At 38.5% G+C, this 72089-nt stretch overlaps 1 protein-coding gene across 1 annotated transcript; it reads left to right on the top strand.

The window, feature by feature from the left end:
- Positions 1 to 44327: 44327 nt before the first annotated feature.
- On the top strand, positions 44328 to 46168 carry LOC119055513 (spindlin-2). Its single transcript, XM_037153737.2, is given in 3 exon segments — positions 44328 to 44597; positions 45219 to 45457; positions 45459 to 46168. Coding segments are annotated over 2 exon segments (777 nt in total). The 5' UTR covers positions 44328 to 44597; positions 45219 to 45220; the 3' UTR covers positions 45999 to 46168.
- Positions 46169 to 72089: the final 25921 nt, after the last annotated feature.

Here is a 72089-nt window from a genome sequence, read left to right as displayed (position 1 = left end):
AGTCTTGATTCTAAGAGCTATATAATGTCTTGAAATTGGGTAGACAAATTCATAATGTTTTACTTTTCCTTTTCAAAAACTTTTAAGCTATTCTTATTTCTTTATCTCTTCATGTAAATTTGAGAATAATGTTATCTATGTCTGTACAAATTCTTGCTGGAATTTTGAGAAAAATTTTGTTACATATGTATATTCATTTGGAAAGAATCCACATCCTTATAATTTTTATTTTTCCAATCAGTGATTATGGTTTATTTCTCCATTTATTTAGGTCATCTTTATTTATTTGTTTTATTGATTATGCCATTACAGTTGTTTTATCCCCCCTTCATTCCCCTCCACCCTGCACACCCCCTCCCCATACCATTCCCCCCTTTAGTTTATGACCATGTGTCTCAAGTTCTTTAGATTCTATATTTCCCATATTATTCTTGCCCCCCTATTTTCTACCTACTGTCTATGCTACTTATTTTCTGTACCTTCTCCCCCTTTCTCCTCCTCCCACTCCCCTGTTGCTAACCCTCCATGAGATCTTCATTTCTATGTTTCTGCTCCTGATCTAGCTGTCCTCTTAGTTTGCTTTTGTTTAGGTGAGTTTGCTGTCCTTTCACTGTTCATCTTTTTTATCTTCTTTTTCTTAGGTAAGTCTTTTTAACATTTCATATAATAAGGGCTTGGTGATGATGCATTCCTTGAATTTGATCTTATCTGAGAAGCACTTTATCTGTCCTTCCATTCTAAATGAAAGTTTTGCTGGATAGAGCAGTCTTGGTTGTAGGTCTTTGGATTTCATGACTTGGAATACCTCTTTCCAGCCCCTTCTTGCCTATAAGGTCTCTTTTGAGAAATCAGCTGACAGTCTGATGGGCACTCCTTTGTAGGTGACTGTCCCCTTATCTCTTGCTGCTTCTAGAATTCTCTCCTTCATTTTAATCTTGGCTAATGTAATTATGATGTGCCTTGGTGTGTTTCTTCTTGGGTCCAACTTCTTTGGGACTCTCTGAGCTTCCTGGACTTCCTGGAAGTCTATTTCCTTTGCCAGATTGGGGAAATTCTCTTTTATTATTTGTTCAAATAAGTTTTCCACTGGTGGGTGTTCCTTTCCCCCTTCTGGTACCCCTATAATTCGGATGTTGGAGCATTTAAAGATGTCCTGGAGGTTCCTAAGGGTCTCCTCATTTTTTTGAATTCTCATTTCTTCATATTTTCCTGTTTGGCCATTTTTTTCTTCCTTCTGGTTCACTCCCTTGATTTGAGTCCCAGTTTCCTTTTCATCACTATTGGTTTCCTGTGCACTGCCATTCATTTCAATTAGTTTAGCCTTCATATGTTCCTCTAATTTGTGGCTAAAATCAACCAGTTCTGTGAGCATCCTGATGACCAGTGTTTTGAACTGCGCATCTGAAAGTTTTGCTATTTCTTTGTCACTTAGAGTTATGGGTTCTGGGGCTTTGAGATCTTCTTGAGCCATTTTTGGTCTGTTCAAGCCCATTAAGTATGAGGAGAGGAGCCTCAGGGGCAGGGCGGGCCACCAGGGCTGGGTCGCTGGGTTGTGATGCTGTATGTGGGGGCGGGGTCAGAGCTGGGAAATGGCAGCTCCCTCTGCTGCCTCTGGCTGCTGGGGCCTGCTTGGTCCCGTCTCACTGCCTATTCCCTCGCTGGTCTGTCTGCATAGGAATGCACGACCACAGTCAACCCGCTGCCCTGTGCCCTCATTGGGTCTGCTGGTCGCTCACTGGGTCACTCACTGGGTCCGCCCGTTGCAGCCCCATGCCCGGGATCTGCACACCTGAACCCGTCTGACCGAGTTTTCCTGTGCAACCCTGCTCTGCCAGCTGCTAGCTTCACCCCTCTTAGCGGTCAGGCTGAAGAATTTGTTGTTATCAGACTTCCAAAAAGTTCAATTTTCTGTGTTCTGGCTATGTTTTTTGTTGCTAATATTTTGTTGTCTCTAAACTTGGTTGTGTGAGAAAGCATGGCGTCTCCACCTATGCCTCCATCTTGGCAGAAGTCCATCTTTATTTTTTTCATCTTTAATTTTGGTAGCCATGTGTTCATTGCTAGAATATACAAATCCAACCAACCTTGATAAAAATCACCTACTACTAACAGGTTTTTTTTTTATAGATTCTATATATATATTCTATGTAAACAATCATGACAACAGCAACTCCTTTTCTGATCTGTATGAATTTTCCTTAACCTTGCCTTACTCATTAGCTAGAACTTTTGGCACTATGTTGAATATTAGTGGTGATGACAGAAATTCTTATCTTGTTCCTGATCTTAGGGGAAAAGTACTCAGATTTTCATCATTGTGAATAATGTTACCTAAAGATTTTAAAAATGTTTTTGTCAAGTAAAATTTCCCCTTTATTCTGATTTTTTTCTGAGCATTTTTATAATGAATGGGTGTCAAATTTTGTAGAATGTTTTTTCTACATTGATTGATATGGCCATATGAATTTTATTCCTTAAGCCATCAACACAATAGATGTATTGATTTCATATAATTAACTAGCCCTGTATTTCCAGAATAAACCCTACAAAATCATGGTGTATAATTGTTTTCATATATTGCTGAATACTATTTGCTAATCTTTAAACATTTTTATTGTTATTTTATTACAGTTGTCTCAATTTTCCCCCTTTGTCCTCCTGTGCTCATCCCACTCCCTGCTCCCATTATCAATTCCCACACTGTTGTCCATGTCTGCAGGTCATTCATACATGTTCTTTGTCTAGTCTCTTCTCCTTCTTTCCATTATTATCCTCCTCCACCCTCCTTTCTGGTCACTTTCAGTCTGCTCTATGTTTCTATGCCTGTGGTTCTATTTTGTTCGTTAGTTTAGGTTGTTCATTAGATTCATGTTATAGGTGAGATCATATTGTATTAGTTTTTCACCAACTGGCTCCTTTCACTTAGCATAATATTCTCCATATCCATCCATGCTGTCACAAAAGGTAGGAGTTCCTTCTTTCTTTCTGCTGTGTAGTATGCTATTGTGTGAATGTACCAATGGAAATTTATTGATCCACTCTTTACTGACAGGCACTTAGGCTGTTTCCAGCATTGATCATTGTAAACAGTGCTGCTATGAACATAGGGGTGCATAAATCCTTTTGAATTGGTGATTCTGGATTCTTAGGGTATTTTTCCAGCAGTGGAATCACTGGGTCAAAAAGCAGTTCCATTTTAAATTTTTTAAGGAAATTCCATACTATTTTTCACAGTGGCTGCACCAGTCTGCATTCCCGCCAACAGTGCACTAGGGTTCCCTTTTCTTCACAACTTTGCCAGCACTTGTTTGTTGATTTGTTCATTATAGTCATTCTGACTGGTGTGAAATGGTATCTCATTGTGGTTTTAATTTGCATCTCTCTGATGGCTAGTGATGGTGAGCATACTTTCATATGTCTCTGGGCCCTCTGTATGTCCTCCTTGGAGAAGTGTCTGTTCAGCTCCTTTGCCCATTTTTTAATTCAATTGTTTGTCTTCCTCATGTTGAGTCAAATGAGTTTTTAAAATGTTTTGGAGATAAAATTCTTGTCCAATGTATCATTGGCAAATATGTTCTCCCACACGGTCAGTTCCCTTTTCAATTTGATGTTCATTTCCTTAGCCATGCAATGGAAGCTTCTCAGTCTGATGTAGTCCCATTTGTTTATTGTTTCCTTTATTTCCTTTGCCCTTGGGAGGTATATCAGCAAAAATATTGCTACATGTGCTATCTGAAATTTCCCTGCCTATGCTTTCCTACAGAACTTTTATGTTGTCATGATTTATATTTTAGTCTTTTCTCCATTTTGAGTTTAATCTGTTGTATAGTGTAATTTGGTGATCTAGTTTCATTCTATGTGTATAGCAGTTCAGTTCTCCCAACACCATTTATTGAAGAGGCGATCTTAACTCTGTTGTATGCTTATGCCCCCACTGTCAAATATTAATTTACAGTAGAATCTTTGGTTTATTTCTGGGTTCTTTATTCTATTCCTTTTATCTCTTTGTCTGTTCTTATGCCAGTACCAGACTGTTTTGATTACAGTGGCCTTGTAGTATAGTTTGATATTGGGTATTGTGATCTGTCCTACTTTGATATTCATTCTTAAGATTTCTGAGAATACTCAGGGTCTTTTTTGGTTCCATATAAATTTTTGAAATATTTGTTCTAGACCTGTGAAATATGCCATTGGTATTTTAATATTGCATTGAATTTATAGATTGTTTGGTATTATGGTCATTTTAAAAATGTCAGTTCTTCCAATCCATGAACATGCTATATGCTTCCACTTATTTATGTCTTTTTAAATTTCTTTCTTCAATAATGTATAGTTTTCTGAGTACATGTCTTTTACTTCCTTGGTTAAATTTATTCCTAGGTACTTTATTTTTCTTATTGCCATAGCAAATGAGATTTTGTTCCTAGTTTCTGTTTCTGATATTTCATTGTTGGTTTACAAAAAATGCCATTGATTTCTGAATATTGACTTTCGTGTCCTGCTATTTTGCTAGATTCACTTATTAGATCAAGTAGTTTTTTTGGTGGACACTGTAGTGTTTTCTAGGTATACTATTATCTTGTCCGCAAATAATGACAGTTTTTACTTCCTGCTTTCCAATTTGGATGCATTTTATTTCTTTTTCTTGTCCGATTACTATGGCTAGAAATTCCAATATTATGTGGAAGAGGAGTGATGAGAATGGAAACCCTTGTGTTTTTCCTAATCTTAAGAGGAAAGCTTTTAATTTTTCCCATTGAGTATAATAGCTGTAGGTTTTTCATATATAGTTTTTACTATGTTGAGGTATGCTCCCTCTATTCGAAATTTGCTGAGTGTTTTTTATCATAAATGGGTGCTGGATTTTATCAAATGCTTTTTCAGCACCTATTAATATATTCATGTGATTTTTTTACCTCATTGTTTTATGTGATGTATTACATTTATTCATTTGCAAATATTGTACCATCCTTGAATGCTTTTAATATATTTCTGAATCCAGATTGCCAGTATTTTGTTGAGGATTCTAGCATCTATGTTCATCAGAGATATTGGTCTGTATTTTTCTTTTTTTGTTGTGTGTTTACCTGACTTTAGAATTAGAATGATACTAGTCTCATAAAAAGAATTTTGGAGTCTTCCTTCTTGTTGAATTTTTGGAAATAGTTTGAAAAGGAGTTAGGCCTTCCCTAAATGTTTGGTAGAATTCACCTGTGAAGCCATTTGGTCCAGGGCATTTATATGCTGGGAGTTTTTGTTTTTTTTTAATTACTGCTTCAATTTCACTAGTTGTTATCAGTCTATTCAAGCTTTCTGGTTCTTCTTGGTTCCATTTTGGTAGATTGTATGTTTTTAGAAATTTGTCCATTTCCCCCAGATTATCAAATTTCTTGGCATATAGTTGTTTATGGTACTTTCTAACAGTCCTATGTATTTTTGTGGTATTAGTTGTAACTTCTCCTCTTCAATTTCTGATTTTATTTATTTCAGTCCCCTCTTTTTCTTGATCATTCTGATTAAAAGTCTATTAATTTTGTTTATCTTTACAAAAAACCAACTCCTGGACTTATTGATCCCTTGATGAATTGTTCTTTTAGTCTCTATGTCATTTAATTCTTCTCTGATCTTGATTGTTTCTTTCCTTCTACTCACTCTGGGCTTTATTTGTTATTCCTCCAGTTTTTGTAGATGTAGGTTTAGGATGTTTATTTGAGATTTTTCTATCTTCTTTAGGTGGGCCCGTATTGCTGTGAACTTTTCTGTCAGGACTGCCTTGCTGTATCCCATGAGTTTTGGGCTTTGTGTGTTCATTTTCATTTGTTTCCAGAAAATTTTTAAACTTATTCCTTAATCTCGTTTTCCCATTCATTGTTTAATAATGTATTCGGTTATTAAACTGACTATGTTATTAAACAATGGATTTGATTGTTTTTAAATTTTTTTCCTTGAGATTGGTTTCTCATTTGAAGCCATTGTGATCTGAGAAAATGCTTGATATGATTTCAATTTTCTTGAATTTGTCAAGGCTTGTTTTGTGTGCTGTTATGTGGTCTATATTTGAAAATCTTCCATGTGCATTTGAAAAGAATATGTATTTTGCTTCTTTCAAGTGAAAGGTTTTGTATATATCAGTTAAGTCCATTTGATGTAGAGTATCATTCAGTTCTGCAATATCCTTGTTGATCCTTTGTTTGGAAGATCTATCCATTTTTGACAGTGGGGTGTTAAAATCCCCTTTCATACTGTGGTGTTGTCAATATCTTTTTGAAGTCCTCCAAAATTTTCTTTATATATTTAGGTGCTCCTATGTTGACTGCATGTATATTTACAATGGGCATATCTTGCTGTTGGACTGCTCCTTTAAGTATTATATAGTGACCTGTTTTGTCCTTTATTACAGCTTTTGTTTTGAAGTCTACTTTGTTTTGAAGTCTATTTTGATATAAGTATTGCTACCCCAGCTTTCTTTTCATATCTGTTTGCTTGAAATATTTTTCCATACCTTCACTTTCAACCTGTGTAGGTCTTTTGTTCTGGGGTAGGTCTCTTGTAGATAGCATATATGCTGGTCATGTTTTCTTATTCATTCAGCTACCCTGTCTTTTGATTGGAACATTTAATGCATTTACATTTAAGGTTATTATTGATAGGTACTTATTCATTGCTATTTTTCTATACGTGTGTTTCTCTCTCCCTCTATGTCTCTCTATCTCTCTGTTTCTCTGTCTTTCCTTCTCTCTCCCTCCCTCTCTGGCTCTCTTTCTTTCTTATTCTTTTTATAGCAGTCCCTTTAACATTTATTACAGTGCTGGCTTAATGGAGATGTACTCTTTTAGCCTTCTTTTGTCTGGGAAGCTCTTTGTTCACCATCCATTTTACATGAGAACTTTGCTGGACAGAGTAGTCTTGGCTGTAGGTCTTTGCTTTTCATTACCTGGAATATTTCATGCCAATTCCTTCTGGCTTGTAGTGTTTCGGTCGAGAAACCTGCTGATAGCCTCAGTGGAGCTCCCTTTTATGTTATTTGCTATTTATCCTTTCCTACCTTTAAGATTCTTTCTTTGTCTTTAACGTTTGTCATTTAATTATGATGCATCTTGGAGTAGGCCTTTTGGGTTCCTCTTGACTGGGACTCTCAGTGATTCCTGAAGTTTCATGACTTTTTTCCTCACCAAGTTAAGGAAATTTTCTGTTATCATTTTTCCAAGCAGGTTTTCTATCCCTTGCTCCATTTCTTCATCTTCTGATATTACTACTACATGAATGTTGTTGCATTTCATATTGTCCTGAAGTTCACTTAAACTATTCTTGTTCTTTTTGAGTCTTTTTTGTTTTGCTCTCTGCCTGAATATTTCTTTCTACCATGTCTTCCAGTTTACTGATTTGGTGCTCTGCATCATCTACCCTGCTTTTAATTCCTTCTGGTGTATTTTTCATTTCAGACATTGTATTCTTCATTTCTTCCTGGTTTATGCTCATCATTTCTATTTTCTTTTCCATGCTGCTGTAGTTCCCACTCAGGTCCTTGTAGTTTTCACTGAGTTCCTTAAGCACCCTTATAACCATTATTTTGAATTTTTGTCTGATAGATTGCTTGCCTCAATTTCATTTAGCTCTTTTTCTGGAGATTCCTCCGTTCTTTCTGATTGGGTTTTTTTCTTCGTCCCCCCATTTTAGGTGACCATTTTTGTTTGTTTCTGTGTTTCAGGTTGCTCTGCTTTGCCTGCTTGTCTTTGTGGGGTGGACTCCTATGGTAGGAGTTCTGTGGACTCGGTGTGTTCTCTTTGATCTCCTGATCTGGATGCTCTAAGTTGCCATTTATTCCATTTGTGTGAGTTCTCTTGTTGTATTTGGGCTTTGCTTACTGGTGGCTCATTTGTCCGTGTGTTCCCTGCTCCAGCTGGCTGACTGGGAGTCACCACTCCCACCATGTCTTGTATGTTATTGCACTGGTGTTGTTTAACAAGCAATATTACCAGAACCAAGCCTATATGAGCAAAAATACCCTTCTACTACATCAGCAATATCAACAGCAATTGAGCAAAGTTTAATAAAGTTAGAGAGAGATAAAGAATATTATAAGACAGAGGGAATATGAGGTGACCAAAGGAGAGAAAAATGATTTTAAGTGGGAAATAGGATAACAAATAATAAGAGTAAGAAATGGAAATGAGGTTAAGAAAGGGAGAGAATAAAATTTAAAATGTAAGTAAAACAGGGAAGGGCAATGACAAAATGGAGTTAAAAAGGGGGGAGAGTATATTGTGAAGTTTCAAATAAAAAGGAATTGAACCAAAGGGAACAAAATTACAGAAAAACCACAACAGGATCAATAACAACAACAGCTAAGCAAAGGTGAATAAAGGTAGAAGGGAATAAGAATATTATGCAAAAGAGAAAAGAGAATATGAGATGTCTTCAGAAAAGAAACATGATTTTGAGATGATAGGGTAAGGAAAACTAACAAGAATAAGGTATAGAATCCAGGTTAAGAAAGGGAAAATATTAAAATAAAATTCCTAACCCAAATGAGCAAGGGCAGGGGGAGGCTGAATGGAGTTAGATGGGGTAGAGCTACCTATCAGATGTGAAGTACAAAAAAGTGAAAAAATAGGAGTACCATGATAGAACTACAATAACTGTAATATCCATGCCCAACAAGCCACAAATTATAAAGATGAAATGGAAATAAGAATATTATAAGAAGGAGAAAAAGAATGTGTGCTGATTAAAGGAAGGAAGGATGCTTTTGAGAAGGTGGAGGAGACATGATAAGAGTAAGGAATAGGAAGAAGGCATAGTATGGGAGAAAAATTAAATTTACAAAAAAAATAAGAACGGTCCGGAGAAAGGCAAAATGGAGTAAGACAAAGGAAGGGCGCAATGTGAGATTTTAAATAACAATAAAATGAAAAATAATGTATACTCTGAATAAAAAGAATAAAAATAAAAGACCAAGAGTTGTAAATTAGTTGGGATACAATTGAAGAAAAAGAAGAAATATTAAAGGGCTATGTGAAAGGAAGAAAAGGAGAGAATGCAAATTCTGAAAAAGAGTGAGGTGTAATTTGTCTCAGCTATTTGGTGTTCCCCTTCTGACTTCTTTTTCTGGATTCGCGTCTATCAGCTCAAGGTCCCAGGGTGGGTTGTTGAACTTCTGGTATTGCCTTCATCTGCCTCTAGAGGGAGCTTCTGTTGCAACTGGGTAGTGGGGCCTCTAGGTCTACCCCGAGAGGCACTGTTCAGTCTACTGAGTAAATTGTAGGTGTATTCTCCCTACCCCTGCACCACCCGTCTTGGTCTGTCCCAGCTTATTTCCAATGATCTTGTTTCTGATTAAATAGCCATCCGTTTCACAGGGTGGGAGCAATATGTGTAAGAGAGTCAGCTCTCTCCTGCTTGGTGTAGATAGTAGCATTGTGTGTGAGCTGAGGCTGAGTAGGGCCCTGATTCCCTCTTGCTGCACCGATTTCTGATCTCCCTGCTTTGCTGGCCTCAGTGAAATAGGGCCCAAAGAACCAGTGTATATTTCTTCCCTGTGAGTTCAAAATGAGCCCTATAGGCATTCCTCTTGCTGTCTGACTATTACAGAAATGCACCCTACTGTGTTCTTGAGCCTGCCCAACCGGTTTTGCAGGTCTTTCCTGCTCTTGCATAAGGTGGGGGCTGGGTGCAACCATCCCTTCCAGGAGGTTCCGCCAGGAAATGGGGGCTCTGTCTGGCTTTAAGTAATCGCAGGTGCACTGTTCCCAGCCCATTGCCCTCACAGCACACAGAGGCCTGCACTCTCCACACTGTGCAGCAGAAATCCCCTCACTTTGCAACTTTTTGATCAATCTTCCCAGCCGCACTGAGTGGAAGCAAACTGAGCCCTCAGCCCTTGCCCTTTGCTGGCACACTTCAGACCCCCCTTTTAAAAAGCCTCTCTGGGCACTCCCACTGCAGCACTGTGTCACTGACCAGCTTTCCATATAACCACCTTTCCAAAAAGTAAGAGTCTATCAAAGTCACAGCTGGCCATGTGGCCCACCTGGTCCACCAGACCCAGGTGCAAATAATATCTCTCTCACTCTCTGGCACTCTCCCCTTTGGTGTTTGCTGCTGCCACTATGGGTATGCTGTTCTTTATGTGTGAGTGTACAGCCTGGACCTCCTTCTGGTGTGGATATCTAAGTCCCTTCTGGCCTGGGTCTGAGGAATCCCTGCCCTGGGAGGGGAGGGAGCCACCCCGTGATACCTGACCAGATTCTCTGCCTATTCAGGATCTGTGGCTGCAGGCACTGTGGCTACAAGTGCCACACTTGGGGTATTTCCCTGTCGACCTATAAAATCTCCTTACCACCTGTTTTGAAGCATCTTTTGTACTCTTGGCTTTCAAACATTGTATCAGCTAAGATTCTTTGGAATGTTCAGTTTATTTTTTGGAAGGTCAGCCAAATGTCTGAGTTGGGTGCCAGAGCAAGTGGACTCAGCATCCATTTTCTTGGGTGCCATTCTCTCTCCCTCTATTTGCTAATATATTATGAAAGACTTTTGCATCTAATATATACACGAGATATTTTTCTTTATTTGAATTAGGTATCAGAGTAATAATACCTTTATAAAATTAATTAGGAAGTGCTGCTCCTCCCTTATTTTCTAGAAGAGATTACATGGAATTGTTGTTAATTCTCCTTTAAACATTTGGTATAATTCTCCATTGAAATTAAGTGGGTCTGGATATTTCTTTTAGCGGAAATTTTAAAATAATGAAGTCAATTAACTATTAAATTATAGCATTATTCAAATTATTTATTTTATTTGGGTGAGCTGAGTTAGATTGTTTTTAGAGTAAGTGTTCTATTTCAGGTATTTGTCAAAATTATGAATTTAGAGCTGTTCATATTACTCCCTTTTTATCCTTTCAAGGTCTGTAGGTTTTGTAGCTGTATCCCTCATTTCACTTCTAATATTAGCCATTTGTGTTCTCTCTTCTTTATAGGCCTTTCTGGAGTTTTTAAAATTTTATTGATTTTTTTAAAACCTGTTTGTTTCATTGTTTTCTCTATTATTTTTCTGTTTTCAATTTCACTGATTTCCGTATTTATCTTTATTTTTTTCCATATGTTTCTTACATTGGCTTTCCTTCTTCTTTTCTTTTCTTTTTCTAAGTTCTCGAGGACCAGGATTAGATTATGGATTTGATATTGTTCCTCTTTTATAATGTATGCATTTAGTGCTATAAAATTCTCTCTTACCACTGCTTTTACCTGTGTCCTGCAAATCTTGGTATGTTGTAATTTATTTCCATTCATTTCAATGTATTTGTTTATTTCCTTTGTGGCTTCCTCTTTGATGCATAGATTATTCATAAATATGCTGTTTATTTTCTAAGTGTTTGGAGAACTTCTGTTTTTCTCTTTGTTATTTATTTCTATTTTGGTTCCATTGCAGTTAGAGAATACTCTCCACATTATTTAACTTTTAAAATATGTTCAGGTTTTGTGACCCAGGGTTTTCTATATTTTTCAGTGGAATTTTCTATAAATTTTGAGTATGTATCTTTGTCGAGTTTTTAATTTTAATGTTTACTTTAGGTATTACTTTACATGTACATTACAGCTCAAGTCTACTGGTATCATAAAAAAAACAGTACAAGTTAAATATAAAACCTTATTGTGAATTTCAATTCAAGAGAACAATGTAGGAGAATGCTGACGTCACCTCTTCCCATGGACATACCAAAGCTACACCTACATAAGTAACAATTTCCTCTGAAAAACAAAACAAAACAAACAAAACAAAAAAACTAGCTGAGCTACTTTTACACTTTGGATAAACAACAAAAAAACCCCACACCAATGAGGGTAGGAAATGCTGAAATAAAATATCACTCTACATGCCATCTACAGCATAGCAGCCCACAATAAGGGGAAAACTAACAACTCCAAACTCTCCCTGAGGAGCTAAGGCATTGAATCCCACATCTGACACCCCAACTTTTAAGACTTTCGCCCGGGAGAGATAACCCCCAAAACACCTATTTTTGAAAGCCAAAGGGGCTTGTGTCCAAAAGATTCAAAAGCCTATGACAAAGTGAGAAACAATTCTTCAGGGGCTTACTTGAAAACTAACACACCCCAGGGCCTGGAACTCAGCACAGAGGCTGCCAAATGAAAAGCAGCCAGGCTTTTTGTGAAAGAGGCATACCGTACATGCTTGCCTTAAATCATTCGTACAAGGGGCAAGCATCTAACTCAGCACACATCAAGTTATCTACTAAAATACTCTTCAAAGACAGAGGTCAGTAGTTTCCATGTTTGCACTACCGTTTGCCATACTTCAGGTCACTGATATATCTTGTAAAGGAACTTGCATATTCATCAGGTGCCCTAATTATTACCATCAGCTGTTGAGGATACCTCTAAAATATTAGACTTTGTAAATGACTAGCATAACTTATGCTCACAATTACCACAGGGCTCAGAGAAAGAGTTTTTCACTGGCCTCCAAGCCCAAAGCACAGCTAGAGGCAACAGACTAAGGTGCCTAGTCTGCCTGTAAAAGATATTTTTTAGCTTATCTTCATAGCTGCAGCCTGGGAGGTAGGCTCCTAAATAAACATATGTAAGTGTGTTTATTTGACTACAATCCTCTGTGGAGACCTTGGATGGCAGGTGCTGTATTCACGTTCTACATCTGAGGTGCCCACAATGCTGGTATGTCCTAGAAGAGAGCTTCTACATGCACCTGGTAACCTCAGTTTGTACAAGCATCTGATGCCCTGGTTTTGTGTTTGTTGACCAAGATGCGCCCCTTGATTGACTAATTTGGCTGGGGAGGTCCTGTTCATGGGTCCCAATGGACTATAACAAACAAAGAGACAGTTTGTGGCCAGCTATCATCCCCAAGACACAGAAATTTAAAACACTCTTAATCTCTCTGAGAAAGAGGCTTACCTTGTAGATTTTAGCTGGGAAGGCTTCTGGATTGACATACTTCTGGTAATCCACTGAGGTGCTCTCTGGATGGAAGCCAGTGAGAAATTTTGTGCATACTTTTCCTGTCTTACTTCAGGTTACTGGTATTTGTGAATGAGGTCTAACACCTTTTCTTCATAGCTGTAGCCAGAAGAGCAATATTCTAATTAAACACATATCTATGGGCTAACTACAATCTTCTGATGAGACTGGGAAGTCTGGTGGGTGCCATCTTTGTGTTCTCCTTCTGCCTCAGTCAAAGTCATTGGTGTCTCCTAGAAAGGAGCTTGTGTGCATTTTCGGTACTTCAGCTTTTGTGTTTGCCACCTTATATAGTTTGTATCTAATGGCCAACAGGGTTTGTTTTTATAGGTTTAATGGTAATGGAATTTAACTGGCTACTACCATAGGGCTCAGGTGAGACAGAGTAGACAGGAAAAAAGAAAGCAATCTATCAGTCTTCCCCTTGAATAAATGTATTTGAATAGTGTAAAATATGCTGTCTGAATGTCTTGTTTCCAATTAACCTGAATCTGGGTGCCCACTAAGATCCTTCTCTTTGAGACACTGACAAGTCTTGGCACAGTCTGAACTATTGGGAGCCATTGAAAATAAAGTAGGCTAATGAGGTAATCACAAACATCTGAGACACAACCACGAGTTTAGGGCAAAGTTGAACAATTATGTTTATCTCTACATGAGATCACTTCTTAAAAACTAGGAGAGAAGGCTGTTTCATTTCATGTACAGAAACCAAACAAAGACAAATTAAATGAATAAACAAAGGAATGTATTCCAAGCAATATAATAAAATAAATCCTCATAAAAAAGGCTTTTTAGAAAGGAGATAAGTGAGTTAGATGACAAAAGAGTTGAAAATAATGGTCCAAAGGATACACACTGAGCTCAGAAAAACAGTGGAAGAACAAAGTGAAATTTTCAAAAAAGAGAGAGAAAATATAAGAAAGTACTAACTAGAAGTCACAAAGACAAAGAATTCAATAATTGAACTGAAAAATAAAATGGAAGGATACATTAACAACTAGATGAAGGAGAAGAAAGAATCAGTGAATTCAAATACAGTACAGTGGAACCCATCCAATCAGAGTGGCAAAAAAAAAAAAAGAATGAAAAGAGGATAGCTTAAAAGATTCATGAAAAACTATAAAGTACCATTGTTTACACTATAGGATACCAGAAAGAGAAAATTCAGAGAGAGGTATAAAAACATATTTGAAAAAATAATGGCTGAATAGTTTTTTTAACCTGGGGAAGAAAAGACACATCCAGATCACAGAAGGCCAGACAGTACCAAATGTAGTGAATAAATAATAACCTACACTAAGATGCATTATAATTAAAGTGTTTAATTTAAAGTCAAGAAGAGAATCTTAACATCAACAAGAGAAAAACAATTTGTTACATAGAAAGGAACCTTTAGCCCTGGCTGGTGTAGCTTAGTGGATTGAGCATGGGCCCTGAACCAAAGGGTCACAGTTCGATTCCCAGTCAGGGCACATGCCTGGGTTGCAGGTCTGGTCCCCAGTGAGGGCCATGTGAGAGGCAACCACACATTGATGTTTCTCTCCCTCTCTTTCTCCTTCCCTTCCCCTCTTTCTAAAAAAATTTTTTTAAGAAATAAAATATTTTTTAAAAAGAAAGGAACCTTTATAACACCATCAGAAAACTTTTCCATCAGAAATTTTATAGGCCAGAAAGGAGTGGCACAATATACAGGAAGTGGTGGGGAAAATTCCAACCAAGAAAACTCATTTTTCAGAAATGAAGGAGAGATAAAGAATTTTCCAAACATGCTGACACCAAAGGAATGTATCACCACTAGTGTGAACTTACAAGAAATAATAAAGTACAAGAGAGGACCTCTGAAAAAAAACCCAGAATTTATTTATACAAACTCGTGTATTAATTTTTACATGTTTTTAATTCTGGTCACCTCGAAAGTACTCTCCATTTGATGCAGTATACCTACTGAATCATTTCTTCCACTGCTCATAACAGTTTTTGGACTTACTGATTTTGATACCTTTTAGTGTTTCTATCATTTTCTACATCAAAAAAAGTCTCCCTTTGAGGACTTTTTTCATTTGGGGAAACAAAAAAGAAGGGGTTGCTCTGGATGAGATTGGGTGCATAGGGAGGGTGGGGCATGGGTGTCATGCTGTTTTAGGTCAAAAACTGCTGAACACTCAGTGCAGCATGGGAAGGTGTGCTCATAAATCACCCATCATGAAAAGGGTAAAAGCACTGAAAAAGTCTTCAAAAAATTCACTAAAGATGAATACAGCCTCTCACAATGATGCCAGCTGATACACTGATACAGAAGAGTTCTTAGAACGTTCACATAGCGGGAGAAGTCTGTACTACAAGAGGTCCACCCTTCAGATGATAATTCCTGTTATTTTGGGTCTCCCCTCATATCTTTTCTCAGCTGAAATAAAAGAGTGCTAATTTATAAAGGAAAACATTTGGATGTATAAATCTAATTGGTAAAGGTAAATATATAGTAAAATTCAAAATTACTAGTGTATAGGTGGTGAGTTAAACATTTACAAAGCTAGTGTGAAAGTTAGACAAAAATAGTAAAAATGACTGTAAATATAATATTTTGTTAATGGAGAAACAGCAAAGTTGAATTATAACATCAAAAATGTAATTCATGAAGAGAGAGTAAAAATTTAAAGCTTTAAAATATATTCAAAATTAAGTTTTTACCAACATAAACTGTTATAAGTATAAATTGTTTATGTAAGCCTCATTGTAACCACAAAGAAAAAACTATAGTAGATACAAAATATAAAGGGAAAGTAATCTAAGCATATCACTACCAAAATCATCACATTACAAAGGAAAAGAGAAAGAAATAAAAGGAAAAGAGAAAGTATAAAAATGCCAATAGCAATAAATGCAATGGCAATAAGTTCATTACTATCAATAATTACTTTAACTAAGTGAACTGAATTCTTCAATCAAAAGACATAAAGTGGCTAAATGGATAAAAAAAAAAAAGACCCAAATATATGCTGCCTAAAAGAGATTTCCTTCAGATGTAAGGATACACAAAAGTTTAAAATGAAATGATGGAAAGAGAAAAGCAAAATAAAGCTGGGGTAGCTATACATATATAAGATAAAATAGACATTCATACAAAGTCTGTAGTAAGAGGCATAAAGATCATTACATAATGATAAAGAGGACAATCCAACAAAAGGATATAACATTTCTAAATATCTATGCACTTAATATAGGAGCACCTAAATATATAAAGCAAATATTAAGAGACAGAGAAATAGCAATACAATAGTATGGGACATTAATACCTCACTTACATCAATGGATAGATTATGCACACAGATCAGTAAGGAAATATTGCACTTGAAGGACATGTTATACCATGTGAATTCACGGATATATACAGAACACTCAATGCAAAAGCAACAGAATACACATACTTTACAAGTACACTTGGAACACCCTCCAGGATAAATAATTTTTTAGGCCACAAAACAAGCCTTAACAAATTTAAGATTGAAATGATATCAGTCATCTTTTGAACAACAATGGTATGGCACTAGAAATCAATGACAGGAAAAAAACTGGAAAATTAGCAAAGGTAGATATTAAACAATGTGCTACTGAATAGCTAATGAGTCAAATGAGGAATCCAAAGAGAAATTTAAAAGAATGTTGAGATGTGAAAATGGAACTACAACATATCAAAATTGATGATATGCAGCAAAACAGTTGGAAAAGGGCATTTCATAACCATAAATGCCAACATCATCAAGAAACAAAGAAGTTTCTGGTTCAAGATAATGATGTAGGAAGATTCTAAATTCACCCCTTCCCACAGACAGAATTAATCTACAACTTTATATGGAACAATTTTCTCTGGGAAAAAAACTAATAACTGGAGAACCAGGCCCTCCACATTGGGAAAATGAAGAAATCACATTGAAGTGGGTAGGAAAGGCTGAGACACAATTTCACCCTCAGCATGGTATCCCACAAAACCTGGAGCTCCTCTGTGAAAAGGAAACAAATAGTACCCCATAGCAGCTATACTCGATTTTAAGGCTGGTACCTGAGTGATGAGCCTTTACAATATCTGGTTTTGAAGACCAAGAGGACTTGTATCTATGAAACCCTCAGTGTCATGGTAAAGTGAGAAAGGGTTCTTAAGAGGCTCACATGCAGAGTCCCTCACTCCAGTGTTGTAGACCACTCTGCCTAGTTCTAGGAATTGTATCTCGACCCCCTGTGGCTGGCTAAGGACGAGGAATGACTTTTGGAATGTGAGCCACAGGAGACAAAGCTTGTCTCTGGTAGCAAATGCTGCCTCAGTTTCCTTTCCCTGCCCCCAAAGCTTGGTTGGAAGTCAATGATGGGTGAGACCCCTCACAGAGGGGAACAACCTAAGCCAGACTCGATCACTTGGGAGGCCTTCATGGAAGGACTCTGGGGGTGCAACGAAGGGCAATGGACTCTTGCCTCCCAGCTTTGTCAAAGCCTGAGTCCCCATGTTCTCTGGGAGAAGCGCTTCCTGGCTCTAATCCCCTTAAGCCTGAACACCTGATGGGGAGGGGTGCAGCTCCTTGACTTGCTAGAGTGTGTCCTGGGAGAAAATCTGGCATCACAAAGACTTGCTGATAAACCTGTGAAATCTGCTCTGCTAAGAGCATTTTCATTCATATGTTAAGGGTTGGAGCAGGAAACCCTAAAACTCTGTTCCTGACAGATGCTGACTCATACTAAGATTTCTTTGAAATGTTATCTACTGTTTGATCCTTGCCACCCTGTATTCCTGTATACTAGAACCCAATAAAAGGCCCCAGAGGAGGGGGCTGGAGGCCTTTTTCCCCTGAGAAACTGGCCACTGCTCACAGCCTTTTCCTCTGGGAAAATGGCCACTTCTCCTCCCCAAGCAGATCACATCATGTCTCAGTCATGATTACTTTCATCCATGGCGGCTGGGAGGACTTGCAAGGAAAGTCGCCCTACACTCCAGAGCCAACACATAGGCAACTTTTTAATATGATGCCCAGAATATATGTGAAAATACTAATTTGTTCATTTTCAAGCATTGGTCTGGAAGGTAAGGGCCTCCAATACAGAGGATGGTAGGTGCTATTTTTTTGCTCTCTCTCTCTCTCTCTGCCTTGCTAAAACCAATAGGCATTATCCTTTTTTTCTTTTTATTATTTTGGGTGGGTTCCATCTTTTATAGTCCATCTAGTAGATGCCATCGATCTTCTAATCTCTCCCTGTACTTAAAGCTAGCAGACACCATGTTTTAAAAAATTCTATTCTTGTTTTATACTTTTGTTTTCTTTTTCTAAAAGTTTTTTTTCTTTTTTTTAATCCTCACCTGAAGATATGTTTATCAATTTTAGAGAGGAGGGAAGGGAGAGAGAGACAGAGAGAGAAACATGGATATGAGAAACATGGATATGAGAAACATTGATGAGTTGCTTCACATATGGGCTCAGACCAGGGATCGAACCTGCAACCTAGGTATGTGTCCTGACTGGGAATCAAACCCACAACATTTTGGAGTATAGTACAACACTCCAACCAACTAAGCAACCCAGCCAGGACACTTTGATTTTCTGTTGTTTCTTTTTCCTTTTTATAGCAATTGCCATTTTGCATTCCTCTGCTGCCTTATTCCAGCCAGTGGATACCATCTTTGTGATCTCCTTCTGCTACCAATATATCTTCCAGAGGGGAACATCTACACACCTCTAGTGTCTTGGTTTTTATGTCTGGTGACCACATTTTTATAGCTGCCACCCAGGGACTGCCCACTGATAGCTGGGCTCTGGTGGCCAAGGTGGTTTGCATATTTGGTCCATGGGACTGTAATAATCATAAAGTCAGTTTTTGCTTGGAATACTACTACTATCAGCACTGCACAGACAGCTGACATACACATACCCCAGACATTCTCAGAAAGGCATATTTTCTTCTTCAGGAGATTTGGTTTTAGGAGAAGGTTTCTGATCTGGCACAACTATAAGGGGCTATAGAGATGCTGTCACAAAACAGAAGTCAGTGGATAAAATCTTTGTGCTGTCTCTCTGCCTCGTTATAGATAGCTCATTGGTATTTTCCAAAGGAGTTTATGCTGTTTACTGGTGCATTGATTTTTGTAGCTTCCAGGGAACACCTCCATATCACCTCATTGCTCTGGTAACCAGCTGTGCTTATACTAGCAAGTCCCATATGATTGTAACCAAATGTGGAAGTGTACGAACAGCTATCATTTGCAAGGCACAGCAAGAGGCACCAGACCAAAAAGCTCAGTTTTTCTATAAAAGGGATTTATTAGCTTATCATCATAGCTGCAGCCAGAAGGGCAGTACTTTAAGCGCACAACTAGGGGCTGACTGTGAACCTTTCCTGAGACCTCACAGGATGAACACTACATTTGAGCTCTCCCTCTGCCATGCTCCAGACTGCAAGCATCTCTTGAGGCAAGCAATTGTGTTTGGTGCCCCAGCTTTTTTTTTATGTACAGTTCCCTGGTTTTTGCAGCTGCCACCAGTGGGATACCCCTTGATCATCTGTCTCTGGTTGTCAGAGGACCTTGTGTTCTTAATCTCACAGGACAGTAACAAACTGAGAAACAGTTCTTGGAAGGCTACCATACCAAGGGCACTTCACAAATAGTAGATTGAAATATATCCCTAGCCTTTCTGTGAAAGAAGCATAATTTTTTGTCCTGGTGCTTTGGTCTAGGGGCAGACTTCAGGTTTGGCACACATTTAGAGGCTATGGAAGTGCCCTGAAGAAACACAGACCAGAGGTTCCCATCTTTATTTTCTCCCTTTGCCTCATGACAAGTCATTGGTATCTCCCACAAAGGCAGTTATACAATAATCTGGAGACCTGGATTTGCAACTATTGTCCATGGGAAAACTCTAGATTACCCAGCAAAGCTTATGCTTGTAGTCTTAGAGAGCTGTTTATACTTTCAATCTGTAAAAACTGTTGTCCAAGGTTCTGGTTTCCACTCAACCTGAGTGAAGGAACTGAGATCCTCCCCTTTGGGACATAGATTTGTATTCGCACACCCTCAACTACTGGAAACTATTAAAAATAAAATATGCTTCTTAAATAATCACAAAGGTTTGAATGATAATGAAGAACTAGATTATTTTAAATTATATATAGTTTATTGTCCACAGAAGGCCAACCTATCAAGGCTGGGAGAAGTGGCTGTTTTACCTAACAATTACAAATGTACATGGAGAGTGAAGCAAAAGGAAGAAAGGAATGTGTTCCAGACAAAAGAATAAGATAAAACCATAAAAAATTAATGAAATGGAGATAAGCAGTTTACCTGAGAGAGTTCAAAATAATGTTCATAAATATACTCAGAAGAAGGAAGAACACAGTGAGAACTTCAACAAAGATAAAATATATGAAAGGAAGAAACAGAAGGCACATGGGTAAAGAATACAGTAACTGAGCTGGAAAGTACACTGGAGCGGTTCAACATTATACTAGTTAAAACATAATAATGAATCAATGAACAGACATGTGAAAAAATACTCAACGTCACTAATCATCAGAGACATGCAAATTAAAGCACAATGAAAAATTACCTCTCACCTGTCACAATGTTAGAATGGCTATCATCAATAAATCAACCAGCAAGTTCTGCAAGGACGTGGAGAAAAGGGAATACTTGTGCACTCTTGGTGGAAATGCAGATTGGTGCAGCCACTGTAAAACACAGTATGGAATTTCCTCAAAAAATTAAAAGTGGAACTGCCTTTTGACCCAGCAATTCCACTGCTGGGATTATACCCTAAGAATCCCGAAACACCAGTTCAAAAGAACCTATGCACGCCAATGTTCATAGAAGCACAATTTACAACAGCCAAGTGCCGGATGCAGCCTAAGTGCCCATCAGTGGATGAGTGGATCAAAAAACTGTGGTACATTTACACAATGGAATACTGCGTGACTATAAAAAGAAGGAAAATTTTACCTTTTGTGACAGCGTAATAGACCTGGAGATTATTTATATATATAATATATTATATTATATATAATCTGATTATAATATATATAATCAGGTATCTGACATCAGATTATATGTAATATATAGTATACAATATATAATATATTAATATGTATCATATATATTATATATAATTAGTTCTCCTTAAAAGAAACTTCCTCTTTTTCTCTGTAAAATAATTATTTTCTCTGTAAAATAATTTCCTCTAAGTTTTAATAAACTCTTGTGTAACTTATCATGGCTGCAGTTCTCAACTGCAATTCTCTCTCTTTTCATAAATAAACTCTTTCTATTGGAAGAATATCTGGCTGACATTTTCATTCAGGTAAATATATTTAGTGGCTCATAAGGGGATCTGGATTGTCTGCCCCAATAACTCTAGGGCTGGAGGAAAAACAGGTGAGGTGTCCATGGGGTCCCTCTAGCTTGCCCTTTTTCTTGCCCACCCAACAGTTTAAGGGAAAAAATTTTTCCCTTAAACTGGATCAAAGATCCTTCTCTCTTTGCATTCTGAAGCTCTCCAGGATTTATTAAGAGGTGTCCTGCTTTTCTTTTATAGGCTCTCTTTGTCTGTGAGTACTTAATATGACACTTTGCCCTGACTCCTTCAGGATGAGACTGTTTCTTGAGACTGGCTATCTTTCAGCCTGATTCCCTTGGAACAAAATTGTTTCTACTGAAAGTGGCTAGCTTTTAGTTTAGTACTAGACCAGACTGTCTCATTTCAAACACTGTTCTAAGTTGGACTGACTGGTATTTAGTTTCCAAGTTGTTTGGGCTATTTAAGCTCTTTAAGCTATTTAAGCTGCCTGACTTGTTTAGGCTCTTTTGGAAGTTTGCTTTGGAGAAAAGCCTCTGAAAATGGGGTGTCAGTTATCTACATACTTTCAGGGTGCCTCCCCTGCAGAGACACTGGCCAATTTTATGTCAGGAGCTATAATCGATCTTCATGCCCATATATAACTAAATGTACTTATTTGGCCAAAGGTAAATTTAGAATACCAATGACGAATAGGGAGCTTATATGATCTCCATACTTACCTTTTTAAAAATTGAATGGGACAATCATAGCTCTAGAACTGGCAAAACTAAATGAAACACATATTTTGATTTGGTATTTTGAGGCTTCCAAACATTGCCAGGACTCTGTTGTCTCTTTGCAAAGTAAAATTTTAAGAGTAACTGAGGCAAATAAATGTTTAAAGAAAGAAAAGATGTCTTCCAAAGCCTTGTGTTTCTTGCCTCTAGAACCATCTTGCCTCTTTTCCCTGGCTTCATTGTCTTTAGATCCACATCCAGTGCCATCTTCTTTGTCTCTATCAGCTTCTTTTACTCTGGCTCTGCTTCCTCCCCATCCTTCCCCCCTCTGAATCTTTTCCAACTCCTCCTCCTCTGAACTTATCAGTACCTGCATTTTTACACTTCATCCTTCTGAGTATCCTAATAAATCTTAGATTTCTTATGTTTCCTGGGCAAAGACTGAGTTGTGAAGCATCGTTAAGAGTTTCCTAAAGTAAGTTAGGATCCTCCCAGATTTTCTGAGGGGTTAATATAGTTATCCAAATCTATAAACCTGGTTTATCAGCTTTATGTCGGTTAGTCTACAGTCTTGTTAGTGAGGTTCAGGCTGGACATTGGATGAAAACTGACAATCAGAGAGATCCTAAAGAGTCTCTAACATTATAACTGAGAGACTACCCTACTGATTTATTATATAATCAGGCTCATGAAATTGCTAAATACTTTCATTGGGCAATATCTATGGTTTCCCCAAAGCCTGTTAATGACAATAAAATTTAGGCTTCTACACACAAGCCTAATGAACCTGTTCATAATTAATATAATTGACTTCAGATTGTTTTCAAAGAAAATTCAGATGCTGATTCCACTCAGGTAGCCTTCAACTCTATGTTTATTAACAGGCTGAAGTGATAATTTTTCTTTCACTCAAAAGAACCAAAATTGAATGGGAAACGATGTCTACTCCAGATGTAGTTAATGTGTCATATCATCTTGCCCACACACTAGAGGAGTCACCTAGAAAATTGTTAAAAATTTTAATTTTCAACTCCTATATAAAACAAAAGGAAGGGCCCTGTGTAAAACAAATAAAACACCCCACTTTCTGTTATTATTGCAAAGGGCCAGAATATTGGAAAATAAATTGTCACAAATTTAACCATTTCAAGTGCCCTTGGAATTCTAATCAGCCTTTCAGATGAGATCAGGCATGTGGAAGGTGGTATGGCTGCAGACCTAACCAGCCTTTAAAATGGCTTCCTAATTTCAAATGATAAGGCTCTGAGGAACTACAGGGGTTTGTTCAAATCTTCTCTTTTAATAGGTTTCAAGCATCTCTCTCCTCATTGGACATAAATCTACGGTAAGTTATTGAAACCAGAGCTATACTCTTGATGCTCAAACCCATTTCTATAAAGCACCCCCTAACTTAGAGTCATAAAACAGTTCAAATAGTGGGGGTGTCTAATAAACCTTAAAAAGTCCTTGTATTTAAACCTGCTCTTTCTTGTATAGGCACTTTAAGAGATATTAACCCTTTTCTCTTTAGTTGTTTCCCCCCTATTCATTTATTAGGCCAAGACTTCTCAGAAAAGCATCATACCAGAATTCCTTTGTCCTAAAAGAGGGAAGTAAATTTAGAACTTGAGAGTAGCTTTGAAAGTACCTACTCAAGTGAATTAATTTTAGCCAAATTTTCTTCCACTTATGACGAAACTAATGAACCTAGGAGCACTATAACATGTGCCTATTGGATCAGCTGCCATATATATATATGCCGTACTTTATTTATTTTTATAATTTTTTATTGTTGTTCAAGTACAGTTTTTTTCCATGTCCCCCCACCACTCCCCTCCCCACACATCCCAGCCTCCCACCCTCAAACCTACCCCCTTTTGGCTTTGTCCATCTGTCCCTTATACATGTTCCTTGATGGCCCTTCCCCTATTTTGCCCCATTATCCCTCTCCCCATCCCCTCTAATTACTGTCAGTTTGTTCTTTATTTCAGTGTCTCTGGTTATATTTTGCTTGCTAATCAACAAAACAAACAAGCACGCAAAATATGCCTTACTCTTTATGAGAAAAATTTTCAACTGATATTGTGAGAATTCATAATGCACTTCCGATCAAAATTCAAATCCTCAAAATTCTCTCCTAAAATCAATCAATAGCTCATAAGTAAAGAGGCTATGTATGAAGTCCATAATAGAAGACTGCAAAACTCAGGGCCTTGTATCTCTTGCATTAGCTTTTATAAAACTCCCATTTTACCTGTGAGATAAACCATAGGACAAAGATAAAGATTTGTCTAAGACCTTGGGCAATAAACATCATTGTTAGCTCTTGATACCCTGTTGCTCCTAACCCTCATTATGTTGCTAGCACCCATCCCAACTGAAAGTAAATCCTTTAGTGTAATTGACTTATGCAGCACATTATTCAGTATTACATTTAAAGTTAGCCAATGCCTTTTTACCTTCATTTGTACATAGAAACAATTAACCTGAACAATAGTGCCTCAGGGCTTTACTAAAAGCCTTTTTATTTTCCACAAATCCTGAAAGCTGATCTGGATGATATAAATTGTGCTAGGCATTCTACTTCATTGCAGCATGTAGATGACTGGCTTCTTTGTTCTTCCTCTCATGCCTTCTCACAAGAAAACAGTATCTACCCATTAAGATTTTTGGCCTTAAAGAAACATGAAGTCTCCAAAGGAAAGTTGCAGTTTTCCCTAACCCAGTTTCAATATTTGGAACATTTTATATCAGAATAAAGCCTTGCCACATCCTCTTCCAACCATGTTGTCTGACAAGGTGCAGGCATGGAGGACTCGAGTTCAAGGAATTTGTCTCCCTGGAAGAGAATGTGGCATCCAAAATGGGTTAACAATTGGCCGTTTTATTTTAATTATTTTACTTTTGCTACTGAATATAGACATTGTACTGTACTTACTTATTCCTGTGAAAATCACCCAAGAGGAGGGGACAGTTCAGGGGAAAACATTAGTATTCCCCACAGAACTGCCTGGAAGGATGGAAAAATCCCCACAGATTCCCCTCTTCCTTATGCAGGGGTGTACGACAGCCAGGGTAATATAATTGTTAACCATAAGGGAAAACATGTCAAGTTGTATAAATTACCCTGGTTTGAGCAACTTAAAGCAATCAGGACTGCCATGGTATACCAGAAATAAGAAAAACAAGTTAGATCTCTTAAATCAACAGTTAAGGCCAGTTAATAAAGAACCAGGTTATTGTTGCAAGCACAGGTTGTGCTGCCAACAGTTGAGGGAATGGAAGAACAGATTAGAAAGACTTTCCCATGACTGTTCCTTACCCACAGATACAAAGAGTCTTCCAAGAAGACAAGTAAAAACTATATAGAGCCCTACCCACAGCCCAGGGATATGGTTGGGATGGTTGAGATGCATCTGCAAGGCAGAGGCAACTGTGGCAGGATTTCTTGTCTATCTCTCCTTACATGTTTGTTTGGGTGATCAAAAGGTGGTGGGATTGTTAGACACCTGTATTTCAGGTTCATTGATTAGCATAATTCCAATGAAGTTGTACAATATAATTTCTTGACCAGAGAACAAAGTCTCTGTGTGTCTAAAAGTTGTTGGAGAAACAGCCCCTCCTTTACCTTGAATAGAAATATATATCAATTAGACAGGCAAAGAAATAAGAAAAGCTGGTTAGCTATTACAAACTAAACACAGAAAAACATTTTAGACAGAAAAGGATAGATAGCTAAGTTAGACATCACAAAGGCCTTATAATAAATTTCCTATTACCTGTACTCAATCTAGCGTATCCTTTTGCCCCATGACAAATTCTGAGAACTTTAATATACAATAAGACATTCAAACTCTGTACATACAGCTACTTATAATTGTCTGATTTATGGCTCTTCTGGTCAAAATAATCTTTGTTTAATAATAACTGAATCTATGGGAACTTTCATACTTTTCCTGGTTACCTTTATATTGATTTTTTCTGCTTAACTGATCGTGCTATGCTGCAAATGTTAATCACTACCTAAAATGAAAATATAAAAACCTGCTTGTACTTGCAATAAATGGAACAGAGCTTCACTGTCCTTTGAGGCATGTTGTCGTCTGTTACCCATTGCCAACTCCTTACCCACCTTTCAGGAATCCCTGGGCCCTGCTGCAGCTGGACTGTAGCAAAGCCTGTACCTAGCTATAGATAGGCTTCATGATGTTCTAACCCAAAATTCATTGTCAAGTGAAAGGGTTTTTTTTTTTTGTTGTTAATTGGCTCTCTTTCCATTTTAATGCTATTTTCTTTAGCCTTGCAGAAGCTTTTTAATTTGATGAGGTCCCATAAATACAAATTGTTTTTTAAGCAAACAGAACATTGATCAAAATAGATTGCACGTTAGGTTACAAGTCTGTACAATTTTAAGAAAATTAAAATCACATCATGTATTTTTTAATTAAAATTGAATAAAACTAGAAATCAGTGCTAGAGAAACACTGGAAAATTCACAAAATGTGGAAATTACACATACACTCTTGAACGAATATTGGGTTAAAGAAAAAAATAAAAGTGAAATTAGAAAATATCTTGAAACAAGTGAAAATGAAAATACAGCATACTAAATTTATGGGATGAAGCAAAAGCAAGACTAAGTGGCAAGACTGTAATCATACATATTTATATTAAAAATAAGATATAATCTTTTTTTTCCTTTTTTTAAATTAAATTTATTTATTTTTTTGAATTGATTATGCTGTTACAGTTGTTCTATTCCCCCCTCCATTCCCCTCCACCCTGCCCCCCCAACCCCACCATTACCCCCCCTTTAGTTTATGTCCATGTGTCTCAAGTCCTTTAGGTTCTATATTTCCCATGCTATTCTTGCACCCCCCATCTATTTTCTATCTACTGTCTATGCTACTTATTTTCTGTACCTTCTCCCCCCATCTCCTCCTCCCATTCCCCTGTTGCTAACCCTCCTTGAGATCTTCATTTCTATGTTTCCACTCCTGCTCTAGCTGTCCTTTTAGTTTGCTTTCGTTTTAGGTGTGGTTGTTAATAACTGTGAGTTTGTTGTCCTTTCACTGTTCATGTTTCTTTAACTTCTTTTTCTTAGATAAGTCCCTTTAACATTTCATATAATAAGGGCTTGGTGATGATGAACTCCTTGAATTTGGTCTTATCTGAGAAGCACCTTATCTGTCCTTCCGTTCTAAATGAAAGTTTTGCTGGGTAGAGCAATCTTGGTTGTAGGTCTTTGGATTTCATGACTTGGAATATTTCTTTCCAGCCCCTTCTTGCCTGTAAGGTCTCTTTTGAGAAATCTGCTGACAGCCTGATGGGGACTCCTTTGTAGGTGATTGTCCCCTTAGCTCTTGCTGCTTCCAGGATTCTTTCCTTCATTTTAATTTTGGCTAATGTAATTATGATATGCCTTGGTGTGTTTCTTCTTGAGTCCAACTTTTTTGGTACTCTCTGGGCTTCTTGGATTTCTTGGAAGTCTATTTCCTTTGCCAGATTGGGGAAATTTTCTTTTATTATTTGTTCAAATAGTTTTTCCACTGGTGGTTGTGTCTTTCCCCCTTCTGGTACCCCTATAATTCGGATATTGGAGCGTTTAAAGATGTCCTGGAGGTTCCTAAGACTCTCCTCATTTCTTTGAATTCTTGCTCCTTGACTCTTTTCTGTTTGTCCATTATTTGCTTTCTTCTGGTCCACTGCATTGATTTGAGTCCCAGTTTCCTTTTCATCTCTATGGGATTCCTGTGGAATTCCATTCATTTCCCTTAATTTAGCCTCCATATGTTTCTCTAATTTGTGGCTGTAATCCACCAGATCTGTGAGGAAGGTGATGACCAGTGTTTTAAACTGTGCGTCTGAGAGTTTTGCTATTTCTTCGTCATTTAGATTTATCTCTGGGGCTTTGAGTTCTGCCTGCGACATTTTTGGTCTGTTCTGGCCCTTTAAGTGGGACAAGCGGCGCCTTGGAGTCCCAGGTCGCTGGTTTGTGACGCTGTATGTGGGGGGTGGTCAGAGCGGGAAATGGCGCGCCACCACCGCCGCAGCTGCCACCGCCGCCGCTGGGCCGGTCCAACCGGTCACTCCCTCACTCGAGCGCAACCAGGCAACCACAGTCAACTCGTTGCCACCGCCTCCCCACTGTGTCGCTTCCCCGGTGGGCTGCTCGGTGGCTCACTAGGTCCAATCCTGGGTTTGGAACCCGCGTGACTGGATTCGCGCGTCTGGATTCCGCGCCCGGTCCGACCGAGCCCTCCTTTGTAAGTCCTCACCCGACGCCGGTTTCGCCCCTTACTGGTCAGGCTGAAGAATTTGTTGTTAGCGGACTTCCGAAAAGTTCAGTTTTCCGTGTTCTGGTTGTGTTTTGTGATGCTAATATTTAGTTGTCCCTAAACTTGGTTGTGTGAGGAGGCAGGCATATCCAGCTAAACCTCCATCTTGGCGGAAGTCCCCAGATAGAATCTTAATTACACTTTAAGGAACAAGAAAAAGAAGCCCAAAATTGACAGAAATAAATAAATATTAGAGCAGAAATAAATAAAACAGACAAGAAAAACAATAGAAAAAACAAAACTAATAATTGTTTTTAAAAATAATAAAGAAAATATAATGCAGATTCAGATTTGGCACCAGTGCCAGGCCTGGGACCTGTGGGCAAGAGTCCCTGTCCATACTGCCACCTACCTACGACAGGAAGACCTTTGACAGATTTTAGTAGAGTCTGCAGTATGGACTGAGGATGCGGGAGATGAGCAAGTGGGGTGGAGCTGGGTATCAGGAAGTCACCAAGGTGGGGTGAGCCTTGTTCACCAGGTTAATGCAGATTTGTTTGGTGCCTATATGCCTGCCAACTCTTTGGGGGAAGGGCTCAAGACCCGAACAATGGGGGCTACTGAGGCAGCCTTTGCACTGAAGTCAGGTGCTTCAGCTTCTTTTCCTATGTTCCCAGTGTCTTTTCAGCAGCTGTTCCTTTTCTGGAGCTTAGTGTGGACTTCTGCCAAGATGGAGGTGTGGGTGGAAGCTCTGTGTCTCCTCACACAACCAAGTTCAAAAACAACAAACTTTTAGCAACAAAAATGCAGCCAAACCACAGAAAATTGAACTATACGGAAGTCTGACAACAACGAACCCTTCAGCCAAACCAGTAAGAGGGGCAGAGCCAGCAGCAGAGTGGGGTCGGGCAGAAAAGATCCACGGGCCAACCCGGGCGCACAACCCAGGTGTGCCAGCAGCCATGGGCAGATCCCAGGTGTAAAGTAGCAGGTGGACCCACTGAGGGTGCAAGGCGGTGGACCCACTGAGGGTACAAGGTGGTAGACCCACTGAGGGCTGATCGTGGTCACACATTTGTGCACAGATAAACCGGTGAAGGAGCAAGCAGTGAGACAGACCATGCGGGCCCCAGTGGCGGGAAGTGGCAGGGGGAACCGCTATTGTCACTCTCTGACCCCGCCCCCACATACAGCATCACAAACCAGCGACCTGGGTGCCCCCCCCCCCGTGAACACCTAAGGCTCCGCTCCTCATATGTAACAGGCACGAACAGATCAAAGAACAACTCAGAGCCCCAGAGCCAATAAATTTAAGCAATGAAGAAATAGCCAAACTTTCAGATGCACAGTTCAAAACACTGGTGATCAGGATGCTCACAGAACTGGTTGAATTTAGTCACAAATTAGAGTAACATGTGAAGGCTAAACTAATTGAAATGAATGGAAATGCACAGGAAACCAATAGTGATGGAAAGGAAACTGGGACTCAAATCAAAGGAGTGGACCAGACAGAGGAAGAAAATGACCAAACAGAAAAGGATGAAGAAACAAGAATTCAAAAAAATGAGGAGAGGCTTAGGAACCTCCAGGACATCTTTAAGTGTTCCAACATCCAAATTATAGGAGTACCAGAAGGGGAAGAGAAAGAGCAACAAGTGGAAAACTTATTTGAACAAATAATAAAGGAGAATTTCCCCAATCTGGCAAAGGAAATAGACTTCCAGGAAATCCAGGAAGCTCAAAGAGTCCCTAAGAAGGTGCACCCAAAGGGGAACACACCAAGGCACATCATCATTACATTAGCCAAGATTAAAATGAAAAAGAGAATTCTAGAAGCAGCAAGAGATAAGGGGACAGTCACCTACAAAGGAGTCCCCATCAGACTGTCAGCGGATTTCTCAAAAGAGACCTTACAGGCAAGAAGGGGCTGGAAAGAGGTATTCCAAGTCATGAAATCCAAAGACCTCCATCCAAGATTGCTCTATCCAGCAAAGCTTTCATTTAGAATGGAAGGACAGATAAAGTGCTTCCCAGATAAGATCAAATTCAAGGAGTTCATCATCACCAAGCCCTTATTATATGAAATGTTAAAGGGACTTACCTAAGAAAAAAGAAGATAAAAAAGATGAACAGTGAAAGGACAGCAAACTCACAGTTATTAACAACCACACCTAAAACAAAAGCAAACTAAGAGGACAGCTAGATCAGGAGCAGAACCATAGAAATGAAGATCACATGGAGGGTTAGTAACAGGGAAGTGGGAGGAGGAGAAAGGGGGAGAAGGTACAGAACATAAGTAGCATAGATGGTAGGTAGAAAATAGATACGGGGAGGGCAAGATTAGTATGGGAAATATAGAATCTAAAGAACTTGAGACACATGGTCATAAACTAAAAGGGGGAATGGTGGGGGAGGGGTGTGCAGGGTGGAGGGGAATTAAGGGGAAAATAGAACAACTGTAATGGCATAATTAATAAAATATATTTTTAAAAAATAAAATAATAAAGAAAATGACAAACTATTAGCTACATCAAGAAAAAAAGGGAGAAGACTCAAATAAATCAGAAATGGAAGAGGAGACATTAGAATTGATACCATAGTATAAATAGCTATCACAAGAGTGCACTATGAACAATTATACACAAACAAATTGGGTAACATAGAAGAAGTGAATAAATTTATGGAAGCATCTAAACTGCCAATATGGAATCATAAAGAGATAGAAAATGTGAACAGACCTGTAGTTAGTGAGGAGATTAAATCAGTAATTAAAAAATATCTCAACAGAGCATTATGCTAAATGAAATAAGCCAGGCAGTGAAAGACAAATACCATATGATCTCACCTATAAGTGGAACTTAATCAACAAAACAAACAAGCAAGCAAAATATAACCAGAAACATTGACATTAAGAACAAACTGACAGTAACCAGAGGGGAGGTTGGAGGGGGTAATGGGGCAGAAAGGGAAAAGAGTTTTCAGGAACAACTATAAAAGACACAGGGACAAAACCAAGGGGTAGTGGAATCAGGGGAGGGAGGTGGGGATGGCTGGGATTGGCAGGGAGTGGTGGGGGGAAAAGGCAGACAAATGTACTTGAACAACAATAAAAGTAAAAAAAAAAAATCTCTTAACAAAGTCAAGCCCAAGACCAGGTGCTTTCACTGTTGAATTCTTCCAAACATTTAAAGAAGGAAAAATGAAAATTCTTCTAAAAATATTCCCACAAAAATGAAGTAGGAATGAGGCAGACTAGTAAGAATCTGGTAAAATTCCTGGGCAAGTTAAATGGGGAAACTGAAATAAGAAAATTAAACAAGGCCAAACAATTTGAACAACTTATAGCCAGCTGGTGAATCACAAGACCTACTCTTCTTTAATCAAGGACAATTGAAAACAAGTGGTTTGTACTTTTCCTCCTCAACCAGAGAACACCTAGCTTAAGTCACCCTGATTGGGGTTGGGGGAGATAGAGAACAAAGACCCGATTAATATCATTTGTGCTAGCTAAATCCAAGGACAGATGAAACCAAGGGAACAAATAACAAAAACTCCATTAAAGCCAGACAGACCCAAGATTAAAATAACACAATAAAGCAGACCAAAGAACAATCCCAAACTCCCCTATATGCTCATTTTGATGCACCGGCATATTGAAAATGGACATGGAAAACTGATGAATATTCTCCTGAAACCCACCCTAAGATTCTCACCTACAGGAGACAAAACCCCAAAACAAAGGATATTAGTGCAGGCTTGCTCTAGAGCTCGCCTATGTACTTTCAGGGGCGTGTACTTTTTACTTCCTAGACTGTAAGGGTCCTAAGAAGACTTGCAGCCAGGGTAGCCATGGGTAGTGGCAGCTCGATCCAGGTTTACCCCCGATCATGTCTCTAAGCCCCCCTTTTCTCTGACTTCCCAGTGAGCTAACAGCAGGCCTGTCTTGGCTCACTACTTTCCTATCATGTTTCTAGGGAGCCAAAGCAGAGCACCACGTAGGCTCTCTCCTGTTGCTCTCCTGTTGCTTCTACCAAAAGCCCTTTCTTTTGTTTCACTGTCTCCAGCTTTAATAAATGTACTTTCAAAATCACGTGGACTTGTGTTGTGAAATCTTTCCTACATGCTGTCAAGGGCCCACATACTACAGGCTGGCCTGAGACAGACCTGCATCTGGCCAGTCCCTGTCTGAAAACAAGAATACTTCCAGACTCATTCTTTGAGGCCAGTAATGCCATAACACCAAAGTCAGAGAAATCAACAGACCAATATCCCTTGTAAATATTAATGCAAATTATCCTCAAAATACTAACAAATCTCATTGAACAGCACATTAAAATGATAGTACACTATGATCTTGGAACAAAAATGGTGCAACATACTAAAATCAATCAATGTCATATCACAGTAAAAGAACAAAAATAAAAGTCACATGATCATCTCAACAGATACAGAAAAGCATTTAAAAATTGAACACACTTCTATTTAAAAGTCAGTGAAGTAGTTATTTCAACATAATAAAAGCCATTATAAAAAGCCTAATTATACTCAATAGTGAAACACTGAAAGCTTTTCCTTTATGTCTAGAAACAAAACAAGGATGCCCATTCTTGCCACTTGCATTCAATATAATACTGAATGGAATTCATAGCCAGAGAAATAAGGCAAGAGGAAAAAATCAAAGATATTCATATATGAAAAAAGTAAAATGATAACTAATTCCACATGATGAGATCTCATATGTAGAAAACCAAGACTTCACAAAAAACTGTCAGAAATAATAAATAGAACTAATAAATGAATAGAGAAGAATTAATGCACAAAAACCCATGGTGTTTTTAAACACTACACCAAACAATATAAAAAGAAAATAAAAAAGAAGACACTGCCCAGGCATAACCAAGCTAGGGCACTGGTTGCCCGCTGGGGCAGTACCAGATAATTTGGGGTATCCTGGTGGCACTTATAACTGGTAGAAGAGGTGGGCCAACTGGCCATGACCTAGATAGATACTGGGATTGCCAGAGAGTTGGAGTGTGTGGAAAGCCAGGCAGCGGCTCAGAACAGCAGCAGCAGCCACAGAGGCTATTTCCAAAAGGGAAACTGAAGTGAACCATTCAGGGACCTCGTGTGCACAGTGGCCAACAAACAGGGAGGAGTGTGGGCAAATTGCTCCCACTCAGTGAACCTCACAAATCAGTCAAAGGGGTGAAAAGCAAGGTGGCACATCGGGGCCAGCCTGGAGCAATCCCACCGAGTGGAGACTGTGAGCCATACAGTGGTCTGACAGCTGGACAGTTTCCCAGCTGGAAACTGGGAATCTGTGATTATTGTAGCCCAGACTGAGCCTGCATCCTTCTAGATACAAGCAAACAGAGAAGAAATGATATGTGAAGCAAAAGGAAGATAGGTCTCACCAGAAACCAACCCTAACAGTATTTTTATCTTGTAATTCTAACCTCCAAATCTGTGAAAAAATAAATTTCTATCTTTTCAGCCACCCAGTCCATGATATTTTTTTTATGGTAGGCCAAGTAACTTAATACAGATGGATACATGACACATTTGTCAAAATCCCATTGAACTTTATAAAGTACAAAGAATAAACTTTAATGTATGTGAATTTTTAAAAAAAAGAATTACAGGATTCTAGGATGTAATGCAAACTGTAACACAAGAATTCAACTGTATTACAAATATGTGAATTACACTGAAGGGAGTGTGGAGAAAATTTGCCTACCTACTTAACTTTAGAGATAAGTGTAACCCGTAAAACTAAAGGCAAATGGTATGGTGCATAAACAGTGTATTCTACTTGATAAAATATTTTCCTGCAAAGTTTCAGGCTGAGCAGATCTGAAATCAATATATACATATATTACAATTGAACAATTCAAAAATTATTAGGTGTATGTTGGGAGTCAAGTTTCTCACTGCTGTAGCAAGAAGTTATAGACAAGCAAGAGCTGAATAGTACACACGGTAATTATTTTTATTTGAATACATTAGTATAACTTTGTTTTAGCTTAATTTAGGTGCAGATGGTTACATATTTTATAAATGCAGACACACGCATATATTCCCTTTATCAGCTAAAGATCCTAGAATAAATGACACTCCCGTAGCAGTAAGCACACCAAGTACCCAAATCTTGTTTCTAACACAATTTTTGAATTAAATTTATTGAGGTAACATTGGCTAAATTATATTAATTTCAGATGTACAACTTTATAATACACCTGTATGCTACTATTGTGTGCTCACTACCCAAAGTCTAGTCTCCTTCCGTTACCATATATTTGACCACCTTGTCCTCTTCAGCCTTTCAGCACCCTTCCCCTCCGGTAACCACCATTCTGTTGTCTGTATCTGAGTTTGTGTACTTTGTTTATTTCTTATTTTTTGTTTTATGTCCCATATATGAGTGAAATTGTACTGTTCTTGTCCTTTTCCTTCTGATTTATTTCATTAGCCAAATATCCTCAAGATCCATCATGTTGTCCCAAGTGGAAACATTTCATCTTTTATGAAATAAGTAGTATTCCATTGTATATATACATATAACATCTTCTTTATCAAATCATCCATCAACAGACACTTAGGTTGTCTCCATGTCTTGGTTATTGTGAATAATGCTGTAATGAATATAGGGATACAGTTATCTTTATAAATAATTATTTTCAAAAATTTCAGGTAGATATCCAAAAGAGGGATTGCTGTATCATATAGTAGTTTTATTCTTAATTTTTTGAGGAATCTCCATACTGTTTTCCATAGTGGCTGCACTAACTTACATTCCCACCAGCATTGTGTGAAGGTTCTCTTTTCTTCACATCCTTTCCAGCACTTGTTTTTCTTGTCTTTTCGATAATAATCTAATACCATTTTAAAATAAAAGGAATCTAGGCTCTCTAGAGAAATTGCTGATTCCAGGATTGGGACATATAATATATAAGTTAAGCCTGGAGCTTCTTATACTGTCAGAAAGAAATTACTCAAAAACAAAAGCCAAAATGATGAGAGTATGTTAACAGGACACAGGAGTGAACTGAAGAACTTTCGATATTAGATCAGCAAAGTAAAGTAGTATTTGGTTATAACCCAAAGTATAAAATAAATATCCATGAAGCTATGCTGAAACAAATAAGTGATAAATAAATGAAGAGAGAAAGGAAGAAATAAACACAAATATACCATTCAGAAAAATTTAAAGTAATGTTGTAGATTAAAGGGGTGGAGCATAATTCCCACTCGTTAAAAGTAGTCTATAAATGGTGACATTCTTCTAAGGAATAATGGAAGAAAAATATTGAAATTCACAATGGAGAAACTGGATAAACACTACTTCAGTCAGGTAATCAAAGTTAACATCAACAGTGGTAAGTCTTGATAGTATGTGCCCTTGATATAATGTGATGAGAATAGAAATTTATGTTTATGTTCTTGCCACCAAAACCCATAACTTCAGATATAATTATTAAAAAAAACATTTCACAAACTACAATTGTGGTGGATATTCCACAACATACACAAATACTCCTCAAAACTTCCAAGGTCAACAAAAGAAGTCTAAAAAACTGTTATAGGCAAGAGGATCCTAAGACAATTAAATGTGATGTGGCATATTAAATGGAATCCAGAAACAGAGAAAGAACATTAGGTAAAAACTGAGAAAATTTGAATAAAGTATGAATTTGGATAACAATGATGTATCAACATTGTTTGTTAATTGTGACAAATGTATAATACTGATGTTAAAAATGTTAGTTATAGGTGAACTGGATATAGATTGCATGGGAACTTTATACAGTCTTTACAGTTTTCTGTAAATGTAAAACTATTTTTAAAATATTAATTTTGAGTAAAACCAATTGACTCTGAGTGAGTAACAGATAATTTTTCAAGTCAGGTGGTTTACAATTAGTTGCTTTCAACAAAATCAAAGGAAGCCTTTAAGTTGTCTCACTAGCAGATTGTTTAAAAGAATTTTTTATGAAAGATCACTAAGTATTTTTGCCATATCTCTTGAAATTTAGAAAACGGACTAATATTTTTAAATCAAATTTCCTTCTAGTACCATTTTTTATATATGTGAAGGGGTATTTTCCACACTTAAATTTATACCAGTGAGAGATAGAGCTAGTATTAATTCTGAATTCTGTCTCATTCTAGCAATGAATTATAATCATAAATGGGCATATGAATTCATTGTATTGAGAAAAAAGAAAAGTACAAGCCACATCAAAATGCATTTCCACTTAATGTTCATGATTTTTAAAAAATATATACTTATAATACTGTTATACCATTGTAGATATTTGTATGCAATAATTGCAATAACTCATCCAAAAGAAAAATTTTAACTCAGTACTTTATGATCACTAGACAATTTGAAAACTTTAAATTTTAATATGCTTATTTGTTTTTGTTGCAAAGCAGTATGAAACAGTGAAAATATTTAGGCATAAAAGTATATCATATTAGGATAAAATTTTGTGATAAGTGTAGAAAAGAAATTCAAGTTCAAAAACAGAATTATTTTAAATTTCTTTTTTACATATATATTATTGATGATGTTAGTATAGTTGTCCCATTTCTTTCTCACCTTTATGCCCCTCTGCCCTGCACCCTCCACCTTTCAGCACACCCCCCCCACCTGCGCCTTAGTTCATGCCCATGAGTTGAATGCATAAGTTCTTTGGCTTCTCCATTTCCTATACTACTCTCAACCTCCACCTGTCTATTTTGTAACTACCATTTATGCTTCTTATTCCCTGTACCTTTTCCCCCCATTCTCCCCCTTCCCCTCCCCACTGATAACCTTCCATGCCATCTCTATTTCTGTGATTCTATTTCTCTTTTCATTGTCTGTTTAGTTTTTGTTTTTTAGATTCAGTTGTTATAGTTGTGAGTTTGTTGTCATTTTATGTTAATAGTTTTGATCTTCCTCTTTTCCTTAGATAAGTCCCTCTAACATTTCATATAATAAGGGCTTGGTCATGATGAATTTCTTTAACTCTATCTTGTCTGGAAAGCACCTTATCTGCCCTTCTATTCTAAAGAAAAAATTTTAAATATTTTATTTATTTATTTTTAGACAGAGGGGAAGAGAGGGAGAAAGAAAGGGACAGAAACATCAATGTGTAGCTGCCTCTCACACATCCCCAACTGGGTATCCTGCCTGCAACCTAGGCATGTGACCTGCCTGGGAATCAAACCAGCGACCCTTTGGTTTTCAGGCTGGCACTCAATCCACTGAGCCACACCAGCCAGGACCAGTCATGGTTTTTTATTTCACTGGATCAATTTAAAAGACTGATGTAACCATTTATTTTAAAATATCAGTAATAACAGTACAGAAACACATTGATTGCAAGTACATGAACTTGTAATGAAAACATTTTGATCCACCCTAAAATGTGTGAGTGGATGCATTAGTATTTCATATTACTTTCAGTGGGAGCATGAATCAAAAATTTTTTTAATTTTATTGAATTTATTGGGGTGACATTGGTTAATAAAATTATATAGGTTTCAAGTGTAAATTCTATAACACATGATCTGTATATTGTATTGTGTTTACCAAACCACAAAGAATCAAGTTTCCTTCCATCCCCATTTATGCCCCCTTTACCCTATTTTAGTTCTCCCAACCCCCTTTCCCTCTGGTAATCACCATACTGTTGTTTGTGTCTTCTGTCTTTTTTTTTTTTTTTTTTTGCTTAATTTCTTCGCTTATTTCACCCAGCCCCCAAACCCTCCTCCCCTCTGACAACTGTCAGTCTGCTCTTTGTATCTATGAGTCTGTTTCTGTTTTGGTCATCAGTTTGTTTTGTTCATGAGATTCCACATGTAAGTGAAATCACATGGCATTTGTCTTTCTCTGAATAACTTACTTCGCTTAGCATAATACCCTCCAGGTTCATCCATGCTGTTGGAAGAGACACAATTTTAAAGCACAATTAAGTTATTGAATTACATGAGACCAATACATTTAAGCTTAATGACTTTCATTTGCAGATACCCATCACTCCTGTGTCTCATGTACACAAAGAATATGCACACATTTATAAAATAAGGCCTATCATAACACATCTCAGATGTTGGTGCAATAGCTAGAGGCACCCAGGTAATAAACTCTTCTAGCTTTTAATAGTTTCCAGAACTAGGTTTTTTTTTTCAGATTGAGAAGAGAAAAGACTAATCAAATGAAACTATTTAGGAGACATTCTATACCAGTTATGTTTGGTCAGGAAGCTATTTAATGTAAACTACCCCTTGCTACCCAAAGTGAGGTCCATAAACCAGCAGCATGGGCATCACCTGGAAGCTTGATGGATATGCAGAATTTCAGGCCCTACTCTAGACCTACTTAATCAGAATCTGCATTTTAGTAAGATCTCCAGATGATTCATAGGAACATTAAAGTTTGAATTCTGGGAGAGCTTAGGCTGTACAGTCTAGAGTCTAGACCTGAGATATTAACTATTATCATTTAGGGGAAAAGATTGAAGTCATTTCCAAGGGGAGCCAATTACTTTTAAATGCTTTGAATATACTTCAACAAATAATTTAAACTACTTTAAACAGTTATTTATGATGTTTGAAGTTATTTCAACCAGAGTTGTAATGCAGGCAGCTATTGTATAAAGATATATTTTAATCAGAAATCTGAATACAAGCAGTTACAGCATCTGTTCAATGGAACTTTTTCTAGTAATCACTTAAAATCACTAGCCTTGTACACCTGTCAATTCATAATTTCACATATTATTTTTAAAAATTTGCTTTACAATCAAGCCAAATACAATGACCTCCTAAAATATAATCACTGGAGGAAATTACAAAGATCTAGGTGAAAAGTGATTCTTAAAGGGATTTTCCAGTGGCTTCAGAATACCAATAAAGATTAAGAAACTTTTGTACCTCTTTCAAATTCTATCTGTATAGACCTCAACCCCCTACCCTCATGACTTCATCTAATCCATATTATCTACTACAGGCCCTATCTCCAAATATCACATTGGGAAGTAAGGCATAAACATTTAAAAATTTTTTATTTTCATTTATTAATTTTATTGTTGCTCATGTACAGTTGTCTCCATTTCCCCCCAGCCACTCTCCCCTGTCCCACCCATCCTCACTTCCCACCCTCAATTTTACCCCTCTTTGGCTTTATCCATGTATCCTTTATACATGTTCCTTGATGACCCTTCCTCCAATTTCCCCCATTCTCCCTCTTTCTCCCCTCAACATATTAATTTAAAGGAACATGATTCAATCTATAGCACAACCCATTTGCCAAGCCATACTAGGATTGCTCGATATAAGATAGGGTGGGAAAGAGGTAATATATAGCTGGAATAAAAGGGCTCATTAGCACTGTTTTTTTAAAAATATTTTATTTATTTATTTTTAGACAGATGTGAAGAGAGGGAGAGAAACATCAATGTGTGGTTGCCTCTCATGCACCCTGCCCTGGGGACCTGGCCTGCAACCCAAGCATGTGCCCTGACTGGGAATCAAACCATCAACCCTTTGGTTCACAGGCCAATGCTCAGTCCACTGAGCCACATCATCCAGGGCAGCACTGTTTTCTTAATGCATTATAGTTAATGAACTGTGGTGAAAAACACCCAACATATAGAATGCCCCCCTACACATGGCTTTGTAATTGTAATCATTGAGTCAATCTCTCCAACAAAAAGCTAAGGTATTATAGATCTATGTTGTGTCTGCTCATGTATAATAAATAAAAAGACTTCGATTCTGTATTGGATATACTTTTCTATCACAGCTTCATGGTGAGAAGTAGTCATTTAAGGAACTAAACATATGATTAAGAAGTCCAGAAGCACACATTGACTGGCTAACACATTCTTCCAATGGGTCTACTAAACAGAGTGCACAATTACCATATTCAGACCAGTAATCCCAGTGCAAGTCAGTGTTTCAGTGGACAATTCTACCATGATGAGAAGTTTCCCTTATTTCCAGGTGCAGCAAACCAAGGAAAGTGAACTCAATAGGGTATGAAAAGGCAATGATAGAGATAGTTTTGGACATCAACAACCTTTCCCCTTTGTTAAAGATCACTGTAACTAGCCCCTAAAAACTTTTGCTTTAGCAGTATATTGCCAGTCCAGTGAACAAAAACCGTGGATATGGTATATAGTTCTTGTTTTCTTCTAGATTGAGTTTGTACCACAGCAACATGTAATGCCATTATATACACTCAGTTTGATGAACTTAACTGAAATTTATGAATACATGTATAGTCCAGTTAACGTGGGAAATGAAGACATTGCTGTGGCATTATAAAGATTTCTGGGTGAATCTGAGGTATAATAACTGTTTTAAAGAAAGATGGGAATCTGAAACTTGTAGGCAATAGGCTCTCAAAGGGAAATGGCAAGATATGAGGGTTAGTTTGAGAAAATAATAAATAAAAACAAGAAAAAATAAGATATTGTATGACAAATAAACCTTGCCTTAAAAACTTTGGAATTTGCAGACCCTAAGATGGAGGCTGAGTAGGTGGAAGCTGAGTCCACTTGCTCTTGCCCCCAACTTAGATTTTCAGCTGATCTTCCAACAATTAACCCAGTCAATAAACAATCTTAGCTAATATGAAGTTTTGAAGCCAAGGAGTACAGAAGATGGTTTGTACCATCCAGTAAAGAAATGTTATAAGTTGAAGGGGAAATACCCTGTATGTGACACCTGCAGCAATGGAGGGACAAGACAGAAATCACAGCTTTGGAGCTCTCTCAATTTTGGAGCAGTGGGCACTAGTCCCACACAGGGATCTACAACTCTGACTGGGTGAAACATGGGAGGATAGATGAAATCTGTGAGACCCACGCTACACAGTGAACAGTATGTCCATAATGGGAGCACCAAACTGCAGAGTTTTATATAGGGACTCAATCTCCTAAAAACAATCAGGTTGCCACACCTCAGTCTGTCAGAGGCACTGGCAGGCTGAAGCCAGCTGTGACTATGACAGGCATTTTGCTTTTAGGGGATGGGGTATGCACAGAGAATCAGATAGTGACTCAGTACTGCAGTCTGGGTACCACATACTTTTGGAAAAGGAGCTGAAATGTGGCTGGGCAAAGACCCCACATGCAGCTGCACTTCTAGCAAAGAAACCAGAGAGAAAATGCAGTTCATACTGAATCCAATTGGGCAGGGAGTTCAGAGAGCTGCGCAACAAGGGGTTTGCTGGACACCAGGAGATGCACAGCACAAAAGTTCTGGACTATGTGTCCTGCAAAGGTAACAAGCAGAGAGATGTGCAAGAGTTGAGTGCCAGAGATTCTTTGTAGCAAGGCAGACCTTCCAGACTCCCACCGCGATCCTTGCAGATTAAAAACACCTGGGAAGGGAAAGGCATACCCATCCCCCTCCTGCTAAACAGTCCTCCCAGGCTCAGGAGCCCCCTGCTGGGCACATATGCACAGGGGAAAGAAAGAGAAATACCAAGGGGGTCCTTTCTGAACTTTTCTCAGCTGTGACAAGACATGCTGGCTCCTCATGCCCTATTCCACTGAAACCAGCTTGGCAGAGAGTACTAAAATTGCTGCAGCAAGGGGAGCACAGGACCCCACCCAGCCTCAAGTCTTATACAGAGCTGCCATCAGCACCAGGAAAGAAAGAGCTTCCCCTTTTACACAAATTTGCCCCTAACATGAAACAACTAACTCATGAAAAATTATTCATTATTGGAAATAATCTGGGACCAAACAAGATGTGTGGTTTAGGGCCAGGGAACATAAACACCATCTTCCCTGAAGTCTGAACAGTGCCTCCAAGGGGGGATCCAGGGGCTTCATCCTCCAGATAGCACCTGAAGCCCTCTCAGAAACAGATGAGTCAGCAGCAAGGCTAAGACTAATGGCAGGACCTCAGATAGAGGCAGGAGGAAGAGGTAGCTGTGGTGCTTTTTGATGTTGGGTGACCCCCACCCTCGGGCCTTGTACTGATGAAAAGCCAACAGGGCAAAGCAGTAAGGACCATCCTAGATGTAAATAAGCTTGAAGAAGACATCCGAAGACTGTGGATAACTTGTAGCCTTGAACAGGCTGCCTAGGGCTACACTAGGACACCATCTGACATTACCAGGGTAGATCCCCAAAGAGAGGTCTGCAGCCAAGCACTGGACTGTACTGAGATGAATTCCATCTCATTATTTTTCATTATTTGCATGTTTTTTCTTTTTTATAACATTTTTAAAGCTTCAGTAGATTTGCTTTCTTGGGAAAAATGTTATATTTTATTTTATTTTTCTTGTTATTATACTACAGTTGTCTCAAATTTCCCTCTTCACCCACCTCTACCCAGCCAACCCTCCAATCTCATAGTTTATCCTCACACTATTGTCCATGTCCATGGGTCCTTCATCCACATTCTTTGACTAGTCCCTTTTCCTTACTTGTCATCATTCTCTCCTTCCCCTCTCCCATTTGGCCACTGTCAGTCTGTTCCATATTTACATGCCTCTGGTTCCATTTTGCTCATTAGTTTATTTTGTTCATTAGATTTCCCTTGTAAGTGAAATCATATGGTATTTGTTTTTCCACTGACTGGTTAGTTCACTTATCATAATAGCCTCCATTTGCAACCACGCCATTGCAAAAGGTAGGAGTTCCTTCTTTTTTCCTGCTGCATAGTACTCCAGTGTGTAAATGTACCATCTCAGATATTCTATGCAGGGATATTTTCACTGACATGTCCCCTTGAGCAAGAGACATAAAGGAAAGAATAAACAAATAGGACCTAATTAAACTTAAAAGCTTCTTCATGGCTAAAGAAAACAGCAGTCAAATGAAAAGAGAACCAACTGTATGGGAAAACATTTGCAAATGATACTCGAGGCAAGGGTTTGATCTGTAAAATATATAAAGCACTCAAATTTCTTCTTCTTAAAAGGATACCACTGGTTTTAGATTAAGGCCAAACTGTGTGACCACATTTTACCCTAATTACCTCTTTAAAAACCCTACCTCTAAATATTTTCACATTATGAGGTGTTGAGGGCTAGAACTTTAACATGACTTTGGAAGAAACAGAATTCATCCCATAATACTGAGCACTTTCATTAAGTCAAATCTAACACTTACTAGATTTTTCAAATAAGTATCCAATAAATTCATTTTATTTTAAATCAGTTTGGGATAGCTCTCTACTTGCATGTAACTGATAATGTTCTGCCTGATACACCACCATCATAATATTGATATTTTACAGGATTATGGTGCACTATGGACAAAAAACTGTAAGTAACAAAAAAGAATACAAAAATATTCAAAATGGATGCCACTGTATGCAAAACTAGATAGGGTTTGCTATAAATTACAATTATATTCGAGAATAACTCTCTAAGGTTGGAGAGTTTATTTCTCCAGTATTAGGTCTCCAAATTTAAGAGGGGACTGCCCCTGCTTTCAGGAAATTCTTATTATGTATGTGTGTGTGTCTGAATGTATATACAGAGAATTATGCCTGTTTGTTGTAATTGGGTAGAGGTGTATTCTTGGAATTACCTGTTTGCAAATATGAATATCTGCCAATATATGTAGAAAATGTACTTATATATGCAAATGTATATATTTGTGAATGAATGTAAAGGATTACTCTATCCATATATGTTTTGAGTAAGGTAAGGTATTTCTGTGAAAATATGTGTGTATGCAAATATGTGAGGAATGTGTTGAAAATGGAAAACTACTCTACTAGAGAACTGAGGGGTGGAGCTAGAGAGCCTGAGGATGGAAGTGTGGAGGAAAAGAAGAAAAAAGGACCACCAACAGGTCACACAGGTGTGAATTTTGGATAATGGAGGAGAAGCCAAGGCTTTTTCCTAGATAAAGAAGACTGCCTGTGCAGTGTAAAGCACAAAAAGGAGACCTCTTTACTGACAAAAAAGTAAGAGCTTAGTCTTATGCGGAAGGAGGGAGGAGACTGCTGCAGCAGTAGCTGCTGGTGGGATCCCGATGTGGCAGAGGGGTGTCTGCCGCCGACAAGGAGGCAGAGGGCCCGCGAGCCCAGTGCTGGAGACACCGCCACCATCCTCTTGGCGAGCCCTGCCGCCTCCTAGGCACGCTCCTCGTCTACGGATTCTCTCCAAGCAGCTTCAGCAAGCTCCCGGCTCAGCGCCTGCTGATCCCCTTTCCTCACAGGCTCACAGCGCACGCAGGAGAGAAGTGTCTGATTTGGGCACGTGAGGCCCGCGATCCCGAGCAGCGGACGCCAGGCAAGCCAAGGCCATTGGTGGGTACCAGGATGGAGAAGGGAGATGGGGTGGACTCTTGCAGGAGATAGGGGAGGACGCCGAGTCCGAGTGAGGCTGGGCTGGGAAAGTGCGATGGGCTATAGGAAAAGGGGTGGCTTTAAGGAGACAGGCAAGAAATTGAAGCGAGGGCGCTGGGTGCCAAGAAAGCAAGTGGGGGTTGTCAGGGGGTGTATGGGCAGCAGGCTGGGGCGTTCAGGGCTGGAGGACAGTGACTGTCTGCGGGTCAAAGCTGGGGAGGGATGGGCTCTTTGCAAGCGATTTAGAGAGTGGGCACCAGTGGCGGGCAGTGGAGGCAGCGGGGTCTGAACAAGGAGGTAGCCTATCCCCCGCACCCCCGCCCCCGCGGAGTTCCTAACCCCAGCCAGCACCACTGCTGCTGCTGCCCTTCCCTGCAGCCTAAAAGAACCTGGGGGCGGGGTAGGGGAGAGCACTTGCGGGCACACCACCGGCATCTCCAGCATCAGTTCCAGGCGCATAGGGAAGATTTAGTTGCCAGCACAGGGTGCGCAGAGACATCGCTGTGGGGAAAACTTCGCCTTATGGCATAAAGAATGTCCTCTTACCTTCTCTCCTCCTATCTTCTCTCCCTCCCGCTGTAGGCATGAAGACCCCCAACGCACCGGAAGCCCAAGGGCAACAAACCAGGGCACCAGCGGGTCGGACCACTGGGTCTGCAAACATGACGAAGAAGAAAACCTTCCAAAAGAAGCAGAGGGGCAGACCTTCATCCCAGCCCCGCAGGAACCTCGTGGGCTGCAGAATTTCACATGGATGGAAGGAAGGCGATGAGCCCATCACCCAGTGGAAAGGAACTGTTCTGGATCAGGTGCCTATAAATCCCCTCTCTTTATCTGGTGAAGTATGACGGAATTGACTGTGTCTATGGACTGGAGCTTCACAGAGATGAAAGAGTTTTGTCTCTTAAAATTCTTTCTGACAGGGTGGCATCGTCTCAAGTCGGTGATGCAAACCTTGCAAATACCATAATTGGTAAAGCTGTGGAACATATGTTTGAGGGCGAGCATGGTTCAAAGGATGAATGGAGAGGCATGGTCCTAGCCCAAGCACCAATCATGAAAGCCTGGTTTTATATCACCTATGAGAAAGATCCTGTCTTGTACATGTACCAGCTTCTAGATGATTACAAAGAGGGAGACCTCCGTATCATGCCAGAGTCCAGTGAGTCTCCTCCAGCAGAGAGGGAACCAGGAGGAGTTGTAGATGGCCTGATAGGTAAACACGTGGAATATACCAAAGAAGATGGCTCCAAACGGATCGGCATGGTCATTCATCAAGTGGAAGCCAAACCCTCTGTGTATTTCATCAAGTTCGATGATGACTTCCATATCTATGTCTATGATTTGGTGAAAAAGTCCTAACTGTTAGGGTACAATTGGCCACATTTGTGAAGACAAATGTATACTTTGTAGACATGCAAAATGATGTTGCTTTTCAGTGTATTGGGAGCTTAAGGGTCCCCATTAATTCAGCATCTTTGCCAGCATAACTGTTGTTTTGTTCTGAAAAATACAAATGTATGTGGACATGACATGCTGTGTGGAAGGACTCTATCATGTTGAACAGAGTGGGTGTGTTTGGTGGATGGGGTATGAGAGGGAAGGGACAGCTGTAAATTCAGGCTGTGAACAAAGTTCAGCTAGTATCATAATCAGTCATCTAAAAATGGAATAGGGCTTAGCTGGCCTGGTCTTGGGAGGAGGGAGGAGAAGGAACTAGAGATGGGCTGTGGGGGAGGGGAAAGAGGAGGTGACTGCTCAGGAAGAGGTGGGGAGGGGCCAGAAATGGAGGTCTCCTTGGGTGAGGAATGTCTTAGGAGGGGGAGGCATCCAACTGGAAGGAGGTAAAGAACAAAGGAGGGAGAGGGAGACCTTGAGGTTTAGAGGAAAACAATACATTGAGTGGAGTGGGACTCACAGAGAAGCTCAGAAGTCCAGAGCAAGGGGGAGAAAGACCATGTTTTCAGGGATCTGGGGAGAGGCTAAAGGATACTCAGAGAGAGGGTCTATGCATGTGTGGGGGGCCAGTGCTGCAGGGACACTGAGGAGGGGGAATTCTAAGAAGAAAGACTGACCCCAGTGAGTGAGAATGCAGGTGTGGGCGGGGGGGGGGTCGGTGAGAGATGGGAATGTGCAGGGAAAAGTTGGACTTCTGACAGTATGCACAATGCTGTCCCTGCCTCTGTGCACAAAAGATGTGGCAACTGTCAAAGAAACCAGATGGACTGACAGGGATGACTCAAATGCTAAGCAGCACCAAGTTTATACCTAAAGCTTTTATTCCAGGGGAACTCATGCCACAATGCAAAGCAGAACCCCCAACCCCTCAGCCTAAACACATGTTCTGACTGTGTGCACTTAAGCATGTGGCTGTGGGTCACCTCACAGTTCCCAGAGGACCCGGGTGCAGTAAATGTTGGACCTGAAGGTCTTGGTTCCTTTACCCTGTGCTGTGTAAACAATTCCTGTGAACCTTGTTGAACTCAGGTATAGCAGTCCCTTCACTGTTCTTCCTCCCGCTGGACTGTACCCTTGCCTTCCCTTGGAGGAAGGGCATCAGAGGATGGAGGCTGCTGCTTCTCTCCAGGGGAATGGGCCATGCAAGTCCATGCTGCTTTTAGTACTTGCCTGAAACTACAGGTGGCTCCACCCAGTGCTTCACCTAACTGAGGTCTGCTGCCCCCAGAAGCACCATTTGGTGGCTATATTCAACAAATCGGGTGGCTACTAACTCTTCACAGGGACCTCGTGGCCAGTTTTGCCCCTCCCCCAAGCACATGGGGAGCTCCGATGGGAGAGTGTTCAGCTCTGGTTGCAGGTGAAATAGATGGCGTGGGGCAGTCAGGCTGGGATTTGTGGCTTGGTGTAAGGACTTCCTTCAACTCTGTATTGCCACACAGTGGTGTGGTGCTTGGTGGCAAGAGGGTACATTAACCCTCATACAGTCCCTCTGAGATATGGTGTCCTGGTACATGGGTCTATGTTCCTCTCTTCCTGTCCTCCTGGCCTTTCCTTAGTCATGCCACTTAAGTTTCTCTCAAAACCTTCTCTGTCGTTCACCCACCCCACACTTCACCAAAATATACCCTTGCCCTCAATAGAAGAGTACACTTGAAGAGTTCTCGTGACTACCCTTTGCCCAAGTTCCCCACACTTCATGAGTGGCAGGGGAAGGTGCAAGCAAGCTGCTCCATGAGTTGACAGGAGCAGTAATACCTGTTCGTTCTACACCCAACATGACCCAAAGCTGTTTGCTCCAAGAACAACACAAGACAAGCCCATCTCGCCATAGCAGGGATTAATTTGCTTCCAAACTTCACACAATTGAGTCTGACAAACACCTGAAGTAGGCCACCCATGAGCCAACTTCAGTCAGCTGCCATGTTTTGTTTGGTCTTGGTGTTTTGTTTTATACTAACATAGTTTTCTATGTTTATATACTACTTATATATTTGGGAGATTTCTTCTTTCTGGCTCACCTATTAAAAAAACTATAAACTGAGGATTAGGGCCCACATTCCAACAAGGATACAAGCAGCTGGGTCTGAGGAAGGGCTCAGCCCATTTATACACTCAGAATGCTCTCTCACGTTGGCCAAGCCCCCAGCTGGCCTGTTTCACTCAAGTGAAATTTCCACTTGTCCCCTGGAGGCAATTGTGTGTCTAGCTTTGGGGCAAGACACAGAGAAAACTGTCTAGCTCCCCCTTTTGGCTCACTTTGACCCCAATTTTTTATTTGTTTGATTTATCTGCCTCCCACCAATCAATAGTCACTGCATGTAGGCTCTCTGCCAGGCAGTCTTCTAGGTACAGGTACTTATGATATGGTAATGAAGAAAAGAGACAAATAAAATAATCCTACCCTCATGGAACTTTTATTTTACTGTGCCAGATAGTAGCCATAATACAGGAAATAAATATAAAGTATTTTCAGAGTGATCAGTGTTAAGAAGGAAAAAAAAAGGAAAGCAAGGAATGAGGGATGTAAATGCCAGGCCGGAGTCTGAAATTGGACAGATAAAAACAAGGCTTTTGAATAAATACCTAAACGCAATGAGAGAACTGGCCCTGTGCTTGTCTGGGGAAGGTGCATTCCAGGTAGAGCAATAGCAAGTGCTGAGCCCCCAAGACACTTGTGGCCTGGCATGTTCAAGGACGACTGAGGATACCAGCATGGCTGAAGCTGAGTACAAGGTAGAGAAGATCAGGACGTGAGTTTAGGGAGAAGCCTGGGAGGTATTAGAGTTTTGCTTTTACACTGATTGTGTTTGGGAGCCACTTGATTTTTTTTTAGTGAGGTGTGAGGTGATTTGTCTCACATTTTAACAAGATCAGTGTAGACACTGGACTAGTCTGTGTGAGGCACAAGGATGGAAAAAAGGAGATCGATGTGGGACTATCTAATATTCTATCCAGGTGACGGTTAACAGTGGTTTAAACTAGTCCGGTGATAATGCGTATAATAAGAAATGTTGGAAATCTGGCTATATTTTGAAGCATAGCTGCATAATTTGATCCTAGACTATAAATCTGGTGGAAGAAAAATACAGTAGGTGTCAATGGCAATAGTACATGTTCTAATATCCTTGAACCACACAAACTTCCAAGAGTAAAAGTAGATGCAGAATTTGGGCTCTTACTGCTTTTGTTTTGGTGTACACTGCTAATGAAGTGACATACCAGAGCATGAAAAACTAATAAAAAAACTGTAAATTGTTACTATGAGGTTCACCCCTTGGAATATTTCCTACGTTTCTATTCGATTAAGTGAGATTAAAATGTACTATAATCATACTTGGAAGCAGGTACCCCAAACAATGTCTGTCATGGATTTAAACAACATAGAATTTAAAATAATTGGTTGGTCACAGATCAGGAAACCAAGGCCAGGGAAGGGAGGTGATTTGAGGAATTATGGTAAGAAAAATGTTTGGCTTGGAGGCCAGAGTTCTCTGGGCTCTGCTGCCTGGTGCTCCTAAGCCTCTCCATGGTATAGAGCATTAAGGAACAGATTCTTAATCTCTAGTGTCTGATATCTTACTGAGTAATTTGTGCCTCCACTGAATGTCCCTAGAAGCCAGTTGAGAGATGTTCCATGAATGGACCCCAGTCTGTCTGTTACTCTTCGGTCTACACTTTTCTCCTCAAGCCTCAACATAAGGGTTTGCCCGTGGTTACTACTCAAGCTATGGAGCCAGCCCTCCTTTTCCTTCTCTAAAAATATGCTGGGCTGGACTCTGGTGGTAACCTTTAAATTTAAGGCTATAATCTCCCCAGCTGGAAAATGCAATAATCCTCCCCCAACAATTTAATACTTTTAAATCAAGAGGTATTTTACAATCAATGTCAAAAGAAACTTTCGTGGCACCTTTTTTGCCCTATCCTCTGACTTGTTATTTTTTTAAATTGTGACTTGTTTTAAAAATAGATGGCATCTTTGACTTGAAGGAACCACTGAGCCCCTCAGGACATGGGAAAGAGGACAAAAGAAAGGTGGGATCCTGGTGAGGATTTCCATCTGACTTGGATCCACCACCCTGTTGCTGGTGAGATAAGTTCCTGACTGCTCACCCAAGTCCCACACCCAGGCCAAAACCTTATGTATGAAAAGGGCTTCATATGAAATGCACCAAAACGTACACTTAAGATCTAGGCAACAACAACCCCATCCCTAGACATATACTCAAGAAGATTGAAAACATGTTCACACCACAGCTTGTTCGCAAATGTTCACAGCAGCATTGTTCATAACAGCAAAAAAAGTGGAAACAACCCATGTATCCTTCGACTGAGGAATGGAGCAGAGGGTTGTATATCCATACAATGTAATACTATTTGGCCACAGAAAAGGGGAAAGTTCTGATGCATGCTGCAGCATGGATGAACCTTGAAAACTAAGATTTAAGAGAAGTTAAAGTCAGTCACAGAAGATGACATATTTTATTATTTTGTTTATATGTAATGTCCACAGTAGACAAATCCACAGAGGCAAAAAGTAAATTAGGGGTTGCAGGGGCTGGGGGCTGAGAGAATGGGAGTAACTGATAATGAGTATGGAGTTTCTTTTGGGGGTGATGAAAACGTTCTGAAATTAGGAGGTAGTAATAGTTGCTTAACTTGGTGAATACACTATAAAAATTAAAGTAAATAAAATAATTGAGTGTTCAAAAGGAGGCATGATTCAGTCAGGCCTTGAACTTGTAATATATCTAGGTAAAGTACACATGCCTACACTGATATTTCAAAGAGCATTGTCTAAGTCACAACCCATTCTCCATTCCCCAAGTCCAAGTGATATTGTTCTTTTTAAGTATAAGTGAGTTAAAATGAGGTGGATATGATATTAATTACTAGTTATTAGTGATGGGATGACAAAGTCAATCAGTCTTGGTTTGCGCATGCATTACTGTTAAAGGGATATGGGCAGAATCTTCAAACTCTTTCACTGAGGTCATTATTGGAGACAATTGCAAAGTGCATCTTTGGTATGCCAAAGTTTTCTTTCCTATCTTAGAGATACAGACAATTCTCCTGTATTTTTCTTAGAAAAATGGCGATAGGTCCTGCCATATTGCAATGCATATACCTTCTCTTCCAGATTGAAATTGTGCCACAGTTCAACATAATGTTCAGTTGAGGTTTCAGAGGACTAATAAATAAAACCATTTTTCTCTTTGCAAGTTTTGTAACCATTTGAGAGACAGGTGCAATAATCATAAAAATGGAGGTCAAAATACCTCCTTTATAATTTGTAATAGGTGGGTTGGGAGGACATCTTCTGCTATGAGGTCACAAAGACTTTCTCATACTTCATTCAGACACAAGCAGAGCTAATAACTGCAGGCCTCCCAGATCGTGAAAGATGCCTCTGGCACCCAAAGCTTAATGTCTGAGAATAAATTAGATCACATATTCTGACTAAGAGAGATAACTCCAAAGAGATAATTCAGAATGTTTCTCATATATCCAACTCCTCTCAAACACATCAGTTGGAGAAGCCATTGGGAGATACGAAGCCAGAGGAATGAGGGTCATATTTGACAACCACTATACATAGTACTTGATAGGAGAAACAAAATGAAATATCTTTTAGAAATAATCACATTAAGGTATATAATTAACATATATCATTGTATTAGGTTCATGAATACAACATAATGACTTGAAATTTGTATATATTATGAAGTAATTACAATAATAAATCTGAGGGGATAGTGACCAGAGGGGAGAAGGAAGGGAAGTTAAGGGGAAAAAGGGGGAGGGATTTGGAGGAACAAATAGGAAGGACACAGGGACGAGAACTAAGGGGGGTGGAAAAGGGAGGGAGGTGGGGAGCAAGGGGCGGGGGAGGCTGGGATGGGAAAAATAGACAAAAAAACTGTACTTGAAAAATAACTAAATAAAATTTTTAAAAAATAACAAAATAAAATAAAACCTCCAAAAAAAATAATAAGTCTGGTTAAAATTCGTCACCATATATAGTTTCAATTTTTAAGATCTACTCTCTTAGAAACTTTCAAATATGAACTGCAGTATTAACTATAGTCACTATGCTGTACATTACATTTCTGTGACTTACTTATTTTATAACTGGAAGTTTGTACATTTTCATTACCTTCTCCCATTTCATCCACCACTTCTTAACTTTGTGCAGTTAATATTTGTACAACATGCCTGAGCATAATTTGCAATGGGTTATAGTTTAGAGGATTAATATTTTCATTGTAGCTTTAATGTGCCTTTAAAAATCAATTCAAGAGGCTTCTGGATAAACCATGAACTTCTACCTCACTCATTAAAGAAGCAACAGTAGATATTAAAGGACGGTCCTCAAAAAGTGTAGGCAAGGCTGCTCTGACTCCCCTATAAGCTCCCTATAACCTTCTTGTTTCCATCATGAAAGGAGAGGACTATATATACCACTGATGGACCACAAAGGTGGCTAATAAACCCACTTTAAAAAGACTAAAATGTGATAGAGGAACACTCTTTCACTAAAATCACTCCTAAACCTCAGATAAAATATGACAGACCTCCTTTTAAATGTATAGCTGAGCTTTAAAGATTGTGAGTAATGTCTCCAGAGAATAACAATAAAGAGAACTGAACATAAAAGCAGTAAGCACATGACCTGATGCTTTGGTAGCACGGAGGGAGAAGGGTGTTGTCTCAAAAACTAAAAGATTTGGAAAAGAAAATAAGGCCTTAAGTATGATTACCCTAGGTGTTGGGAATTAAGGTCTCTGACTTTCTTTCAATTCTCTGTGTAATAGTACAAGTAATCTTTTAAAAATATAAATGACATTATATCACTCTCCTACTTTAAACTACCCAAAGCTTTTCTAGTACAGTTGATATACTATCCAATCTTCTTGCTTTACTCTGCAAATCCTAGATCATGTACTCTCAACTAGGATGATATTACCCACAAGGGGGAGAAAATTGATCCTTGAGTGGAAGACAAAAAAAATATCTTAGCTATTACAATGGTTTGTGGCCCTCAAAAGCTCAACTATATCTGACAAAATCCTATTCTTTAGAATTTAATTATTCTTTTTATGTTTTCATGGATATCACGAGAATAACACTGACACTGAGTTCAAGGAAGATAAACAAATGCATGCAAGATCAATGCTACAAAAACATTGTAAATAGATGGCTGTGACTGGAGAACTATCAATGCATTGCTCATTCCTGAAGTTATATCATGAGAAGTGGCCTGTGCGTCTATAGGCTGGCATTGATTGCCTTTACATTTTGTCTCCAAGGCCCTTGTGTGTGACTTGGGCTTTGAGAATAAAATAAAAATGGTATATATTTAATTATTCAGCCCATTAATTATTATGTCAAGTGGTGAAATCTGGCAGCCAGTTAAAACTTTTATCCTATTAAGCAAAAGATAAAAGTCAAGCTCTCTAAAATTTTTTTTTCATATTTTTTATTTTATTGTATTTTTCCATTGCCATTTATCACCCCTATACTCACTGCCACCTCCATCCCCCACCCCTGAAATCACCACACTGTTGTCCGTGTCAGTGAGTTCTTTCTCTCTTTTTCTTTTCTGTTCAATCCCTCTCCCCCTCTAACACCTCCTCCAGAGCTATCAGCATGGTATCTATGAGTCTGTGTCTATTTTGCTGGTTAATTTAGTTTGTTCATTAGATTGCCTATATGAGTGAAATCATATGATATTTGCCTTTCCCTGACTGGCTTATTTAACATAACATAATGTTCTCCAGGTCTACCCATGCTGTGGCAAAGGTAAAATTTTCTTCCTTTTTACAGATGACTAGTATTCCATTATGTAAATGTACCACAGCTGTTTTATCTACTCATCTACTGATGGTAACTTGGGCTGCTTCCAAATCTTGGCAATTGTAAATAATGCTGCAATGAACATAGGGGTGCATATATTTTTTCAAATCAGTGTTTTGGTTTTCTTTAAATAAACTTAAAATAAATTCTAAGTAGTGGAGTCACTGGGTCATAAGACAGTCCATTTTTAACATTTTGAGGTAACACCAAACTGCTTTTCACAGTGGCTTCACCAATCAGCATTACCACTAACAGTGCACAAGAGTACCCCTTTCTCCACATCCTCTCCAACACTTGTTGTTTGTTGATTTATTGATGATAGCCATTCTAAATGGTGTGAGGTGATATCTCATTGTGGTTTCAATTTGAATTTCTCTCATGATTAGTGATGTTCTACATATAGCTGTTGGGCATCTCCATGTCCTCTTTGGACAAGTATCTATTCAAGTCCTTTGCTTATATTTTTTAGCTTTTTAAAAAAGATTTTATTTATTTATTTTTGGAGAGAGAAAGACAGGGAGAAAAACATCAATGTGTGGTTGCATCTCGAGCTCCCTCTACTAGGGATCTGGCCTGCAACCCAGGCATGTGCCCTGACTGGGAATCAAGCCGGTGACCCTTTGGTCTACAGGCCAGCCCTTAATCCACTGAGCCACACCAGCCAGAGCCCTTTGCCAATTTTTAAAATTGGATTGTTTGGGGGGGGGTTGGTGTTGAATTTTAAAAGTTCTGTATAAATTTTAGATATTAACCACTTATCTAATGTATCAGTGAATATGTTCTCCCATTTAGTAGGTTATATTTTCATTTTGTTGATGATTTCCTTTGCTGTGAAAAAAAAATTTAGTTTGATGTAGTCCCATTTGTTTATTTTTTCTTTTGTTTCCCTCACTCAAGGAGATACATCAGCTAAACAATAACCCAAAACTTTCAGACAAACTTCAAGAAGATGTATAAAAAAAGTTTTTTTAATATGGAACCATAAATGACCCCGAATAGCAGCTTCACTTTTGAGAAAGAATAACAAAGTAGGAGGGATCACAATACCTGATATCAAACTGTATTACAAGGCCACTGTAATCAAAACAGCCTGGTACTGGCAGAAAAACAGGCACATAGACCAATGGATATGAACGGAGAGCCCAGAAATAAACCCAACTCTCTACAGTCAATTAATATTTGACAAAGGGGGCAGTAACATAAAATGGAGTAAAGATAGCCTCTTCAACAAATGGTGTTGGGAGAACTGGACAGCTACATGCAAAAAAAAAAAAAAAAGAAACTTGAGCACAAACTTACATCATATACCAAAATAAATTCAAGGTGGATAAAAGACTTAAATATAAGCCATGACACCATTAAAGTCCTAGAGGAGAACATCAGCAAGAAAATCTCAGCTATTTCATGCAGCAACATTTTTACTGATAATGTCCCCTAGAGCAAGGAATAGAAAGGAAAGAATAAACAAATGGGATCTCATCAAAATAAAAAGCTTCTGCGTGACTAAAGAAACCAGCATTAAATTAAAAAGACAACCAACTGTATGGAGAACATATTTGCCAATGATACCTCAGACAAAAGTTTAATCTCCAAAATATACGAAGAACTTACATGACTCCACTCTAAGAAGACAACCAACCCAATTAAAAAATGGGAAAAGGACTTGAACAGACACTTCTCCAAGGAGGACATACAGAACATCCAGAGACACATGAAGAGATGCTCAATATCATTAGCTATCAGAGAGATGCAAATTAAAACCACAATGAGATACCACTTTATCCTGGTCAGGATGGCTATCATAAACAAAGCAACAAACAACAAATGTTGGAGAGGTTGTGGGGAAAAGGGGTCCTTAGTTCACTGTTGGTGGGATTGCAGACTGGTACAACCATTATGGAGAACAGTATGGAATTTTCTCAGAAAAATAAAAATCAACCTGTCTTTTGACCCAGCAATTCCACTGCTAGAATTATATCCTAAGAATCATAAAACATCAATTTCAAAGAACCTATGCACCACAATGTTCATAGCAGCACAATTTACAATAGCCAAGAGTTGGAAGCAACCTAGGTGCCCATCAGTAAATGAATGGATCAAAAAAATTGTGGTACATATACACAATGGAATTCTATGCAGCAGAGAGAAGGAGCTACTACCCTTTGCAACACCTGGATGGAACTGGAAAGCATTATGCTGAGTGAAATAGGCCAGGTGTTGAAAGACAAATACCATATGATCTCACCTTTAACAGGAAGCTAAACAACAAAACAAACAAGCAAGCAGAAAAAAAAACCCAAAAAACAAAGACACTGAAATAGAGAACAGGGGGACAGTGACCAGAGGGGAGAGGGAAGGGAATTTAAGGGGAAAAGGGGGGAGGGATTTAGAGGAACAAGTATAAAGGACACGGGGACAAGAACTAAGGGGGGTGGAAATGGAAGGGAGGTGGGGAGCATGGGGCGGGAGAGGCTGGAATGGGAGAAATAGACAAAAAACTGTACTTGAAAAATAACTAAATAAAATTTTTAAAAAAATAGGCACAGATTGGTTAAGTATATTACCAAAGTTCAAATAGCAAGTATGTAAAAAAGGTTGAAGTTGAATCTGAGCTGTCTAAATCCAAAGTTCATGTTCTTAATTAATAAACCCAACTGCCTCTCACAGTCTTGAAAATAAAAAGTTTCTACTAGAAATGTCTGAGATTTTACTGCTTGCTTACTTGTAGGATTTATATGGTTTTGATTATAAAATTTAAGTCTTTAATCAATTTTGAGTTTATTCTTGTGTGTGGCATAAGGAGTTGGTCTAGTTTCATCTTTTTGCATGTATCTGTCCACTTTTCCCGACACCATTTATTGAATAAATGTCTTTAGCCCATCGTATGTTTTCACTGAGCATTTTTATCATAAATGGGTGCTGGATTTTATCAAAAAATTTTGCATTTATTGATTTAATCATGTGGTTTTTATCTTTCATTTTGTTTATGTGGTGTATAATAAAATTATTGATTTGTGAACATTGTACCAACCTTGCATTCCTGGAATAAGTCCCACTTGATTGTGATATGATCCTTTGGTGTACTGCTGTAATCGGTTTGTTAATATTTCCTTGGGGATTTTAGCATCTATGTTTGTCAGGGATATTAGCCTATAATTTTCTTTCATTTTGGTTTCTTTATCTGGTTTTTGAATTAGTATAATGCTGGTCTCATAAAATGAGCTTTGGGAGTCTTCCCTTCCAAGATAGATCTTCCCTCCTCTTAAATACTTGGAATAGCTTGAGAAGGATAAGTGTTAGTTCTTTGAATGTTGGGTAAAAATTCACCTGTGAACCCATCCATTACAAGTTCAAGTTTTTTTTTTTTAAATTACTGCTTAGATTTCATTAGTTGTACTCTGTTTCTGTTTTTTCTTGACTCAGTTTTGGGGATTGTTTTTTAAGAATTTACCTATTTCTTTCAGATTGTCTAATTTGTCATCATATAGTTGTTCATAATACTTTCTTATAATTTTTTGTATTTCTTTGGTGTCAGTTGTTTTTTCTCCTGTTTCTGATTTTATTTATGTGAGCCTTCTCTCTCTTTTTATTGATGAGTGTAGTTAAAGGTTTGTCAATCTTATTTATCTTTTCAAAGAACCAACTCTTTTTTTTTTTGTGGGGGAGTGATATATCATTTTATTTTTTATTTTTATTTTTTTTAATTTTTATTTAGTTATTTTTCAAGTACATTTTTTGTCTATTTCTCCCATCCCAGCCCCCCCACCCTGTCTCCCCCCTCTCTCCCATTCCCTTCCCCCAGTCCCTCATCCCTGTGTCTTTCATACTTGTTCCTCAAAATTCCTCCCCATTTTTCCCCCTTAAATTCCCTTCTCTCTCCCCCTCTGGTCGCTGTCCCCCTTGTTCTCTATTTCAGTGTCTTTGTTTTTATTCTGTTTTGCTTGTTTGTTTTATTGTTTAGCTTCCTGTCAAAGGTGAGATCATATGGTATTTGTCCTTCAATGCCTGGCCTATTTCACTCAGCATAATGCTTTCCAGTTCCATCCATGTTGTTGCAAAGGGTAGTAGCTCCTTCCTCCTCTCTGCTGCATAGAATTCCATTGTGTATATGTACCACAATTTTTTGATCCATTCGTTTACTGATGGACCATGATCGCAAAGAACCAACTCTTGGATTTATCAATCTTTTCTATTTTTTATACTCTATTTTATCTATTTCTGCTCTGATCTTTATTATTTCCATTCTTCTACTTACTTTGGGTTTGCTTGTTGTTTGTTTTTCAAGTTTTTTTAAGTGGAAAGTAAGATTGTTTATTTCAGCTTTTCCTTGTGTCTTGATTATGCCAGGAAAACTATGAACTTCACTCTTAGATTTATTTTTCTTGTGTCCCACAGATTTTGGGTTGTTGTGGTCTTGTTCTTATTTGTTTCAAGGTATCTTTTGAATTCTTCCTTGATCATATTGTTAGCCCATTTTTTCTTTAATAACATGTTACTTAATTTCTATGTCTTTGTGTCTTTTTCAATGTTCTTGCGACTGATTTCTAATTAATAGCATGATAGTCATAGAAGATGCTTGATATGGTTTTAATTTTCTTAAATGTATTGAGATTATTTTTGTGTCTTAACATGTGGTCTATTCTAGAAAACGTTCCATGTGCACTTAAAAAGTATGTATATTCTGCTTCTTTGGAGTAAAATGCTCTGATGATGTCGATTAAAGCCACTTGATCTGGTGTCATTTAAGGCCACTGTTACCTTGTTGATTTTCTGGCTGAAAGATCTATTCACTGAAGTCAATGGAGTGATAAAATTCCCTACTATGACTGTATTTCTGTCAATCTCTCCTTTTATGTCCATCAAGATTTGTTTTACATATATAAGTGCTCCTACATTTGGTATATAACTATTTGCTAGAGTTATATCCTTTTGTTGGATTGTTGCCTTTATCACTATGTAGTGTCCTTCTTTGTGTCTTGGTTTTAAAGTCTATTTTGTCAAATATAAGTATTACTACACCAGCTTTTTTTTCCATTTGCATAAAATTTTTTTCTTTTACTTTTAGTCTGTGTCTATCTTTTGTTCTGAGGTGGGTTTCTTTTTAATAAAGACTTTATTTATTTCTCTTTACAGACAGTGGAAGTGGGGGAGAAAGAGAAGTAAAGAAACATCGATGCATGAGAGAAACATCCATCAGTTACCTCTCACATGGCCCCAGCTGGGGACCTGGCCTACAACCTAAGCATGCACTCTGACTGGGAATCAAACCAGTGACCTCTCAGTTCACAAGGCAATGGTCAGTACACTGAACCACACCAGCCAGGACTCAGGTAGGTTTCTTGAAGACAGCATATATATAGTTTATATTTTCTTATCCATTCAACTACCCTATGCCTTTTGAGTGGAAAATTTAAGCCATTTACATTTAAAGTCATTATTGATAGGTATATATTTATTGCCCTTTCATTTTTTTACTATGATCATCTCTTTTTCCTTTTTATTCTTCTTAAAGCAAGTCCTTTAACATTTCTTCTAATACTTCTAATAAAGATGTCTGTTACCACTTATTTGGTCTAATAAGTGGTAACAAACACCTTTAGCTTTTTCTTGTCTGGGATGCTCTTTATTTCCTCTTCAATTTTATTATTTTTTATTTTTTTAATATTTTATTTATTTATCTTTAGAGAATAAGGAAACGAGAGAGGGAGAGAAACATCAATGTATGGCTGCCTCTCGTGAGTCCCCTGCTGGGAACTGGCCTGCAACACAGGCATGAGCCCTGACTGGGAATCAAACTGCGATGGTGTGGTTCACAGGCTCGTGCTCAATCCACTGAGCTACACCAGCCAGGGCTTCTCTTCAATTTTAAATGATAGCCTTGCTGCAAAAAGTAACCTTGGTTGTAGGTCATTGCTTCGTATATTTCATCCCAATCCCTCTGGCCTGATATGTCTGTTGAGAAATCATGTGATAGTCTAATGGGAACTCCCTTGTAGGTAACTAACTGCTTTTCTCTTGCAGCTTTTAATATTCTCTCCATATCTTTAAGCTTTGCTATTTTAATTATGATGTGTTTTTGTGTGGGTCTCTTTGGGTCCATCTTGTTTGGGACTCTTTGTGTTTCCTGGATTTGTGTGTCTTTTTCCTTCACCATGTTAGGGAAGTTTTTGTTCGTTATTTCTTCAGATAGGTTCTTGATCCCTTGTGCTCTCTCTTCTCCTTTTGGTATCTCTACGATGCAGATATTGTTATGCCATATTGTCCCAAAGGTCCCTTAAACTATTCTCAATTTTCAAAATTCTTTTTTCTTGTTGCTTCTCTGATTGGGTGTTTTTTCCTGCCTGGTCTTCAAAATAGCTGATTCAATATTCTGCTTCATCTAACCTACTGTTTTTTTCCCTCCATTGTATTATTTATTTCAGATATTGTACTCTTTATTTCCGACTGATCTTTTTTTATGGTTTCTATGTCTTTTTTCATTGCATTGAGCATTCTTATAATTATTACTGTGAGCTCTATGAATTGCTTGCTTTCATTTCATTTAGCTATTCTTCTGAAGAATTCTCTAGTGTTTTCATTTGGGGCCTGTTTCTTTGTCTCTGCATTTTACTTCCTCTTTTTGTTTGTTTCTATGTATTAAGTAGATCTGCAAACACTCTGGTTCAGACCTATGTCAAACTCTGCCTATGACTGGCCCTGGGAAACCTGTTTGTAACTATCAGGGATGCACAGCTTATGGTTCTGTTTAGTGAGCTCAGGTGCCTGTGGAAAGGACCAAGCTGCACACCAATGTCGGATTTTACCAGCACTAGTTTCAAGGATGGATCACCAAAAGTCTCACAGTACCAGGAGATCTATCTCCACTTACAGGCTGCCTGTTAGAGTTAGTCACTGGAAGAACCTCTGGATGTACCCCTCAGCAGGACTTCAGTTCCACAGAGTAGAGAAAGAGATTCCTGTAGGTAGAAATATTACTTCTGCCAGGTTGATGCCACATGGAAGGAAGTGCTCTGCTCGAGAAAGATGGTTTTAGCAGTATGGAGCAATGACTGAGCACAGGGATCCTGGTGGCTGACCCTTCAGCTCTCTCCCTAGAACCACCAAATGCAGACTTTCCTCATGTGGCTCTAGTCCACTCTGTCCTCCCACTGCTGTCTCCCAGGGTAAGTGCCTCAAACAAAATTTTGTGCATTGGCCTTTTAAGAGAGTAGCTGCATCTATAGCAATCTCTGCCTAATAGACAGGAACCTGCTGTTTTTCACAGCTGGATGGTATGTGGGTGCCTTTCCTTGTTCTGTTGTTCTAGGCTGGGGAGCCCAACTTATGGTTTAGACTCCACACTTCTCTGGGAGAGAACTTTCCACAAGTGAGATATTCCTCCAGAACTTCAGCTGCTGCCCAGGACAGCTTAGCCAGCCCTCTTGTGTCTCCACACTTCCTACAAGTGTTGATATGGCTTCTTTAACTCCTCGGTTATAAGATTCCTTTTCAGCTAGTCCTCAATTAGTTATTCATGATGATTTTTCTATAATTTAGTTGCAATTTCAGTTTGGTTCTAGGAGTAGGTTAGTATAGCTTCTACTTAATCTGCTGTCGTGTTGGAACTTCAAAATAACTTTTTAAAAATCATTTTTTAATGTTTCCCTTTTCTAGAAAAACGGTTTCAAAAATTTTTAAAGATTTTTATTTATTCATTGTTAGAAGAGGAGAAGGGGAGGAGAAGGAGAGAGAGAGAAACATCAATGAGTGGTTGTGTTCTGCATACCTCTCACTGGGGACTCGGCCAGCAACCCAGGCATGTGCCCTGACTGGGAATCAAACCAGTGACCCTTGGTTCTCAGGCCTATGCTCAATCCACTGAGCTACACCAGCCAGGTCAAATTATTTAAAAATATTTGATTATACTGATATGTACATTAAATGTTAATTTGCATATATAAATTGTATACGTTATAATTTATAACTAAATAAATTCTATTAAAAGTCACTCAATGACTATATAGAACCATAAGTGACCCTGAATAGCTGCAACAATTTTGATTTAAAAAAAAGTAGGAGGAATCACAACATCTGACATCAAACTATTACATGTCCACTGTAATCAAAACAATCTGGTACTGGCATAAGATCAAAAACATAGATCAATGGAAGAGAATAGAGAGCCCAGAAATAAACCCAAGTGTCTATGGTCAATTAATATTTGACAAAGTGGGGGGAAGCATAAAATGGAGCAAAAACAGCCTCTTCAACAAATGGTGTTGGGAGATCTGGACAACTACATGAAAAAAAAAATGAAACTTGATCACCAACTTACACCAAGCACAAAAATAAATTCAAAGGAGGATAAAAGACTTAAATATATGTCATAACACCACAAAAGTCCTAGAGGAAAACATCAGCAGGAAAACCTCAGACATTCCATGAAGCAACATCTTCACTGCTACAATCCCTAAAGCAAGGGACATAAAAAAGAAAGAATAAACAAATGGGACCTCTCAAATTAAAAAGGTTCTGCATGGCCTAGGAAAACAGCATTAAAATGAAAAGAGAACCAACTATATGGAAAAACGTATTTGCCAATGATATCCCAGACAAGGGTTTGGTGTCCAAAATATATAAAGAATACACAAGACTCCACTCCAGGAAGACCAAAAAAAAATTAAAAATGGACAAAAGACTTGAACAGACACTTCTCCAAGAAGGACATACAGAGGGCCCAGGGACATATGAAAAGATACTCGGCATCACCATTCATCAGAGAGATGCAAATTAAAACTACAATGAGATACCACTTCACACATGTGAGAATGGCCATCATAAACAAAGCAACAAACAAGTGTTGGAGAGGGTGTGGAGAAAAGGGAACCGTAGAGCACTGTTGGTAGGAATGCAGACCGGCACAACCACTGTGGAAAACAGTATGGAATTTCCTCAGAAAACTCAAAATGGACCTGCCTTTTGACCCAGCAGTTCCACTGTTAGGCATATATCCTAAGAACCCTGAAACACCAATCCAAAAGAACCTATGCACGCCAATGTTCATAGCAGCACAATTTACAATAGCCCAGTGCTGGAAGCAACCTAAGTGCCCATCAGTAAATAAGTGGATCAAAAATCTATGGTACATGACCTCGGGCCTATGAACCAGAGGATTGTGGTTCAATTTTTAGTCAGGGCACATGCCTGGGTTGCAGACCTGTTCCCAGTTGGGGATGCATGAAAGGCAACCATACATTAATATTTCTCTCCCTCTCTCCTTCCCTTCCCCTCTAAAGATAAACAAATAAAATCTTTAAAAAATGTCATCTCTTTAAAAAATCTATGGTACATTTACACAATGGAATATTATGCAGCAGAAACAAAGAAGGATCTCCTACCCTTTGTGGCAGCATGGATGGAACTGGAGAGAATTATGCTAAGTGACATAAGCCAGGAGATGAGGGACAAATACCATATGATCTCACCTTTAACTGGAACATAATCAACAAAAGAAAAAAGCAAGTGAAATATAACCAGAAACATTGAAATTAAGAACAATCTGACAGTAACCAGACGGGAGGGGGGAGGGGACAATGAGGGGGAAGGTTTTCAGGAACTAGTATAAAGGACACATGGACAAAACCAAGGGGGAGGGTGGAAGCAAGGGAGGTAGGTGGGTTTGGCTTGGGTCAGCGGGGAGTGGCTGGGGGAAAATGCAGACAACTATAATTGAACAACAATAAAATAATTATTAAAAATAAATAAATAAAATTAAAAAACCAGTCACTCAATGAATACATCTAAGTTAAATGTTAATATTTTTCTAATTTTGAATTTAACTGCTATTTTAAAATTAACTTATTCCTAATCCTATTAAAGCTTCCTATCTTTATGTATATATTTTCATACATTAAGTACAGAAAAATATACATTTACGAACCAGACACTTTGTCATTTTAGATTTTATTTCAAGTAATAGAAACCCTGACTCATGTTGTTTTAACCATAACTAAATTTTTTATCTTGTAAATTGGGGTCACATGTAAGAATTCAGGAATGATATGATCATTAGATAAGTGACATGATTAAAGAGCTCAGAGTATTCCCATTCTCTCTTCTGCTGTCTTCATTATGCTGGTTTCACCCTAAGGCTGGTTACAGAGATTCCAAGGATTATGTACAGACATAGCTTTATCCTAAACAAGAAAAAGAAATATCGTTTCCTGTTTCTCTTAATGGTAAAGGCTTTTTCTTCCCCAGAAGTACCCCAACTGACAGATTATGTTTAATTGTCCAGGATTATATCATATGCCAAATACTCAACAAATCACTTATGGGTGGACAGTATTACCATGATTAGCTTAGAGTAACCTTTTAGAAGGAGATATAAATTGGAAGTCAGTGACCATGACCACCTACAGGTAAATGTGTCACTAAGACAACAGTTTCCCTGTTTTTCTTGGCTTCACTCTGATCTTTTCTCTGCACTGCTTTCTTCCTCGTCTCCAGATAATGGTAAGGTGAAAAGAGCAGTTTGATCACATTTTCTTGAGTTTGCTCATGTCCACCTTATATCTAGAGTTTGTACCTAATTGGCTCTGACTAGTTGGGTGCCTGGTCCTAAAAAAAAATCAATCTAACACCATGTCAGTGCTCTTCAAGGTTAGCCTTAAGTTGTTCACAAAAGCAGAATGGGAGACACAATTAAAGTGTGTTTAGATGTTAGGTTGCATTGCCAAATAATGTTACAATTCAACATATTTTGCTGCTCTATATGATCCCCTTTTGCCATATACACCCACTTAAAATTGTCTCTACAATTAAAAGCAAAATTCTAAGGATCAATAAATCCAGGAGCTGGTTCTTTGAAAAGATAAACAAAGTTGACAAGTCTTTAAGCAAGCTTATCAAGAAAAAAAGAGAGAGGACACAAATAAACACAACAGAAATGAAAGAGGAAACATTACAACTGATAACACATAAATACAAAGGATTGTAAGAAATTACTATGAAGAGCTATATGCCAAGAAATTTGAAAACCTAGGTGAAATGGGCAAGTTTCTAGAAAAATGTAATCTTCCAAAACTGAATGAAGAAGAAGCAGAAAGCCTGATCAGACCAATAATAGCAGATGAAATTGAAGCAGTAATAAAAAAAGATCCCAACACACAAAAGACCTGGACCAGATGGTTTCACAAGAGAATTCCACAAAGCATTTAAAGAAGAGCTAACTTCTATCCTTCACATACTATTCCAAAAAATCCAAGAAGATGGAAGACTCCCAAACTCTTTTTATGAAGTCAGAATCATCCTAATTCCAAAACCAGATAAAGACATAAAAAAGAAAAAAAAAAAACTTCAGGCCAATATCGCTGATGAACATAGATGCTAAAATCCTCAACAAAATATTGGCAAACTGCATCCAGCAACACATTGAAAAGATCATACACCATAACCAAATAGCATTCATCCCAGGGATGCAAGGATGGTACAATATTTGAAAATCAATAAATGTAATACATCACGTAAACAAAACCAAAGACAAAAATCACATGATCATATCAATAGATGCAGAAAAAGCATTTGATAAGGTAAAGCACCCACTTATAATAAAAACACTCAGCAAAGTGAGAATAGAGTGAGCATTCCTCAATATAATAAAGACCATATACAAGAGACCTACAGCCAACATCATACTCAATGTGCAAAAGCTAAAAACTTTCCCATGAAGATTAGAAAATGGACAAGGTCATCCACTTTCACTATTTCTATTCAACATGGTATTGGAAATTCTAGCCACAGCAATCAGACAAGAAAAGGAAATAAAGGGGATCCAAATTGGAAAAAGAGGGAATGAAACTGTCATTGTCTGCAGATGACATGACACTGTTCATAGAAAATCTTATAAACTCCACCAAAAAGCTATTCAACCTAATAAATGAATTTGGGAAAACAGTAGGATACAAAGTCAATATCCAGAAATAAAAGGCACTTTTGTATACCAACAATGAAACATCAGAAACAGAAATCAGGAAAAAAAATCCCATTTGATATAGAAAAAAAAAAAAAAAACCTAGGGATAAACCTAACCAAGGAGGTAAAAGACCTGTATGCACAAAACTACACAACACTGAAGAAAGAAATTAAGGAAGACACAAATGGAAACATATACTGTGTTCATGGATCGGAAGAATTAAAGCCATCAAAATGTCCATACTACTCAAAGCAATTTATAGATTCAATGCAATCCTTATCAAAGTACCAATGGCATACTTCACAAATATAGAAGAAACATTTCAAAAATTTATATGGAACCATAAATGGCCCCAAATAGCTGCAGCAATTTTGAGAAAGAAGAGCAAAGCAGGAGGGATGACAATACCTGGTATCAAACTGTATTACAAGGCCACTGTAATAAAAACAGCCTGGTACTGGCATAAGAACAGACATATGGACCAATGGAACAGAAGAGAGAGCCCAGATATAAACCCAAGTCTCTATAGTCAATTAATATTCAACAACGCGACAGCAGCATAAAATGGAGCAAAAACAGCTTCTTCAATAAATGTTGTTGAGAAAGCTGGACAGCTACATGCAAAAAAAAAAAAAAAACTCAGTCGCCAACTTTCACCATAGACAAAAATAAACTCAAGGTGTGAAAAAGATTTAAATATACATTGTGACACCATGAAAGTCCTAGAGGAGAACACAGGCAGGGAAATCTCAGCTACTCCATGCAGCAATATTTTCACTGATATGTCCCCTAGAGAAAGGGACATAATGGAAAAAATAAAGAAATGGGATTTCATTAAAATAAAAAGCTTCTGCATGGCTAAAAAAAACCAGCATTAAAATGAATAGAGAACCAACTATATGGGAAAACATATTTGCCAATGATACCTCAGACAAGGGTTTGATCTCCTAAATATATAAAGAACACACAAGACTCTACTCCAGGAAGACAAGAAAAAATTAAAAATGCACAAAATTCTTGAACAAACACTTCTCTAAGGAGGACATACAGAGGGTCCAGAGACATATAAAAAGATGCTCAGTATTGCTAGTCATCAGAGAGATGCAAATTAAGATGACAATGAGATACCACTTCACACTGGTCAGAATGGCCATCATAAACAAAGCAACAAACAACAAGTGTTGGAGAGGGTGTGGAGAAGAGGGAACCCTAGTGCACTGTTGGTGGGATTACAGACTGGTGCAACCACTATGGAAAACAATATGGAATTTCCTCAGAAAACTAAAAATGGAACTACCTTTTGACCCAGCAATTCTACTGCTAGGATTATATCCTAAGAACTCTGAAAACCAATCTACCCCAATGCACTCCAATGTTTATAGCAGCACAATTTACAATAGCCCAGTGCTGGAAGCAACCTAAGTGCCCATCAGCAAATGAATGGATCAAAAACTATGTTACATTTACACAATGCAATTCTATGCAGCAGAAAGAAAGAAGGCTCTTCTACCTTTGTGACAGCATGGATAGAACTGGAGAGCATTATGCTAAGTGAAATAAGCTAGGCAGTGAAACACAAACACCATATGATCTCACCATTAGCAGCAACCTAATCAACAAAAGAAACAAGCAAGCAAAGCATACCCAAAGACATTTAAATTGAGAACAGACTGACAGTGTCCAGAGGGGAGAGGAGAGGGGATAATGGGGGAAAAGGATGAAGGGTGTACAGGAACAATTACAAAGGACACATGGACAATAACAAGGTGGGGTAGAAACAGGGGAGTACTGGGGTGGTGAGGAGGGGTAGCGGGTAAAAGGCAGAAAACTGTACTTGAACAACAATTAAAACAAAATAAAATTTAAAAAAGAAATTTGGGTCAAATAAAATTAATGATTTAAAGAATCAAAATTAAAATAAAAATGCCTCTACAAAGAAGTGTTTTCATCCATTGCTGATAAAATGTGAATCATTACCGTCTATTTGGAAAATGGTCTTTCCAAAAAATGCTATTTTAAATTTTAAGTCAATAAATTAGTTCATTTTTTAATTTAAATGAATTGCAAAGAATAAAATGTGTACCCATTTGTCTTCTTTTCTTCAACATATTTGTGTGAGTTATTTGTGTTGTTGCAGGTAATTGAAATTTTCTCATTCTAACTCCCATATGATATTCCATTGTATGAATATACCAGAAAATATCAAGTGTACTGTTGATGATAATTTAGGTGGAGGTATTACAAATAGTTGAACACATATATTTTTTAAATTCTTTGTTTTAATTTTTATTTTATTGATTATGCCATTACAGTTGTTCTATTCCCTCCCTTCATTCCCCTCCACCCTGCACCCCCCACCCCTACCATTCCTCCCCTTTAGCTTATGACCATGTGTCTCAAGTTCTTTGGGTTCTATATTTCCCATACTATTCTTGCCCTCCCCCTATCTATTTTCTACCTATCGTCTATGCTACTTATTTTCTGTACCTTCTTCCCCCTTCTCCTCCCACTCCCCTGTTGCTAACCCTCCATGAGATCTTCATCTCTATGGTTCTGCTCCTGATCTAGCTGTCCTTTTAGTTTGCTTTTGTTTTAGATATGGTTGTTAATAACTGTGAGTTTGTGTCCTTTCACTGTTCATCTTTTTAATCTTCTTTTTCTTAGGTAAGTCCCTTTAACACTTCATATAATAAGGGCTTGGTGATGATGAACTCCTTGAACTTTACCTTATCTGAGAAGCCCTTTATCTGTCCTTCCATTCTAAATGAAAGTTTTGCAGGATAGAGCAATCTTGGTTATAGGTCTTTGGAATTCATGACTTGGAATACCTCTTTCCAGCCCCTTCTTGCCTGCAAGGTCTCTTTTGAAAAATCAGCTGACAGTCTAATGGGAACTCCTTTGTAGGTGACTGTCCCCTTATCTCTTGCTGCTTCTAGGATTCTCTCCTTCATTTTAATCTTGGCTAATGTAATGATGATGTGCCTTGGTGTGTTTCTTCTTGGGTCCAACTTCTTTGGGACTCTCTGAGCTTCCTGGACTTCCTGGAAGTCTATTTCCTTTGCCAGATTGGGGAAATTCTCTTTTATTATTTGTTCAAATAAGTTTTCCACTGGTGGCTATTCCTTTCCCCCTTCTGGTACCCCTATAATTCGGATGTTGGATCATTTAAAGATGTCCTGGAGGTTCCTAAGCCTCTCCTCATTTTTTTTGATTTCTTGTTTCTTCATCTTTTTCTGTTTGGTCATTTTCTTCCTCTTTCTGGTCCACTCCTTTGATTTGAGTCCCAGTTTTCCTTTCATCACTATTGGTTTCCTGTGAATTTCCCTTCATTTCAATTAGTTTAGCCTTCATATGTTCCTCTAATTTGTGACTAAAATCAACCAGATCTATGAGCATCCTGATCATCAGTGTTTTGAACTATGCATCTGAAAATTTTGCTATTTCTTCGTCACTTAGAGTTATGGGCTCTGGGGCTTTGAGATCTTCTTGAGCCATTTTTGGTCTGTTCAAGCCCATTAAGTATGAGGAGAGGAGCCTTGGGGGTGGGGCGGGGCAGGGCCTCCAGGGTGGGGTCACTGGGTTGTGATGCTGTATATGGGGGTGGGGTCAGAGTGGGGAAATGTCGTCCCCCTCTCCTGCTTTTCGCTGCTGGGTGAGGAGAGGAGCCTTAGACGTTCACCAGGGTAGGGTTGCTCAGGTTGCTGGGTTGTGACGCTATATGTGGGGGCAGGGTCAGAGCCAGGAAATGGCGGCCCTCTCTGCTGCCTCCCGTCACTGGGACCTGCTTGGTCCTGTCTCACTGCCCACTCCCTCACCTGTCTATCAGCGTAGGAATGCGCCACCACAGTCAACCCGCTGCCCTTCGCCCTCCCTGGATCCACCAGTCGCTCACTGGATCGCTCACTGGGTTCACCCTTTGCAGCCCCACGCCTGGGATCCGCGTGCCTGAGTCCATCTGACCAAGTTTTCCTGTGCAACCCCACTCCACCAGCTGCTGGTTTCGCCCCTCTTACCGGTCAGGCTGAAGCATTCGTTGTTATCAGACTTCTGAAAAGTTCAATTTTCTGTGTTCTGACTATGTTTTCTGTTGGTAATATTTTGTTGTCTCTAAACTTGGTTGTGTGAGAAAGCACGGCCTCTCCACCTATGCCTCCATCTTGGCGGAAGTCTCTGAACACATATATTTTATAATAAAATATAGGGTGTTGGATTTTAGTGACAGGAATTCAAAACAGCTTTGTCATTAAAGAAACAGTAAAAGCTGGACAAAATAGTTAAAAATAAATCTGCTCAAAGGCATCTGAAAACAAGGATAGGAAATAATTACCCAGCCAAGGCATGAGAGAAAAAAAAAAGAGATAAACAGTAAATTTGTAAGATGTTTTTTTCCCCCCTGAGGGCAAGTTTATCTGTTCTGGAGGGAACTGTGGAAAGGCTTAGAAGCTCAGAAGAGCTTATGACTTCACATTGAAGCTAAGGCTATAGAAATTGGAGTCCAGAGCCCTGATTAACTCCCTTTATTTTTGGTTGTAATTCCATGGGTGATATCCCAGGAATAAGGGTTAACTAGAGCTAAATAAATCCTCACTGAATTAAAGTGTATTTGCAGATTGCTTTCCACAAATAAATTGTATGAACTTTCATTTGTAGCAGCACTAAATTCAAAATTCTTTCCTCATGCTAAATGACAGTATTGTTTTAATGTTTTTTAGTCCATTTTTATTGATTTTATTTTTCCTTTTATGAAATATTCTATTGTTTTAAGCTTAGTTCTGTTAACATCTTACTCATCACCTGATTCAGATACCATAAGTAACTATTAAATATTCATATTGTTTATTGAGATTTTGGTTTGCTCATTGCCTTTTCTTACTTTATTTAGCTGAATTTTACATTTTAGTAAATCAAATATTGATTTACAGATTTAATTTAGTATCAAATTTTCTTCAAATATTTAAAGAGTCATTCTAGCATTGTTTAAAGCATGCCTGTCTTCTTCCACTGAATTGTAAACTGTCACTTCACCTGTTTCTTATAAAGTTGTTTTCTTCCGAAGCCCTCTTTTTTGATAAGTAGATCACAATACATGTTATTATGGATAAATTTTCCAAATGTCCAGTAATGAGGGAAAAGTGAAATTGTGGTGGCTGGGAAATTGAGTGTTATAGACAAATGATCAGATAGGCAATAGGTGCTCAAGAAATATTTGTTGATTGAGTAAGACAAATACTGTTTTTTAAAATATTCAATGTCCTGCCCTGGCTGGTGTAGCTCAGTGGATTGAGCGGGGGCCTGCAAACCACATGATCGCGGTTTGATTCCCAGTCAGGGCACATGCCTGGGTTGTGGGCCAGTTCCCAGCTGGGGACTCATGAGAGGCAACCACACATTGATATTTCTCTTCCTCTCTCCTTCCCTTCCCCTCTAAAGATAAATAAATAAAATCTGTAAAAAATAAATAAAATAAAATATTCAATGTCCAGAGGAAATGCTTATTCTAATATTGAAAATAAGAAAGCATGAATTTGCATACGCAAAATGATCCCAGTTTTGTAAAATTCTGGAAAAATCGCAAAAGAAATAATGAATATTAACATTTTGTAGTGAGCTCTGGGGAATGAGTGCTGAAATTTCAATTGGTTATTTCCTTCAAATTAGTTTTCTGAAATTTACACAGTGCTCACACTGTGCACACATTTCATTTGAAATAAAGTTTTAAAAAGTAAATAAAGGTAGAGGTAATCCTGAAAAAGTAAAATCCAAGAATGACCACTTAGGAAACATTACCTAGATATTGGGTCAAGATAAGATGAAAGAATGAGTATTAGCACATTTCTTTCTTCCCATTCCAAATCCATACGAATGACAAGGAAGAGGAATTTGTGAGTAAAGAATAACTACATAAGGTCACTTAAAAAAAAAAGACAAATTCCTGGAAGATCAAAGGCGGATGGGGCATGGGGACTAAGAGGTTGGAGGTAGATGCCAGCACTGCAGCCAAAGAACCCTGAGAGGGGAGAGAAGACAGGGTAAGAGTGGAGGAGCCAACAGCTCCTGATTTTGGAACCAAGGAGGGGACAGAAAGCACGGAAAATCTCTCACTCCAAAGGCAGAGGTGGGTTTCAGAGTTGCGGGGCGGGGGCACCCAGTGTTCAGCAGGAAGAGGAGGCCTCTCTCCTGGCAGG

Source organism: Artibeus jamaicensis, unplaced genomic scaffold (genome assembly GCF_021234435.1).
Source record: "Artibeus jamaicensis isolate MK-2021 breed Jamaican fruit bat unplaced genomic scaffold, CSHL_Jam_final contig_1410, whole genome shotgun sequence".
Classification (NCBI taxonomy): Eukaryota; Metazoa; Chordata; class Mammalia; order Chiroptera; family Phyllostomidae; genus Artibeus; species Artibeus jamaicensis.
This window is presented reverse-complemented; position numbering and strand designations above follow the sequence as displayed.